The 57,814-nt window shown below is 37.3% G+C and overlaps 5 protein-coding genes and 2 pseudogenes across 10 annotated transcripts; 4 read left to right on the forward strand and 3 right to left on the reverse strand.

Moving 5' to 3' along the window:
- Positions 1 to 10,173: 10,173 nt before the first annotated feature.
- On the forward strand, positions 10,174 to 11,716 carry LOC131797191 (QRFP-like peptide receptor). Its single transcript, XM_059114820.2, has one exon. The coding sequence runs from the start codon at positions 10,218 to 10,220 to the stop codon at positions 11,361 to 11,363; it is 1,146 nt and encodes a 381-aa protein (XP_058970803.2). The 5' UTR covers positions 10,174 to 10,217; the 3' UTR covers positions 11,364 to 11,716.
- A 1,167-nt stretch (positions 11,717 to 12,883) lies between these two features.
- On the forward strand, positions 12,884 to 14,767 carry LOC131797216 (neuropeptide FF receptor 1-like). The gene has a single exon (XM_059114841.2). The coding sequence runs from the start codon at positions 12,962 to 12,964 to the stop codon at positions 14,105 to 14,107; it is 1,146 nt and encodes a 381-aa protein (XP_058970824.1). The 5' UTR covers positions 12,884 to 12,961; the 3' UTR covers positions 14,108 to 14,767.
- A 2,272-nt stretch (positions 14,768 to 17,039) lies between these two features.
- LOC131797215 (uncharacterized) lies at positions 17,040 to 17,659 on the forward strand (annotated as a pseudogene).
- Positions 17,660 to 17,932: 273 nt separating this feature from the next.
- On the reverse strand, positions 17,933 to 20,933 carry LOC131797214 (uncharacterized; annotated as a pseudogene).
- Positions 20,934 to 29,742: 8,809 nt separating this feature from the next.
- Positions 29,743 to 32,168, forward strand: LOC131780748 (substance-P receptor-like). The gene has a single exon (XM_059097350.2). It carries the CDS (start codon positions 29,823 to 29,825, stop codon positions 30,912 to 30,914), a length of 1,092 nt encoding a protein of 363 aa, XP_058953333.2. The 5' UTR covers positions 29,743 to 29,822; the 3' UTR covers positions 30,915 to 32,168.
- A 5,885-nt stretch (positions 32,169 to 38,053) lies between these two features.
- LOC131797213 (QRFP-like peptide receptor) lies at positions 38,054 to 39,357 on the reverse strand. The gene has a single exon (XM_059114840.2). It carries the CDS (start codon positions 39,323 to 39,325, stop codon positions 38,135 to 38,137), a length of 1,191 nt encoding a protein of 396 aa, XP_058970823.2. The 5' UTR covers positions 39,326 to 39,357; the 3' UTR covers positions 38,054 to 38,134.
- A 3,021-nt stretch (positions 39,358 to 42,378) lies between these two features.
- On the reverse strand, positions 42,379 to 55,297 carry LOC131797176 (QRFP-like peptide receptor). Of its 6 annotated transcripts, XM_066161345.1 has the most exons (4): positions 50,776 to 52,076; positions 49,615 to 49,694; positions 46,639 to 46,658; positions 42,379 to 44,633 (listed from the first exon to the last, which is right to left on the reverse strand). In XM_066161345.1, exon 4 carries the CDS (start codon positions 44,292 to 44,294, stop codon positions 43,104 to 43,106), a length of 1,191 nt encoding a protein of 396 aa, XP_066017442.1. In that variant the 5' UTR covers positions 44,295 to 44,633; positions 46,639 to 46,658; positions 49,615 to 49,694; positions 50,776 to 52,076; the 3' UTR covers positions 42,379 to 43,103. The 6 variants fall into 6 exon arrangements, 5 of the variants coding, with proteins under 5 accessions (XP_066017442.1, XP_066017441.1, XP_066017443.1 ...); XM_066161344.1 differs by lacking the exons at positions 49,615 to 49,694; positions 50,776 to 52,076 and adding an exon at positions 54,908 to 55,287; XM_066161346.1 differs by lacking the exon at positions 49,615 to 49,694.
- Positions 55,298 to 57,814: the final 2,517 nt, after the last annotated feature.

Genomic DNA, 57,814 nt, shown 5'->3' on the forward strand with positions numbered 1-57,814 from the left:
TCTTTCATCTGGTTTTAACGCATATAGGTCTGACTCACAAATTTTTCCCAAAATGGAAAAGTTTCATTTCTATACATTTTAAGGTAGGAAGAATATTTTTAACAAAATTATGGCACTTTCCAAGTGAGAGTACATCAATTAAGCTGAGAAACATGAATGAAGCGTACCATTGCAATCACATGACTGTAAGACACGCGTGGGGAACAACTGTAAAATTTCCTTGTTCTCTCGGAAAATGTGCTGGTTTTCAGTTTTAAAGTTGACCGTTGCAGTGGCGGCATGGGTTTACTAAGTTATAATCCTTGATGTGGCAGGGTCCAGTTAGATTTTAGAGTCTATCACCAAGCTCACTGGTATTTAGAAGGTCACAGATGCTTTTAAAAGTCTCTCCTTGATACATAAGTGTGGAAATAGATACAACTTAAAAAAACGACACGGCAGAAACAAAAAACTGCAAAAGGTGATACGAATTTCCACAGAAGGCTTTCTATGAATTAAGGAAAGGACTCATACATAAAGAAAAAACGAGTCTCACGCTTGAAATAAGGCCTATATGCAGATTCATGCCAAGAGACAGAGAGCCTCAAAGGCCTGATTATCTAGAGAAAGTTTAGCTGCTGTTTAAAAAAAGCGCGTCCTAAACAATCCTTACTTTTGCTGAACCTTTTATCTGAACATTTATTTTAGTGAACAGCGCAAAGATGGCTGAAGCTAACAGTGAAAGGATAGTTAATGAACTCAATCAACCCTCTTTTAAGAAAGTCTCAGGCCCAATGATTGGGTAAGACCGTGGTATAGGTTAGATCTCGTATAAATAACCGGCTCAGTGGGTTTCATAATTAAACAAAGTCAATATTTCACAGTTCGTGGAGTTGTTTTAATTCCATGATTTTCAAGTGACCATGTACAAGACTTATTGAAGCAAGAATTTTTTTTTCAAGCCATTGGATATAACGTCAAAAACTGATAAACAATAAAATAAACCAAGGATGTATTTCAATAAAGTTCCAAAGTCCTTGATTGCGATATCTTCCATCGTCGCTATCTCTTCTTGTAAATGTTTGACTCAGGGAACAATCACGAACTCAGACATCAAGCAAAAAGCCCTGTTTAAAAGGATTATAGCAAAGAGGTGCATTAAAATGTTGCACTATTACCCGCGATGAATTTATCAATCTCACCTCTGATAAAAAGGATATCTCACACATATAACCGGATCACCTATAACCGGATATGCATAACAATTAATAATGCAAGTTAGAGACCTCCCTTCTGATTCAAACGAATCCCAAATTACTGCAGTAGTTATTATCTTAGTAATTACTGTTACAAATTTAAGTGTAAGTATTATTCTTAATGCTAAAGTATTATCATTCTTTTCACTAAAACAGCATAGAATTTCAGTTCCTTGCACCTTGATGGAGGTAAGTGTTTACAAGTAGATAAAAATAACCGTTTGAATTTTTTCCAGAACAGTAATTCTAGTGAAAAGACTAAGAAAGACGTTTGAAGCCCACATAAAAATTAATTCCCTTTCCGTGTGCCTTAAGCCGTTTTATTTATAAACATATTTGCAGCTACTATGAACTATAAAGGGCTATTTTCAACAGGCTTTATTCAATTATTATGGTAAAAGTCATAGTTCATATTTCTCGTTTCTTGTTCTAATAAACGCCCTACGTAAACCTACCGACGAGAAAACAAATTCTTTAAACGAATCAATTTCTCTGACCAGGCAATATTCACTTTTTAATAAAGATATCTATTTTTACCTGATTCTTTCTGAATTTTCGCGCTTCTTTCTCGCGCATTTCCTCAAATCTTTTACTCGGTAGCCTTTTCCCTTCTCCTAAGTTTCTCTGTATGAATTTTTCTTCATCCTTATCTGTAACAGAGATGTATGATTCTGCCATGTGTATGCTTGCGAGGAAAATTCCCACAGCAAGCACTAAAATACAGACGATTTTACCATGCATCCCTTTTCCTGTTCTGGACTCTTGCTTATGATTTTCCAAAATGACTGTTCAACGCTTGAAACTTAACTTTATGATACCAAAGCTAAGTACACAGCATTAACAACTTTGAGTAAAGCATAAAATATTTGCAAAGGGAAGTAAACTCTCCAATCAATTATGACAGTGGACAGTGTGAAGAAGCCTGTCTCCATTATGACAAATAAATATCTGTTTTTGTAGAGGCTGGGGCGTAAGAAGGCTCGAAATCTTCGACAGAGCTTTCGAAATGCCAACTCCTTTAAGGAGAGCAAAACCAGTTTCCTCCAACATCAGAAATTGCTGGTTGGCGAGTGTACATGATAAACGAACTTATCCCCCAGTTAATCAGAACATAGATAAACAAAACTGAATGCCTTCATCTCGGTTGTTTCAGTCGGGCGAAGTGTTTAGCTAGCTAATATCCTTTGCCAGCTTTCTATTTTACCTAAGTTCTTTTCCTCTCACTGGTTGCCCGAACACCCCACAAAAAAAATAGAAAGAAAGATCTTCACAGATGTTTCTGTGATTTTTATTTGGCTTCAACTTTTTTTGTCAAAATCCATGATCACGACTAATACATACAAGTAGGGAACATTATAAATATTGTTTTCAGTATTATTTTTAATTATATTCATTGACTCTTTAATGAAGTGGTACAGTTCTCTGTTCATTTCCTTCCTTGGTAAGCTGATCAGTTTCTGAAGGGCAATACTTCTGTTTAATTTGGAAGCAAACTTCATCCTCAAGTCTGAACTGTGATTTCAAAGAAAGAGATATCCAACATTTGAATAAGATCGAAACTATTCCGACTGACTCATAGTCTTTAAAGGATATGCAGATGTTATAGCTTCCTTAACACCTTTTTGAAAACTTTATAGCACAATCGTTTTTGAAACTTGTTTCATTTAATTCATAAAAACAGAATAATTGTCCCATTGGCTCCTATGGAGGCGATTCGGATTTCCATCAGTTCTTCAAGTGATGTAAAACCTCACAAACGGATGGAAGGATCAGAAAAAATTTAACAGTTTTTCGAATTGGACAATCAAAACTGTTGCATTGAACAGAATCACGCCCAAACTACCCTTTTTTTTACGCCTCTGCTCAAGAGAACTTCCGATACTTACCCTTTTAAGTTTTTTCAAGCGCCTCATAGGCATATGTTTGAGGTGCTTCCATTTGACACACTCATCTGCAAAGTTCGTCACAGTCCTGTATGTGCTAAAGTCTACTATGCCGATATAACATTCGTTTTCAATAACGAATGAAAATAAAATGCATAGAGTAAGAAACACTGTGAGTTTATATTGTAGCATCATGATTCGTGGTCAAAGCGGCTGTTGACCTCGCCAATTTTTTTCAATATACTCTGTACTTTCAAAAGTTTGAGCGATTATGAGATTTGCTGCTCTTGTTTAGACTCATGTCACAACAATTTCCGATTTCATAACGGTATCTGAAATACCAAGTGCTCTTTGTTTATTAAAACCGTTTTCGACCAGTTGGGTTTTATGACAAAGTGACAGATAATTTCCGAAAGAAACTACTTCTAGGATGGCTAAGGTAATGAAAAGTCTTATTTATAAGGCAAACTCATGAAAATTCTTGAGATTTAAAATGAAACGATGCGACCAAAGTAAATAGTGAGACACAACAACAGCATAGCACGAAATCAGTAATATTTGTTTTTTAAGAGAGAAATTTATTTTTAGCTTTGCTAAAAAATTGTTACCTTTTGCTCGAACACTGGCAGGTCTGAGAAAAATTACTGACAGCGATGACTTTAATTTTTCCAAACGAAAAGAGTAGAAAAGAAGGAGAGGTATATGGTTAATTGATCCGCTCCTTAATTTTAGTGTGACCCGTGAATTAAGACTAGAGATTATAGTATTTTATTAGTTAAGATTATAACATATTAAGATAAGCGTAGCCATGTGAGACTAGAAATCCTGCTATTGAAGGGCAAATGTGGTGGAGCAAACAACATCTTCTCTTCTCAAATGAATTTCCTATCTCCCGTGGTCTAGAATTCTACAAAAAAAAAAGAAGACGCATGACGATTCACGCATAAAGATTAAAAGCGCCTATAAATTATCTGTGGGCAAAAATGTAAGATTACAGGCAGTGACGTCAGCTAAATGATACGGTTATTGATCTCCAGCGTTCACTGCAACTTGCGACGGTCGACACGGCCGAGAGATACTGAGTTCATCTCGAAATCAAATTGATCATTTAACCGAGCACTGATTTCATTTTCGAACGACAATTTTATCAGTTAACCCTTCCTCTATCCTCCACCTCTTACCCCTGCCAGTGCACAATGAGTCTGAGGTGAAATGGTTGCAACTGTGGTCTTGCTCACGAACTAGTTTAAGAAGTTCTCGGTACTCTCCTTTCCTTTTAAATTTTTTTCTTTTTCAACCGATTTCCGTATCTTAGTCAAATTTAAACTTTGAAGTTTTGAAGCAGGACCCAGTTGTTGTCGTTAATTTTTTTCATGACTATCCTCTATTCCTGACGAATCTTTAGTGCGAAACAGCGACGATTAGTTAAAGGGATTTGTCGCCTATAAGCATACTGGTGTATACTCTTCGTTTGGTCATTGAAGACATTACCGTTTTCTTGGTATAATTCGGTCTAAAATTGAAAGAATAGATCAAAGGATATATAAAAATTTTGTCGATCATCCCTCTCTGGATTCTTTCTGTAAATTTTTTTAAAGTGGATTTGCAAATCATCTATAGTTAGTAATTGATGAAGTCAAAATGGTCTGAAAAGAATGAGGTAGTGAAATTCACTGATATGACCGTGAGTATAAGAAAGGACCTTTCAATTTTTCTTGTTGGTCTAATGCAGAATCTTAGTCCGCAACCAAGAACCAGCTTGTTTATCTTCTTGCATTTCTTCTGTTTATAGCTTCGGCATGAACGGAAAAGGTCTGACTACTTATTCATCATGCATAAGTAGTCCCCCTCGCTAATTCAGCATATAAAGTATTCCACACAGGTTTAATTCGCAAGACCGATAGCCTTGCTAAGGGGAAAAAGGGAAACAGAAGGAAAAGTTTCGTTTGTTGAAATTCCTGCTGCATTGTTTATCCCGAACTTTGACTTCTTTTCAATATATAAAGGTCTTTTACATTATTTTAATTGGCGGAGCCTTGAACTTAGATTTTTAACAAATAGCTTCATAAGATTTTAAACTACTTATAAATTCTCGATTGTAGTCAGAGCCTTTTTATCGACCGTAATAAAAGCAATAAAGACAAACTTCATTATTACTGACTGTTCAATTCCACTAAATCTGAAATTTCCTTTTGAAATCAAACAAGTTTGGCCGATCGTTAATAAAGGTAGACGGATACCTTTAGGCACATAACTTTATTGATGGTGCTTGGATGGGAAACCCGCCAAAAGAGATAATGACAGGGCGTACCCTGGAAAATGAAAAATTGAGCCAGACTGTTAAAAAATTAATCACATGGAAACACTTAACTTTTTGGATGTGTGTAGCGAAAACTGTATCAAAACAAGTTTAAAAAAAGATAAGAACCTGTAGAATCTATTATGATATTTAACATGGAAGAGAGAAAAAAATGTTTCTACTGTCTAAAGAGTCTAGATAAGGCTTAAGTTTTATATCATTGTCAGGAAAATTCGAATCAAAACGGATATGAGTTATATGGTACCTCTCGGTAAATCCAATTTGCTAAGGTTTCGCTCTTCGTTCTTGCTCTGTTTTCGGCAGTCAGGGATAAATGAATGATTTTTCTCCACGTTGCCCATAACATGTTGAAATTGATCAGTAACACGATTTGGCTAATAAGTACCATTTCAGTTTTTGAAAAAGCCTGCATTTGTACCTCATTAGCTTGGTGATAATTTTGAGATCTATTCGGCCTTGGTTTACAAAAGCCCAAAACAGAACCCTGAAATATTCTCTGTAAGTCGGCATGTCGAAGAGAAACTATTTGTTTTTCCTGCCCTAACTATGAAGTTATGGCATTATGTTGCACCATTCTGAACAAAAGCATAAAAATAAACCCTAGAAATCGGGTCAATTTTGGCTCAAAAGTACTAGAAGTTTGCACAAAATCTGATCTTCGATCGGACATAAAGAAAGAAAGAAATTTTACATCTTTCGAGATCTTTGAATCGTCTACATAAACCCTAGTTTCGAAAGATACAGATTTGAAAGATTTGAAAAACCCAATGAAATTTTGATGTTTCACACCACACAAAGCTTTCGGACAATCCTCAAAAAGGTGTACTTATATATAGATAAAAGAAGGTTTTGAATTCGAAGGGGCCTTTTTTCCCATGAAAATTAAGACGCTTCCTCTTGTATTTTTCGAAAAAAAACAACACCGATTTTTTTAAAGAAGACTCAGACAGTTTTGAAGATAAAAAACGCCATCAACCTCCAGGGCCGAGCATATGGAGGCATGCATGTGGCACGAAAAGAGAGTTTTGATGTATTCCTATGAATGAAAATCAACTATTTGTAAAAATGTAACGCTCCAAGATATGATATTTTAATTTCGTCCTCTTTATTTTTTTTAAAGGAGAAGATTTGAAGATATAAGCGTCTATGACCCCCCAGTGAAGGAGATCTTGGACATCCATGACGGAAAAGGGGTATCTGCATGTGCATTCTTCTGACATTAAGATCAAAATTATCTCTTTGCGGATGATACTAATATACTTTATGCTGATAAGAATCTTAAGGCGATCGAGCAAACGGTTAATGTAGAGTTGAATAACGTACATGACTGGTTAACTACAAATAGGTTGACATTGAATACAAAAAAATCAAATTTCTTAATTTTTCGTCCTCGTCAGAAAAAAATGCATTTTTCTCCACAAATAGGTATTTTAGATTGTGAGACAAACCGAAGAGTTAGTTTAGAGCAAAAAAGTTATATCAAATGATCAAAATTTGTCATGGAAAAACCATGTTGACTCTGTTATCGTAAAAATAAGTAAAACAATAGGGATGATTGCAAAGCTGAGGTACTTCGTTCCCTCTACTGTCCTTGTAAATATTTACAATTCATTAATTCTACCTTATATAACTTATGGACTCCTTGCCTGGGGCAATGCGTCAAATGCTTATTTAAACAAGATTTTAGTTCTTCAAAAGCGAGTTTTGCGCTTAATCTATTTCACCGATCGAAGAGAGCATGCCATCCCTTTATTTGCCAAAGCAAAAATTCTGCCTGTTACGTTCCTATATTATGAAGCCGTAAGTAAACTTATGTTTGACGTGCACAACCAGAGGGCTCCCATTAATATTTTGAAACTATTTACTAAAACATCTCATATTCATACCTACAATACTCGATCATCCAAATCGCAGCTCTTTAGTACAAAGTACTCTAGACTTAACCTACAAAAAAAGGCTTTCTCGCGTGTTGGTGTCAAAATTTGGAATAAGATACCGAAAGAATTCAAAACGTTATCAAAACATTCCTTTAATAAACAAATAAAAACGTCTTTATTTCAGATACTAGATAATGAAGATTCTTATCTTGATGTTGAAAAGATCTCCTCTAAACTTAAGGACTGCATAATTAAAACAAATTGATCCGATTGCTTTCAGTACTAATTTATTTGCTTCTATACTTTATTGAACAACTATTGATGTATTTACCAGTTATGCTTCTCTTTATAATTTAACAATATCTAACTATTTAGTTTTTAATTTTCTTTATATATTGTAAATAATGTTTGTTGATGATTGACCCGCCTCGAATAGCAAATTTGCTATCTGCGGGTCAACATAATCTAAATTATTTTGTAAGAAAAAGAAAAAATAAAGTGTGTGTGTAAAAAAAGTGTGTGTGTAACTCTTTAATAAGAATAATGGTAATTGATTTACAACATGTTTTGTCTCCTTATCTGTGGGTGAAGAGATCTCCTGGCGGTATCATACTTTGAGACAAAGAAAATGAGGCGATTGTCTGGAAAGACCAAAACAGAAACATGATGATTTATGAAAATACGTCAGGATTTGCAATGCATTCATTCATTCATTCATTCATGTGGATAATTTTAATGGTGGGTGATGATGAGAAACGGAGACAGTTGTAATCAAAAAATGCCATATTTTAATTAAATTGCATCATGAATCATCTTGTCAGGAGCTTCAAGACAGAAAAGGCCTTTACATGCTGGTGCGCGTGCAACTACAAGTTTATTATTGTCCAATAGTAAAACAGTGGACATCGAGCCTGTAATATTTCAGCGGGACAAACGTTATAGCCCTCAATAAAAAGGACGAGCATTTGCGAAAATTGCATGAGGATAAAAATCATATTTCGACGCGCTAACAGTTTCATACTTTTCAGGTAGTAAAGGCTCTATGTAGAATATATGTATTTTCGTGAAACTCAAATCCATAACTCGTGCTTCTCACATTCAGTTACTTACCAAAGGACATAAGCCAAGTCGGAGCTGACCTTTACAACTAGGGGTGAAAGACAGGAAACCATCGCAAAACCATATCTTTCTTTCGCCGATAAAAAATAGGCTTAGAAAGATAAGGCTACGCATCAAGCTCTGCTTCTGTTCTTTTGGAAATTTTTTTCTTGCAGAGTGCATCTCGCAACCAACTTGCAACGTCAACTCGCTTCGCCTTCAAACTGAAAGACTTTGCCTTTGGTGAAGTCACATCGCCGAACTTATTTGGAGTTAATCAAAACAAAAATATCGCGTCATCCCACACTCCCAAAATCAAACTCGCTCTGTACTAACCTAGTTATAGTTAAGAATTCTTTGATGGTCAGAAAGCAGACACACCTATAACCGATCCAACAAGGACCCAAAAAAATAAACAGTGTCGATACTTAGTTCGACCTTGTGTAAGTATTACATGTTAGTAGCATCTAAGTTGGAAGTCGACATAGGGCGGCATAACGACGCTTTGGTGAGACCGCACTTCACGTTAAGGAGAGGTCACTCAGCAGGGGCGTACCCTTACCCGTAACCTTCATTCATACCCAGCAAGCACTATGCCCTTACTTAACGAATACGTGAACCTTATTCGTCGTTTGGTTTTGTTGCCCTCATGCCGATCTGACGGGAAAAAAAAGGAATATTTTCTTTGAAAGTTTTTATCACTAACCCTTTGATTGTCATAAACACAGATTAACTCACTTGGCTTTCAAGTACTCTTTAATCATTAAAAAAATTGTCAACGATCCTACCAAAAATTTTATTCACTTGATTGTTTCTTTGAGGTTAAAAATGCAATACTTTAAACTAAGAAATATATCAAACTTTTTGACGAAATTTTGCTCATAACCGATGTTGTTTGTTCTATTGACCCAGGAAAGTAAACTGAAGAGGCAATCGGTTCGTTATCTTGATAATTATGATAAAACCTCAAACCGTACATCGGAAAAGTAATTAGGTCAGGAGTACAAAACGCGCTTTTATTTAAGTTAAAAATTTTGAGTAGAACACATCGGCCACTAAACAAATTTCTCAACGTACATTTCAAGTGAAAAACCTAAAAATTTGATTGAGAAAAACAGGATACGGATTTGAAAGAGCTGTTTCCGTTTTTTTTTTTTTTTTTTTTTTCCATTTAGCCGCTATGGAAGTGATCAAATTACCTCGAATTTCAATTTCTCTTTTCAAAAAAATGAATATATGTAAAATAAAATGACAAGACTTGAATAAAATGAGGACTTAGGACTAATTGAAATGATTTTTGACCCTCAACAACGTTTTTAGATTGGTGTTCATCCGCATTCTTATCTACAATTCCAAATTCTATTTTTACAAATTTTGCTCTCAAGTTTATTTTGCGTCTCAAGAGCACGTGCGCAGCAATAATCATTTGTATCAGAGAAGGTTCCAAAATTATGATGAATTAAAACCTGCCCGCGATTTAAAGATCAACCTACAGATTTCTTATCTGTTAAATGGAAACTTACTACCTTAGGCAATATTAAATAGCGGAAATATTGCGACTTGGCTGAGTGATATGACCGGTAGCATCTGTCAAAACTGTATGGAATTTCATTAAGTTTATTTACAAACTAATACAAGCATCTTTGCTATTGGTTTGTACAGTGCGTTAGGTTCTACAGTACTTTATGCAAATTCCTTAGTAGGAAGACTAGACTCTCTTTGCTCTGAATTTTAAGACACCCGTTTCGTAAGATAAATCATAATAACCGTAAACTCATTGTCAAAGTTTTAGGTAGCCCAAGTTATGTCTCACGAAAATATCACAGCATTCAGGGGCAATAATGAATCCGATCTTGATTCTGCTTGTTACGATCTTAACAACACATCCTCGGTAATTTGGCAAGTCGTCGGCTTTGCTTTTATCTTCTTAACATCTCTCATGGGCAACACAATGGTGGCTATTGTGGTGTACAGAGGCCGAAGGATGAAAACAACCGTGAACTTTCTGATTGTGAATATGGCTGTTTCGGATCTCTTAAATACTATCCTCGTTGTTCCGAAAAGTATCACACGCATATTTACCTATTCAGAGGCATGGTTTATTACTGGAGAGATGGGTGACGCCTCATGCAGAATAGTTCACTTTTTACAAGACGTTACAGTTGCCGTGTCTCTACTAAGCCTCCTGATGATTGCAATTGAGCGTTTTTACGCCGTTTCTTGTCCAGTCGTGGCAAACCCCGCTCCAGATAAGCGATGTGCATTTATGATACTTTCTACTTGGTTGGTGGCGTTTCTTATGTACATCACAGATTTGCTCTCGTTTAAGTTGATCGTCGAGGAGGAAGAATCAATTTGCTCCCATAGTTGGGAAGATCTGGTGGCAAATCCAGCCAAAGCCGCCACAATTGAGTTCCTTTTGAATACAAATCTGGCCTTGATAATTCCATTCATCGTTGTAACCACCTTCTATTCATTAATCCTAAGGAAAATTAGACGCATTTCTGTTCCAGATGATGTAAGTTCCTTAGGATTAAAACGTCAACGGAAGCGTAACCGAAGTGTAATTCGTATCTTGCTTGCAGTGGTTATATCGTTAGGTGTTTGTTGGTTTCCCTTCATAATTTACGCATATACATTTATTTTCGGTTATTTCAACAAGGACCAACACAACTTTCCTTGTGGTTTGGAAATCTATGGGAACATAGCATTGATTATGGCGTATCTGCAGTCATCTGTGAACCCCGTCATTTACTTTGTGTTCAGTGAAAATTATAGACAAGGACTTAAAAGGTTCATCCGCCACTGCTTACCTCTCTCCATTAAGAAACCATCAAATTTGAACAAAAAAGCCACAAAGCCGTTTAAAGGGACTAAACGCGGGTTTTGGCCCGGGAACGGAGTGGTTCAATGTTCAGATGTCGAACTACGCAATTTCGACAAGTTGTGATTTATTGTAAGAGTTGTAGAGCAGCATTTTTTTTAACAAATTTTCTTCAGCATAGCCTTGTTTGTTCATCAGCATTCTCCCACAGTTCAAGGGAAATATAAGAGAGAGATAAAATGAGTTTAATTTCATGTGAGAATAAACTCTTGGAAACTGCAATTAAAAAAAAATTAGTCAGAACATAACCTTTCTAAAATTGTACTCGTGAGGACGAGCAAAATTTTCAGAGGTAAATACTGATTCTGAAAAGCAAGAAATATGATATTTAGTCAACAGAATTTAAATATCAAGTTGTTTTGTTCTGCTAAACACCTTTCCACCTCCTTGTTTGCCATTACCTATGACAAACCATCTGTTAGTTCCCATTGGCTAGCCAGAACACTTAACCAAAACAATTCAATGACGTTTGTTTATTAAAAACACTTATTTAATTTTTTCCCTGATCCTTTTTCTAGTTTCAGCTGTGCAACTTGCATTCAATATTTGTACAAATTTCATAAGAAGTTTGGCTCTAAGAGTGAAGGGAACTTTCAAGATGACTCGAGTTTGATAACTTTCAGACAAGTTCAAAGTTGTGTTGGGAATGACAGAACTGCTTTTTCAACAAAAGCAATCAGAAGTTGTTTAGGCAAAAGGTTATATAAATTTGAATCATTTGAAAGCGTCTACGCTTTGTCTTTATTATTCATCTCTCATTGTAAAGTGACTTGCTTCTTGGAAGAAAGCTAGTGAGCTCGTCTCTGCAAAATTTTAAGGAATACCCTTAAGAGTTAATTTGACATTTTGAAAGATGAGAGGTTTAAAATTGGCAGTTTGCATGTAATTCTTGGTGTGTTGCGCGCGGTGAAACGACTGCTCGCGTGCGATTCGAATATCTCCCAAATCATCCTTTGACGACTCCGCCACTTTTTGAAGATGTCTAAGTCTTCTGCACTTCAAACCCAGCAGTATAATAATAGAAAGTTTTAACCATTTGAAATTAATTAGTATAACATACGAGGATATCACGTATAAATTTTCCAGGATTTAGATCAATTTGTAAAAATATTTTTAAACCTTACTCTGATGAGATCCTGTCGATGATTAATTTTCTCTACCCATTAACCCATTTAGATGTAAATTATTCGGAAAGGCTAAACAGTTTTCAAGTTATAGGTAATCATTCACCTCGACTCCGCCAGGATCATCTGGCTACGGAAAAACTAATAACAAAAGGAAGCAGATCCTCCAAATTGCCAGTGTTATATTTTCTCATGGATACCCTGGCAACAGGGGTCTCTGTGTGTTTGCTTCCAGATCATGCTATAATTTACCGATGGAAATTTACCTAGAATTTCGGAAGAGGGATATTTACAATGATTCAAATGAAGCCCTTCCGATAACAGCAGCTGTCTGACAGAACTTAGATTAAAAGTTTGCTTAAGCAGTGTACACTTCTTTTTGATTGGCTAAGTTTAAAATAAATTAGGCCTTCTTTCCCGTATTTTGTCTTACCATGTATGTTAACAGTACAAGTGAATTAACAAAGGTTGGATATTATTTTATTTCATTTAACGCCTGTATTCCCGGTAACAAATTGCTACGTCACGTGCCTTTTTAACATGAATACGGACACACATATCAAGAATGAGAACGGGACCAATACCTCTCTCCCTTGTAACTTCATGGATGAAACAATTGCAGACATTTGTAGGACCATCGTCTGCGCTCTTATCCTGACAACATCGATGATTGGTAACACAATGGTTGCCATTGTCGTTTACCGAGACCGAAAAATGAGAACTACAGTTAATTTTCTGATAGTTAACATGGCTGTTTCTGATTTCCTGTGCTCAGTTGTCGTTATTCCAAGGGTCTTGACTGAGATTCACACCTACCATGGATCTTGGTTGATTGGGGGAACTACAGGTCTAGTGTTATGCAAGGTGGTGTACTTTTTACAAGATGTCACCGTGGCTGTGTCATTGTTGACGCTGCTCGTGATCGCTATTGAACGTTACAACGCCATCTCTCGTCCATTCCTTCTTGATACCATTCCAAAGAAACGGTGTGCGGTGATGATACTGTCTACTTGGGTTTTAGCTTTTTTGATGTATATAACGGATTTTTTCACATTTGAATTTTCCATTGTGGAAGAAGGTCTATCATGTCATCATAGCTGGGACCGGTTGGTATCAGATCCGAAAAAGGCGACAGAAATAGAATCCCTTGTCCACACGATTATGGCTTTGATGATTCCTTCCGTCGTCGTGATCGCCTTTTACACCGTAATTCTTATTAGAATCAAGCGAACGCCGGTTCCTGGTGATCAAACTTCGATTGGACGAAGGCGAAAACGAAGGCGCGACAGAAACATCCTTAACATATTGCTAGCAATCGTCCTTGCATTCGGCTTCTGCTGGTTTCCATTTATAGTTTACACGTATTTGGTAACTTACATTTGGATAAAGAAGGACTTAAACATAGAAATTCCTTGTTACATGGAAACCTTTGGAGAATGGGCGCTCTATTTGACATTTCTAAATTCGTCGGTAAATCCTGTCATTTACTTTACCTTCTGTGAAAACTATCGAAATGGACTCTACAAACTTTTTTGGCCATGTTTGTCACCTTGTAATGTCAAACAGCCTCGTGAAAAAGGTGACAAATATGCTCCATCAAGGGTTCAAGCTGGTAGATACCGGAGCAATAGAAGTGTGCCTCGGGATGAGAAAGAGTACATTCATTTGCAAGTTCAAAATCCTTGATATTTCAAAACATTTATCATCGCTATCGCAAAATCTCGAAGATGAGCGCCATATAACAGAGACATTTCATATTCTCCTGGAAAGAGCTCTTATAGAAGGTTGCGAAAAAAATTCAAGAAACCAGAAAAATGATTAATTTGAATTCATATCTCTTTATGAATTTAAACTTTAGAAAAAATATATCCGTACAAATATTGATTCACAGGTAACATGACACTGCGAAATTATGAAACATATTAAGAAGACAAACGTGTTACTGGGAATCACTATCTATTTCGTTAGCTCCTTTTTTTTCCCTACAAATTTTAGCTATCAAATACAGCTTCTAAAACCCATTGATCTTGGGATGAAATATAATCCTACAGGATAATTAAGGTGAAGTTGACATTTAGTTTCCACAAAAGTTATGAAATGATAAGTGCGGCCAGATGAAGCAAATATCTTGCAGCCTTTAGCCGTTCAGTTGATTTGATGATCTCACTTTTCAGAGTTTCCCGCAAGGTTTTCCTCGATCCTTTTGCTTTTTAAAAAGCGAAAAAGCGTATTTCACATGCGAAGCGAAATAAGAGAAACGAACGGCAAAATGATATTTAGGCGAAAGGAGTAATTGATAGAATGATTTCTAGCAAATTAAATATGACAGGTGTTTATGAATCAAGGTGAGACCGAACCAAGGTGAGACCGAATCCATTAAAACTAAAAATTGACTTAAAGTAAAAGTAAAATCATAAAATTTTCACTTTACAGACTTTGCAATTTTTTTTTAGTATCTCACATGTATACTTTTATGGGGGCTCACGCATAAGCATATTTCAATTGAAACTGTCTGTAGTTTAAAAAGATTAGTCTTCAGAGCTACGATATAGTATTTGACATTTCGTAAGGATTGAACAACGAGGCACTCAAGTTTCATCTCCAGATCACAAGTATAGATCAGGTGGGTTTAACTACGTTGAAAGTGCATTTGGATGTTAACACTCTTTATGATATAATTTTACAGTAATTTTTTTCTGGTGCATTACACTTTGCCTATCAAAGCGCCATTTATCTTTTCCATTTCTTGGCAATCTAGCTATTTTATCATTACGATCCGTGCTTTCGTTGTGCAAATCGATTTTCCTAAAAGTATTATGAGCCACCTTCGATTATGTTTTAAAGAAATGCTTGATTTTACTTGAAAGAAAATCTCAGATGAATTACTGCGGCAAGTCATACAAGACCGCAAGAAAATTTTCCTATATATATTACAATCTACATGTTTTTATTTCACTGGGAAAACAGGACGTTTACCCTTATTTTTGGAACAATTTGGGCTGATGCAAAATTTTAATACTTAATATGGAAAAAAGTGACAAACGATTGCATTATTAAGGTGTAGGAGGCTTTACTGAAAAAAACTTTACGCTCGTTTGAAACGTCGAACTATATTTGTTCCGACCCAAGTAACTAAGTTCGCCGACAGTTGATTCAGACGTCGAACTTAATTGAGTCCAACCTAAATGCTGAGGTGTAAAATAAACCATTACAGTCACGGATTACTGTTGAACTAATTGAGTCGAACCGAAGGATTTAACATGGCGGAGATGCCTCAAGAAAGTACGGGAAACAACTCATCAGAATTTCTTCTCGTCAGTGCCATCCATAAATGAAGATAACGCCTAAACATGCTGACGGTGTGGAATAACTTAGAGCTCGGAGGAGGAAAGTATTGAATCCTTGTTTTCTTCTTCTACTGCTGATTTCATCTCAACGAAACAGCAAGACCACTGCGTCTCGCTCTTGTCGTCGGTTCACTAGAAACATTGAATGGTGGGAGAATGCTTGGAATAACCGGTCGAAGGTTTAGGAAACATTTTTGATTTCTAAGTTAACATTTACGTACACAAAAAAACGCACCAGTCCATCTCTTGCCAGAGAAGCAGTGACAGAGGAACCGATTTCCTAAGAACTCTGGGTAGCCCTTCGCTCAATTCTTTCAGACCGCGGCTATACCATTGCAGAGATTGCAGGTCTCGGAGTATCCACGGTGTGTTTAATCGTTAGTGTGAGTTTACGATGCTGTGATTCTAGAAGACGCCGCGATCTGTCTTGGTGGTCGCGTCGGGCCTGGCAGCTTGCATGTAAAATAGTTTACGATCGATTCCGGTCACGACGACGCGGCGAATCCTATTGGCGGGAAAATTTCACAATGCGCTAGTTTGAGATCAGCTCACCAAACATCGCAGCCACACGAGCATGCACAGTACGTGGAATGTTTCTTAGCCTTTTTTCTTTTGTAATAGGAAATTATGCCAAAGTTAAGGGAGACTCCCTTCCTTATGCGTACGATTCAAGTGTCATAAAATATGAAGAATTTGTTTTGCTGTACGGTATCAACACTGCAAAAAGCCCTGACTTTCCTTACTGAAATTACGAAGCTTTGGAACTCGACATGACGTCTGACGATGAATGCCAAGCTGAATTTCGCTTTTATAAGAATGATTTGTATAACTTAAAGAAAGTCTTAAAACCCATCTCTCTATAAACTTTGGCATAATTTCTTATTACAAAAGAAAAAAGGCTAAGAAACTTTCCACGTAATGTGCTTGCTTGTGTGGCTGCGATGTTTGGTGAGCTGATCTCAAACTGGCGCATTGTGAAATTTTCCCGCCAATAGGATTCGCCGCGTCGTCGTGACCGGAATCGTAAACTATTTTTCATGCGAGCCGCCAGGCCCGACGCGACCACCAAGACAGATCGCGGCGTCTTCTAGAATCACAGCATCGTAAACTCACTGTTATGTGCCTTCGGCCGCGGCGTCGCGAACATTTTCGGATCGTAAATTCACTTATCATGCCGGGCTGGCGCGTGCTGTGAAGCGGAACTTTGCCGCCCGCTGTTGTTTGAAATTGAACAACGGAAATACAAATAAAAGTACAAAACAGTTTTCAAAATGACGGCTGAAAATACTATATTGAACGCCACTGAGGCCCTGCGTCCACTACGTAATGAAGTCGGTAATTTCTTCTTGTTTGAAGGAGAAGTGAAAACAGCTCTCACTTCAATTTTTTGAAAAATACTGTGTGGGTCAAAGCTCTTTGAAACGAGCTAAAATATCACGAATTCCAGTGTCAGCATTCCTCGAAGGAGAAATAAAAGGTGTGGCTAAACATGCTCCATAGAGGCCTAAGCCTAAGAATGAAGGCCCGAAGCGCTTGGGCCTCAGAGTTCAAACGGGCGATATCCTCGTAAATTTTTTCCTTAATTTTATAAAATGTAAAAAAGGCTCGTTCCGCTTATGGTGTTTCGCACAAAAAATAAAAACACGGAGATGTAACCTACTATCACCGAGAGAAAAGACTTATTCGAGATTTTGCCTAGTTATCCGAGCTCTGCAGCGACTCAGTCCGAGAATTCCCGATGAAGAAGAGTAAAGGAACATGTAAAGGAACTTCAAAAGTTTCCATAAGTTCTGAAACGCCTTTCACCATCACATTTATCAAGAGGACACAGCAAGAAGTGGTGAAAGCTCATTACAAATTCACAAATGAATTTGGCTACACCTTCCCGTAAGCATATAAGTAATGAGAACTCGACTGAATGGAGTATATTTCAGGCTGTTTGTAATTATAAGTAGTCGTAACATTATGCACTCGGCCGATTTAAGTTACTTGCCTAGCCTTAATTGTACTCCACTCTGCGTAGTTACCAGTGAATCCTATTAAAATACCATAGACGTGCTACATCGATATTTGAAACAATGTTGGAATGCCGTTTAGTTTGAGTTCCAATCAGTTTGATTCGTTTGGTTGGGGCAAATTTTAAACAAAAACCACACAACAGAAGGGTGATCAGTGTAATTTAATCAACACTATCTTAAAGGTCCTACCTGCTGCTAATACAATATATAATAATATAATCCCAAGTCAACAGTGGTTTTGAAACAGATTGTATACAGATTTAGCTTTAAATTACAAAAGCTGTGGAGCAGTATTTCCATCCTTAACACTATGCTCAACAAATTTTATGATTGGGTCTCCACAGAAACAGCACTTAACTTCCCCAGGACATGCCTTTAACAGACCACAATAGCAATAAGAGGATCACTGAATACCCTTTCTGGGATGTAGGCTACATTTTTGCATGCAGCTTCTGGCTGCTGAAAACCTTGCTGAGGCAGCCAAATCAACATTACATATAAATTTTTTCAAGTGCTACTCTTTTTTTAAATTCTTCAACCTTGTTGATAACATTTACTCTTTACTGGTAAATCAAGGGCTTCCTCTTGTTTGACCTTTCAATTCTAAATGTACCTTTCACATGCCTAAAATCAGCTAATGAAACATTTGCAAAGGGTGAGAAATACTCAGCACTAATAGTCAATTCACCTGCCAACATGGCAATTCATACTCAGCTCTTTCAAACTCTGTAATTTGCAGTAATAATAACCTCACATATTTCTTGGTAACAGGAGAACTTTTATCACAGTTGGCACCAAAAATTAGAAAGTTATCATACCTTGATGCCACCCTTCTTCCAACATTGAGGAAACTGACCAAGAAAGAACATGCACTCTCATTCTTGCCAAATAGGCATCCGTCACCTCCAAGAGCAATTTGAAAAGTGCCTGTTGATTCTGTACAGCCTTTCAAGCTTTCTTTTGTATTCTTAGAGAGATAAAATTTGGCAAGCATTGCAAGGTATTGTCTTAAGTCTCTATATGCACCATTCACTTGGTTTTCATTTTTAAGCCCTCTAGATGGTCTGGGTCAATTTCATGAACAGTTCCAATATCAATCTTTGTTACCTGTTCCACATGGTTACTATAAGTGAGAAGCTTTGGTACCTTACAACCTTTACAAATTGAAATGCTTGTTTTTTGCCCTGGTTTACTTTCATTTGATTTCATTGAAAGCACTAGTCTAACACTTTTGTACTTTCTTTTACCCGTTACACCACTTGCATAATATGTTGCAATACTTTGTACAATGTTGTCATCTGACATTTCAAATTTTAAAACATTTTTCCTATACTCTTTAGAAACTACACTATTAGTCAACTGCTTGTTCCCTGTCACATAATTTGTGAGAGTATCCAATTTGCATCTTTTCTGTAAAGTGTCAAACAATCCCTCAAAAGTGGCTGAAGAATGTTCATTTGTGCTTTCATGCATTCTGGCAGCAGCTTCAATGGTCTCATGCCTCCTTTTCCTTGCAATTCTTGGTCCCAGTGATGATTCTCCATCAACAAGTGCAGTAGGGCTTCTTGTTCGTGCCTGAGATACCTGTCCCTGTGTCTATAAATATCACTAAATTAGACACTAAGTAGTAACACATTTATTAAAATAATAAGTGGTTGGATGAGACCAAAATTGTAAACAAAACAGATCTGAACACAACAATTGTATCTTGCCATATCTTACATTTGATATTTTGATGTTTATAGTTTTGAGACACTGTCATTTATGACTGTCTTCTGACTGACCAAATGAACACAGGCACGCACTCAGGTTTCTTGCCCAGGTACTGGCATAGAAGCCTGGCACTGGCTGTCATTCTGGTACTGGCTCTGTGTTAAGTGGCCAGTCCACCAAAATGTAACTTGTAAAAATATTTTTTCTTCTCAAAAAATTGAATATTTTTCCAGTAATGTTTTTATCAAAAATTGGCATAAAATTTCATCCATCCACTAACTGATGAAAACCTACAGTCAGAATTTGTGCACAGCAGTTTTTTGCTGCACACTTACCAGTACTGGTAAAACAACCACAATGAGGAATCAAGAGTATACTCACAGGAATATTTTCTAATTTATTTGTTATGTCCTTGCATCCTTCCCCTACTGTGGCCAACTGAAAGCATTAATTAAACATGTGTTTTCTTATGCACTGATTGGTTAATTTTTAAAGTTCATTTAAAGTTCAGACAGATAAAAAGCTGGCGGGGGGTATTAACGAATGTTTGTGTAAGGAGGTACAGCAGGGATGCACAAACCATTACCCAGTTTATAATTAAAATTATCATTATCGTTACTATTATTATTACTATTATTATTATTATTATTATTATTATTATTATTATTTTGAATTTCCTACCTTGTCAAATTGAAATACAAGCCTCCCTGTGCTCGCACTTCCACCACTTGCCCAAAATACTTTGATGCAAAAATTCTCTAATATTCGAAATATAAAACATTCTCAAAGCAGCAATACTAATTTAGGTAAAATTTCCGTACAGCCCCAAACTATTGTCAAACAAATCTGTTTTCCCTATGGCAATGTATTGTTTTTTTCATCGTTTTCTCTGTCCAAGAACTGAATGCATAATGTAGTATGGGGCTGTGCAGAAATTTTACCCTAATTTACGTTAAAATGACAATTAAATATGTTATCTCGCCTTTTCCTGGGCTCGTTGGACTTTTTTGTACTATGCCAATAGCTTGCGATTTTCATTAACAGCTTTCTCTCTTGCAACCTTCCAATCTTTCATGTATTGAGCCAAGTTAAAGCGCGTGTTCTTTTTGGGCGGCATCCCAAATATTAACTCATTAAAAACTAAGAAAAGAATGCAAAATTAGTAAAACCAAAAATCATAGAGTTCTATTCAATGCTTTGAAGTTTATCTTCGTAACAAAATTTCTCGGATAAGAAGAAATATTTAAAAGACTATCCGGGTCAAAAATACGATGCGAATGGTAAACAAACCTTACTTTCCCTTTTTACTATTTCCTCTGCTGTCTCTTTTCAAACGAACATCGAAGAAATTATTGTATGTTTTGGCATCAAAACGACGGGAAAAACTGTTTACTTTCAGCAAATTTGAGTTTTGTCGCCTTCGGACTAACCCAAGGACCGCTCGGCGGCATTTTTCGACAGGCATTTAACTCAGTTCCAGTCTTCTCTAATAAGCACACGGTCACAGACGCCATATTTGTGGACAATGTTCCGTGAATATGAGAGGGATCCTCGCAGTAATAAACACTACTTGAGCAGTAGCGAAAATAAGGCCTGGAAAAAATTCAGGCCTGTACTGGATTTGAACCCATGACCTCTGCGATACCGGTGCAGCGCTTTTTTGATTACTGCTTTCTTCGTTTTTAATATAATAAAGAGCCTTTCTTTTTCGCCTTGCCAACTACTTTTAAACAGAATGGTGAGCCACTTGCCAAATCTTTCATCTGCTTGAAATCCCTTGATTTCAGTTGCAGTTTTTTGCGTCGAGGCTGCCTGCCTTATCTTGATTCGCAGATAAATCAAAGTGTAGTCCTTCGCGGGTGCAAAAAAAAATTAACACGCTATTTGAAGCATAACCACCACAAACTAAATATCAATAGAAACGTTATGAAATGCACTATTTTACCGAAGCTATTTCGTTTTAGCTTGATCTCATCGTAAACCGAATAGGGCGCGACAACTCGAAATGGACCATGTTTCTTTGAGCGAATTAATCCCTTATTAGATTTGACCGCACAAATAAACATTCTACTCAAAAGCAGACAGAGAATAAAGATCTCCACGTGCAACAGAAATCAGATGTTTTCGCGATTGAAATCCAAGGACCAGGATGTTTTTCCGCAAGAAAGCGTTGGGGAGTCATTTCTGTTGACATGTTAAAATTGGATATCCACTGTTTGGCGAGCCAAAGAATTCAGTTCGAAAATACGTTTTTGTAAATAAGTCACACGCTTTTCCATATTTTAACAAAAATTTTCTCGGTAACTATAGTAAAAATAATAATGTTTAGTTTGACATGAAATAAAAAATAAAAAAAAAACGTCTATCCTAAGCAGACTCCCACTCCAAACTTATTTAAGAGCGACGGTCAGGAAATATCGACCATTGAGTGGCAAGAGTTAAAAAATGAATTTCGCTTATTTTCCGACTATAAAAAGCTACTAAGAATAGAAGAAATTTAATGTATTTCTTTTTCTTCCGGAGCGCTTTAATTCTGAGAAAACTGAGAAAAACAAATTTGACCCGCGACGATCCCGAAAGGTCCCGCAAGCAAGTGTGAAATTGATATTTTAAACTGACTTTTGGTCTTCAAGGAAAAACGATTCAAAGGATCATGACACCGAATTTTGATAGAGTGAGTGCCGTTCTTTCCCAGAAACTATATGACTTATCTTTATTGTTGTTCATAAATAGCAAACAACGCGCAGGAAAGTGCTGTATTTTCAAACGTGAAAAATCCCGCAAATACCTCCTTAATTCAAATGTTTTTTTCACTATGTGGTATAATTCAGATATTCCTTTTAACTATGTCATTAGAGGGATTTAAGGTTGTCCTTGATAATATGTTAGAATCAGCACGGGTTTTCTTTACAGTGCCTCACGCGAAGGTTTTGAAATGACAGTAATTCATTCAAATTTTTTACAACGGCTGAGTAAACAATTCTTGTTGCGTGACCGTAACGTCAAGCGGAGTTTTTACACAGCAGGCCGGAATATACACGAAAGCGTACTGAAAACGATTCTGGTGTGAGCTTTTCGTCCTTTTTTATTGAAAAAAGGTAATCGGCCAAAGATAGGTTATTTTTTCTCATTGTTAAGGTGGAAGTTTTCCTTTTCAGTGTAAGATGTTTTCCCTGATAAATATCAGGATGTAATTTGATTAGCTCTCGGCTAACCTGTTTAACTTTTATACTTGTTTTTTCCGCTTCCTTTGGTTTCAGAAGAATCGGAACAGAAACACAAAAATCATAGATGCTTTTTTAAATTGATATTTTCTTCAATTGTGAGGATTCATTTCTATTATTTGTTGAAGAAATGACAGAGTTGGCTAAAGTTCGAAGCATTTTATTAGCCGTAGTAAATTGAATTAGTCAATTAAATGCAAAGAGGAAATATTTAATTAGCGAAGTTGGGGTGAATTTGTTTTGCCAGTTTTGAGTCATCAGGGACGTTAAGTGCTCTTTTAGCTCCTTAGTCGGCGGTTCTTGCTCTTATGACCCCAGAGATAGGAGCAGATCAACTGAGGTTATTCCATTTCTGAACTGCAAAAGAGACATCGCGGGTCATAAGTCTTCCTTGTCAATAACTGACGTAGAAACCGAAATCGAACTTATTTTGGGAAGAGTATCTACATCCTTTTCTTCGGAGTTAGACCTTTCGGAATTAACGATTTGTCCCCGACACAGCTCATCCCTTGGTATTAGGTGGCGTCGAGGATCGAATCTGTGCTGAGTTCCTCCGCCAATCTCGAAGCACGGCGGACAAGCCCAAAAAACGCAAAGGCAGAAAGAGGACTTGGCAAAAGTGCTTGTTATTTGATATGGAAGAAACTGGGAATTTTTATTCCAGTTGGTTCAGGTATGTATACATCATTTTTCATCTTTTTCAACCAAACAGACCAGCTCTAAAATGGCGGTCCAATCTGACACTTCAATTAAAGCACTTTGTAAGCACTTTTCTTTTTGTTTTGTTTTGACTTTTTCAATAATTAAGTAGCCGTGACGGTCGCAAATTCAATAGCCTTTGTTTATTTAGTGTTTCTTTTCCTTTCATTATTCTAACATTTTATATTAGTGATTGTAGCAGCAAAAAGGTAAATTTAGAAGCCTTCACCGGACTCCTAAAATTACAGCTTTTTAAAGCAGATTCCCTGATGGCCTATAGATAGTTACAGGGAGACTCAGCCCTTAAAGGGTACCTTTATCAGGCTTCAGGTATATCAAAGGGTAGGGAATTGAAGAGTTGAAGTATAGGAAATGGCAGGAAAATCTATCATTTAAGTTTTTTAAAACAGGTTCCCTTACTTGTGTAAATTAAGACCGTAGTTGTTCAGAATAGTGATTATATCGTATCAGCAAAAACCTGCATTTTCCATCGATTCACTCAACAGGCATTTGTCGCAACTGCCGGGTTAAACTTGACATGCAGAAAATAGGGGAGCTGCCCACAAAGCTTCCGGAGACCAAGAACCTTTCTTACGAGGAAACTGAGACCATTGAGACTTCTGTAAGTTCTGAACTGGCACTCAATGGAAATAGTGTTATTAACAGTGGCACCAAACAAGGCCCGCGGGGCAAAAAAGATTAAAAAAAAAAAAAATGGATAGGGACCTTATCATCACAAAATCTGCATGAGTGGGCCCCGTTTCCTTACTGCCTTTCCTTGAAATGTAACGAATAGGGATAGAAAGCACAAATTAACCGATTTCGTAGACCTCAGACTGTGTGCTGGTATCCAAGAAAACAATGCCATATGCTTATTTTGTGCCTTCTACGTCAGTTTTTCCTGAGTTCCGCAGATAATGAAGAGGTTTAATACCCCGTGCATTTTATGTCGCCCTTGCGTCTGCACACAGTTTAAATTTATTCAGCGGATTTTCTATTTTTATTCTCACCAAAATCTGAGAACTTGAAGCAGTCGCAACAAGTTAAAGACCACGTAGTCCGCGATGGTAAGCTGAGGCCAAATTGTTCTTTTAAGAATTAAGGGTTAATTTAAAAAAAACTGCATTTTTGCTTCCACTTGCCCCCACCTACACACACGCATCCACCTTATACCGCTAGGGATACGAGTTCATGTGATTTTCTCAAGGTTAAGGATACGGTGAATAACGCCCAGAAAAACGTTTCGGGTTTCCAATATACCACTCCGGGTTCCTTTACTACTCGCTTTAAAGTTCGTACTTATTTGTCATAATGAAAGGTATTTTATGTAATAAATTACGCACTTTTTATCATAAACGAAGGCAGCAAAAAAGGTTTTATTTTTAGTCCATAATAAAGGCAACAAAGATCAGGAGGGATTATTGATCTTTGTCTAAGTGTTGGTTAACTTTGATAATTATGTACCCAATTAATTTTTTTTAATACAGTTTACGTTATATTTATTTTGCATCCTTGTCTAGGGTGTGATGTGTAACCTTCCAAATGCTGCAAGTACTCCTTGTTCGGTGGTAGCACATGACTTACTATAGCAAGAAACGTCATTATATTTACCATCAACCCTCCTAGAAGAAACCGAGACAAGCACTACAGGAATGAAGTCGGAAGAACCTAATGACCACCTTAGCGCAAAGCCAAGCAAGCGGTTTCAGCTGTTCTTGGTGAAATAGCGCCTAATGATCTAGATCTTCTCTGGGAATTTATTATGTCCTCAAAACAAAATGAAACTGGAAATCACACTTGTTCTAGTGGTTTGGATAAAGAATTGATGTACACGCTGGCAAACTGCTACAAAAATGCAAACGAAAGGGATTCTCGCAGGCAGATATTGTCCATAATGGCTGATAAGGTTAGCTTGGCAACAATTCAACAGTGAATCCAAGGCCTGACAAGTTATCGGTTTAAGGTCGCCAGGCAGCATGATGCAGTCCATGGCAGTGGAAAACTGGTGCCTACCAATGCACCAACGAAGTTATTCATACCTGAAGCAAAATTAGCGCATTTCCTAGACTTTATCACAAGCTCCCATGTAATTCAAGATCTTTCATTCGGAGCCAAGACAATAACATTGTCAACTAACGAGGTCGTCCAGGTTCCAAATGTGGTACGGAACATGATACCTGAACGAATGGTTTGCCAGTACCAAAAATATTCTGCCGAGCATGATTTCACACCAATGAGTCGCAGTACACTGCTAAGAATTCTGCATGTTTGTTCCGCTTCGACTCGCAAGTCATTGCAAGGGTTAGATTTCGTAAGCTGTTCTGGTGCGCAGGCATTTGAAGATCTTGTGAACGTTGTGTACCAGCTCGGGGAAAACGGAATGGGCCTTACATGGGCAAAAACACAAAAGGAAGCTTTAAAGGAGGCAAAGCGGTACCTCAAGACTGATTTCAAGGTAAAATAAGAAAGTGAAAAAGGAAAATAACTTTGTGATAAGAATACATGAAAGTCATATATTTGTACTGCGGAAAATACATTTTAAGCAAATGAAGATCATCGCAGTATATACTCAACTTAAGCAGTTGAGAAATAAGGCCTGAAAAAAATTCAGGCCTGAACGGGAATCGAACCCATGACCTCTGCGAAATACCGGTGCAGCGCTCTAACCAACTGAGCTATCAAGCCAACTGGGAGCTGGTCAATTGTGAGTTCGTTATATACCCGTAGATGGAGAAGGTGTGATAAGAATACATGAAAGTCATATATTTGTACTGCGGAAAATACATTTTAAGCAAATGAAGATCATCGCAGTATATACTCAACTTAAGCAGTTGGCTTGATAGCTCAGTTGGTTAGAGCGCTGCACCGGTATTTCGCAGAGGTCATGGGTTCGATTCCCGTTCAGGCCTGAATTTTTTTCAGGCCTTATTTCTCAACTGCTTAAGTTGAGTATATACTGCGATGATCTTCATTTGCTTAAAATGTATTTTCCGCAGTACAAATATATGACTTTCATGTATTCTTATCACACCTTCTCCATCTACGGGTATATAACGAACTCACAATTGACCAGCTCCCAGTTGGCTTGATAGCTCAGTTGGTTAGAGCGCTGCACCGGTATTTCGCAGAGGTCATGGGTTCGATTCCCGTTCAGGCCTGAATTTTTTTCAGGCCTTATTTCTCAACTGCTTAAGTTGAGTATATACTGCGATGATCTTCATTTGCTTAAAATGAAAATAACTTTGTTGCGCGCCTGGCGTAGGTGTATTATGAATGTTACTCGACTGCCTACTACATGAGTGCTCTCTAATTGATTACTGTTCGCGTCTAGGTAGGTGAATAAGGGTGGATTCCCACTGTCGCGTAAATTTCACGTGCATACACACGTAGCTTTTAGGCGCGTAATTTAAATAGAGGCAATGTTTGAAAGGTCGCACGTAAACGTAAAAGTTGAGCGAGGTTTAGCTTTTACGTTTACTCGTGGCATTCCACACGTTCTTGTATTTTATTCACACCCTTAACCCTATTTAGACCGGGAAAGGTTTGAAGCCCCCTTTGCTTAAAAGTTGATCAATTTCGAAACCACTCAAGCTTTGAGCACCAAACCCAGCGACTTTTCCTAAAAATCATCTGGGGACATTTTAAAGTCGTCGTGACTTGTACGTCAGCATTGACGTTACCATGGCAAACGAGTTTTGAGAGCCATATTTTCCAAAACTTGCTGTTTTACTCATTCAATTATACCCTTACACTGTTCTCATACGCCGTCAAGAAATGCATTGTTATTATTGTGATTCCGTGAGTGATCGACTCCCCACTATCACGTTTAGTCACGAAACAAAGAGTTTAGCGTTTCAAAATGGCCAAAACTCACCTAGTTTGGCTTTTCTATCTCACTCTTTAAGTAGAAACGCAACTTTGCAACTGTAAAACCTACAAGGATTAAGAAAAATGAGTATTTGGGGATCAAATATCCACTTTCATGGATTTCGAATTTGGAAGTGTTTACACAATTACCGCCGACCCACCATGAAAATTCCTTAACTTCGATACCGCCTTATAGAGATTTCCTTCAATAGCCCAAGGTAATTCCCAGGTATGTTTTAGATGTATGTCTAAATGTGGGATTTAACTAGAATGAAGTCAATTTGGAGTTATACCACATGTGCAATATTGCCGTCGAAAATCAATAACAAAACGGAGTTTTTGTTATCCATAAAACCTATTCCTCATTTTTGAATAATTTCTGCTCGGCGAGTGTCGCTTTTGCTCTAAAAGAATCTTCTAGTAAAAGAAGAACAGTGATTCTGTTGAAATAAAGTGTCCAAATTTCTCCGTGCGACTTTATTTGCGAACGAGAGGCAAGTTGATGTATGCAAATTTCACGTAAATGATTAGCCAATTTTGTGACTCCGACCACAAAAATTGATATTCTAATTTTTCTAAAAAATAAAAAGCTTTTGGCGGGAACAATCCACATCAGGTATCTTATCTACCTAAAAGCTACTTATGGACAAAAAACAAAAGAAAGCGATTTTTCAACTCTTGCCACGAAATTAAGATTTTGGTCGATATTTCCTGACCGTCGCTCTTAAAATTTCTTCATGCAGCTGTTTATTTTTTCTGATGCTTGGTATTTGTGACAATAGGTTTTAATTTTATATATGTGCTGTTACTCACAATGATATAAATAACATCATCAAGTGCTCATGGAGACCATTTGGCTTTCGAAACTGGCTTCCTTTTCCTCTTTGTTTACGTCGTATAAAGTTGGAAAGATGCGTCCAATTCCCCACTCCTATACCCTCTTCATTCGTCTGACTCAGCCATTCATTAACATAAATTATTTTACTGCCATCCACCACAATGTAATCAGCATTTTTTTTTCACAAATTTAGTCTACTGTGCACACAAACCATGTACCTAGAGACAAACGAGATTGTGGGAATTAATTTCAAAACTAATGTATGCATAGTGTGTGCATTTGGTTCGGCATGTGAAAGGTACACGTATGAATCGAAGTTGATCTTTTATCGTTCTAGTCGACAGGGTCAGTTGAAAATTAGGTTCGGTTCATTTAAGGTCGAACATTTGAACTGGGCCTATCTTTCTTATGCTTTGTTTTTATTTTCTTAACGCCAAGGGGGTATTAGTTGTGAATGCCAATCACCAAGTAAGATATGAATAAATTTGAATTGCCAACTTTTCTGGTTATTTGTTGTTGCAGAAATATCATAAACCTTCTAAATCAGCTTTCCACTCGAAAAGCAACTTCTGACAAATTGGACCCTTTTGAAATTATCCAAAGCTAATGCTGTGTTTTATGCAGAAAATTACAGAATTTTAACATCAAAAGCAGTATTTAAACGTTGCCACAATTTGAGCACGTTTAGCTAAGGGATGAAAATTGCGAATGAAAAATACACACCGGCAGAAGCACAAGAAACAAAGTAGCAGTTATTGATTTCTAAATTGTGTTTTTCTTAAGAACCGACTAAAATATGACTACAAAAATGAAGAACAGGTGAAGAAAGAGTACTGCACGTTCGAGGTGTCGCTGACGTATATCCGCCGGTCGATTCCTTTGATAAATAAAGCGCATTTTTATAACTTTTCCTCTCACAGGAAGGATGTGCTTCCAAATTTGAGTTTTCAAAAAGGTGAAATATCTGGATTCTTTTTTAAGTTGATGTAAACGATTCCGCGTGGCAGTAAACATTTTTAAAATATTTACACATTTAACACATATTCACTAGTAATCTCAAAGTATTAGGTGAGAAGTGTCAACAAAATAGGCCTGCCTTTCTTGGATTTACGTAAATTTCCATTGTGTGCCATTGCTTTATTTTTAGTTTAACGCAAGCAATGGCTTATCCATGGTTTTTCTGTAAACTGGAAGAACAAAAAGCCCTATGTCCTTGTCAAACCAATTAAAGAAAAGCGACCTTAGGCAAACATAATTTAAAATGTACCTGTGGTTGGGCGCCCCTCAGCGAGGAAACAAGAGTATGCATATTGTTTAAATGCTTTTTTTTTTAACTTTATAGGAAAAGAGCAATACGTGGGAAAACAGCGGAAGCTAAGGTTTATTTAAACTTTGAAAAGCATTTTTTTTTTTTGCCGCTAATCGTGATTGATCGTTAATTTGTTTCTAGAATGTGATCTCCCATCCCTTACAAGTTTAAACACAATTTTAATTTAATCTGAAATTTTTGGACATGGGCGGATACCAATATTGACTTTGGTTGGTAAACATTCAGAAAACCAAACAGAACGTTTCTTTTATAGTCGCCCGCGTGCTAATGGCCTGCCACACGTCTTTCAATCTTTACGAGCACAGTCGATCGGCGTTCTTGAACCCGAATATAAAATCGTAGCTCAAAGCAATTGGCCAGTCAAGATGAGCAATAACGCCACAGCTAACGGAACTGCGACATCTATTAATTGCTCAGAATATCCCACAGCGGAAAGGGTGGCTAAAACCTTGGCATACTGTGTTATAATCGTTGTATCTCTCACTGGAAATATTCTTATCGGATCAATCGTGTTCAAAGTAAAATCCATGAGAAGAACCATCAACTACCTCATCGTTAACATGGCTATGTCCGACCTTATTCTTCCAATATTTGCTGTCCCGAGGATTCTCACACGATTGTACCTCGGCTACTGGCTCATAGATGGACATTTTGGTTCGGCGCTTTGTAAACTGGTGTACTTCTTACAAGACGTCTCCAACGCTGTATCTATACAGTCATTGGTCTTGATAGCAGTGGATCGATTTGGAGCCGTAGTGTTTCCTCTCCGTCGACCAGTTGTCAGCGCCAAGCTTTGCCCGTATTTTATATTATCGACGTGGATTGTTGCCATGGCTCTTCATTCCCCATACTTCTTTGCCCGCAAACTTGACTACTCGGAAGGACTACTAAGATGTGCTCTGCAGTGGGAGGAAGCCTTCGGAGAATCATCCTCTGAAGCGAGCTACTATGTAGCAATGTTTCTATTATTGGCGGTGATTCCTTTCGCGTTGATGTCAATACTTTATTCCATCATCATCCTGAATCTCAGGGCTCAAAAGATACCAGGAGGGGAATCAGTGAGGGCAGAAGAACTTGAAAAACGAATGAAGAGGGACAGAAGCGTGCTTCAGATGGTCCTAGCCATCGTTATGGGATTTGCATTGTGCTGGGCTCCGTTCAACATTTTTGCGTTTTTGAACTTTTTTGTATGGCACAAACCTCCTAAGCCAAGCTGCAACATACAGCATTTTGCTTTCTTTGCAAGATTCATGGCTTACGCGAATTGTGCCATCAACCCATGTATCTGTTTTATATTCAGCGGTAATTACCGAGAAGGCCTGAAGAGTTTATTTGGTTGTTGCTCTCCCAAGTGCGACATTAATTCATGTTTCTGTCCATTGCGTGGGCAATCGTGGAATGTCCAAAGCATGTCATCAGATGAACTAAGAGAAGTCACGTTGGCTACTCTTGCATAGAACTCAGAAAAGAAAACTGAAAGTTTAAATTTGGTGGCTTCATTGAAAGCTAAAATTGTAATTCTATCTTTGTCTCTTTGGCCTTAATCTTTGTAAATATTTAAAGAGATTCATTTTATGTGACAGCGGCTTTGCCAAACAATTCCGTAATTTTCGCATACTTCCTATCCTAATGACGGTTATTGTTTATATGTTTCCTTGGAATTGGCAGCTGTCATTTGTTATTCAATCTTCGAAAAATAATGTAAATAATTTTAGTCGTCCGCTATTTACATTGCAAACAATTTCTGTTCAAAAACTATATCACTCGATGCGACTCACAGGCTTTTTATAAAATATTCGATAGTCTAAAGCTTTGGTAAATGTATAAAGTTGTATAAAGCTACAAAGCGAAAAGAAAATCGAATAGTACAGGAACAAATAACAGCAGTTCTAGCAGTCTCTGAGATCAAATCACTTCAACCTATATCTGAAAGAGTGACTTTCCTAACAAGGCCCAAGGGACCAATGGTCTGTCAGCAAGACTGTTGTGGGATTTCATAACTTCCTGAACATAAAAGCAGGGCTCACGCGAAGTGTACGCAGCGTAGCCCCATGTTAACAAAAATAGTGGTAACCAATCCAGCCGAAAAATTTGGTAGGGTATGACTGTACGTCCGTACGTACAAGGTGCAACTTTCAGTTTGCGCAACCAACTGAATTGCGGGATTAAATCTTACCATTACGTAAGCACAAGGGAAACAGTGATAGCATGCGCAAAACAGCATGCGCGATTGCGCGCGTGACTTAGAAATACCAGGGCTAATATAGGTTGGGTGATGAAACGAGCGGTCCACTCCTCGTGTAAAGTGACAGAGTAGGACTGGCACGGGAGTCTCTACGCGGTTGCGACGGCAACGAGGACTTGGAAAAACAAAAGACCTACTTGGCAGAACAATAGCTCAGCACGTGCGTTGAAAAACTTTGTATTTCGGTTCCGGTGCGACGGCAACGAGGACATGGAAAAACAAAAGACCTAATCGACAGAACAATAGCTCAGCACGTGCGTTTAAAAACTTTGTACATTTCTTAGCCGTCCTATGCAAAACAACAACGTGAAATAACCACAATTTGCGTCGTCTGCGAACCGAAACCGCGGTGGCAAATTGTTTTTATTTCCATTTGGAACTCAACGTTTCTTTTATACGTTATGCTGAAGTTAAGGCGTGGTGCCGTATGAGACAGTAAACACATGCACCATTTTTGAAATTCTAATTAAAGGCAGAAATTTATTTTTTAATCGAAGTCTTCCTTGGCGCTGCTGTCCTGACTGCTTCAGAATGGTCCCTATTAGGGACCTTTAGCAAACCACGACTGCGACGGCAACGAGGACTTGGCAAAATAGAAGATCTAATGGGCAGAACAATAGCTCAGCATATGCGTTTTAAAACATTTCTTAGTCGTCCTCTGCAAAATAACAACGTGAAATCATCAAAATTCACGTGGTCCGAGAAAGGAAACCCCGACAGTAGATTATTTAAGTTTCCATTTGGAGCTCAACGCCGCTCTCATACGCTAGGCTGAGGTTAACTTGTGGCGCGGTAAGAGATGGTAAACGCATTCAGTCATTTGCGAAATTTTCAACTAAAAATATGTACTCATTTGCTTCCTTGGCGTTGCCGTCCTAACTGCTAAAGGTAACTATTAAGTCGTCAATGTCCAGAATCTCTTTCTCTTTCTTCTAAGACTTTCTAGTAATGTGCCATGGTTAAGCAAGTGTTTGACGGCCTTGTCACGCTGCTCAATGAGCTTATATCTGCATTAATTTTTATTGATATTTCTTGGTGCAAGTGGCTAAAAATTCTACTTCACTTTGAAGTCTTCAAAAGTTTGCTTTGGCTTCGGATCACGACCTTGTTGCCCGCGCATATCGGAAAAGCGACTGTTCCCAATTCCTTCCACCCCCAAATCCTACACATGCTATAAAGCGATAAGTTTTCGTCGATATAGGAAAAATTTGGCTAGAGATAAATGGAGATAACAGAGTTATATATCATCAAAGTTCTTTACTTTTGTTGAAACCAACTCGTGGATTACCACGCCATTACAAATAAACAAACAAGATCTCTAAAGGCGTCAAAAAAAAATTATCTTCAGCTAGTAAAGATGAATTGAAGCTGAAGCAAAAACGTATCTGCATTTGAATGGAGAGTCATGGGAAAGACTGTAGATAGTAAACGTTATTAATTGGATAGATAATGGCAAGGTTAATTCACTTTTTCAGGTTAGCATAATTAAAAAGCAGCACGATCTGAAAATATGGGTTATCATTGAAAGGAGATCGATGTCGTCGTTGTGCCTGCTCGTATCTGCAATTTGAATGGAGAGTCACAGGAAAGACTGTAGATAGTAAATGTTATTAATTAGATAGATAATGGCAAGGTTAATTCACTTTTTCAGGTTAGCAAATTAAAAAGCAGCACGATCTGAAAATATAGGTTATCATTGAAAGGAGATCAATGTCGCCGTTGGGCCTGCTCGATGTTCACGCACTATTTTAGCTGCTCTCTCCAAACATATCAGGGAACTCACAGCGCGCAAAGGGCGCGCAGCATATTTATAAGAAATGGTAGTAACCATCAAGCCGGAAAATTTGGTTTGGTATTCGACCGTACGTCCGTACAAGGCGCTACTATTAACATCCGCGGCCAACTGGAATGCGGCACAAGTATAGCCATTAAGTAACTGGAAAGGGGAGGGATAAGGTAATGTGTCGGCGCGATTGCGAGCGCAACTTGAAAATTCCACTCGTGTGCCTCAGGAAACACTGGTAGAATATGATTAAAAGCGAATGCTAGAGTGCCGAACTTAGGTGCAGCGTGCCGCAGGCACAACGCTAAGCGTTGTACGAGGGCTTCACGTGGAGCCGCTAAGGAAAGAATTTTTAGGTGGAATCAGCTTTGTTGCAAGGTAAACAACCTACGCTGATCGATTAAAAATGGTCGAAACTGTTTTCAATTTCTAACCGTGAATGAAGAAAACGTCTAAGGAGCAATACATGTCCATAGTGATAATATATATGCATATGCATATGCATACTACGCCTTTGAATGATCGGGATTCTGATAAAACTGATAATCGTACCAGTTCGTAGAGATTGCTTTTTATTTTTAGTGAAGATCTTTCAACAAAAAGAAAGTGCATCAATGAAAATCCTGTCTTTCAATCTGATCTAAGCCAGAATAATTCCATAGCTAGTTTTTTGTGGCTTCATAACAGAACTTTGGAGCACGAAATCTGATATTCTGATGTTTGGGTTTGACTTTCCGAGCAGGATTTGGATGTTTTTTTCTGATAAAGTAAAGCTGATAAAGTAAAGCAAATAATACATGTATTCTCGTGTGTTAGAACACAATGCACACCATCATGGTTTTTTTAGTATTACGAAAAGCAAACAGCATATTTTTTTTCTATCTTTTCTTTAGTCCCACTATGTTCAAGTTTCAGTCCAACACCTGTTACAACTTATTGTATTCGAAAAAGGTAAACCCTTGGACCTCAAAATACTGCTAAATCCAAATAACGTATTTTTTTGTGTGTGTTGTAAGAGCACAATGAACGTTTATCTGATCACAGTTTTTTGGTGTTTTTTTTTAAGTTTCCCTCTTTGTTTCCTCTAATAATTCAAGGCGCGTGTCGTGGAAGATCGTTATTAATTTGCCTATCAGGGCTTCTTCTAGTCGGTCGTGACGAGCTGAAAGTGGACGCGGAAAAACGGACAAGCGAGCATGTGTGACTGCTCGCCGTTTTTAGCGCACCCACTTTTTCGCTGTTCTCTAATAATTGGGAGCCTGGCATAGTCTAAAAATTGTATTTGTGTTCCTCCTTGAAGGGATATCAATGCTTTGAATGCTTTCCACGATTAGCAAAGTTCTTGAAAAAAACATTTAATCAATGGCAACTTGCTTTCTCTATGTCAATACGGCTTTCGACCAAAAAATTCAACATGCAACTGTTTACTTGATATTACTGAAGAACTTGATACTTTTCTTCGTCAGGGAAACTATGGTGCCTTTAGTTTCTTAGACTTAAGTAAAGTTTTCGATATTGTTAACACCTCATTTTATTAGACAAGCTTAATTATTATGGATTACAAGAAAGAGAAATAAGCTGGTTTTGGTGCAAGTGCATATCAATATGCAATATGCATGTCATATGCAAGTGCATATCAATAATGTTACCTAAGATTTAACCTTAACTCTTCTGGTGTACCTCAACATTCATTATTAGCACCTCTCTTATTTCTTATTTGTATTAATGACTTCATCAAGTCTACTGCTTACTTTTCAACAAGATTATATTTAGATGACATAATATTAATGGCCTCTGAAAGCAATCTGGATGTTTTATTAACTGATATAAACAACCATCTGTGACAAAATATCGTTAGAAGTATGCAGGCATAAATTACCGAGCTCTATATACAAGCGGCGAAAATAAGCATGTGCGATTGAACTTATCACAATGAGCGCGCGACTAAAGGTTATATAACAATAAGCGGATTCGGGGTATAGTCAGCGATTTCGCGGTCTTTGAACGTTTGACTGCTGGCTTTTTTTAACTTAAACTTATCGTTACACCATCTACCTGCTGTCTACAAATGGTTGAGCAGTAAAAAATTAACCGTAAACCTTACTAAACTCAGTATCTCAATTTTATCCCCAGTCAAATGGAAAATTGTAATTTGTATCCACCGTTAACTGTAGCAAATGTTTGTTTATAGTAGGCTTCAGGCATCAAGTACCTTACTGTTTATATCAACTTCCATCTTACTTGGCATGACCCCATTGATTACACCTGTGGCAAAATTAACAAAGATCTAGACGTTTTGACAAAATTAAAGCATTGCTTATCAACTGCAACAATTATCTAAGTGTTTATTTTCTCTTATTTATCCTTATCTTAAATATGGCTGTACACTGTGGGTTGATAATTATAGTGATCCTCTATCTAAAGTTATCAAGTTAAGGTGCAAAGTTAGTAAAATTATTTATCATGTGCCTTTAATGGCTCAATCAATCCACATTACGTGTCTCTAGGTTTCTTGAAACTTCCCGATTTTGTTAAACTTGCTACATGTTTACTCAGTTTTTTTTATGAATATCTTAATAACGACAATTTTTCAGCCTAAATATTTCACTTATATCTGAGCTAGATGATCATAATAGCACTTGCAGTGTATGCCTAAATCCACAATTAATACCATCATATTGCACAAACATAAGATTTTACCCATCAATTATCGGTACATATTTCTGGAATAGTATTCCTTAAACAATTAGATAAAAACTAACTAAAAAATTGTTAAAAAGACAATTTTAAAATTACCATTTAGTTCAATACTAACATGTTTAATTGCTTAGTTTCCAATTCTGTTGCAAATACTCGTCTTGATGTTGACAAACTATTTTGACCACTCGTACCGAGATAAAAACAGTTCACATCTTTCTCTTAAAAAGTGTTACTCGAAACTCGTGCGAGTTGATTAAAGCGAGATAAAGCACCGGTCAAATGATTTCACACGCGCACTTATATGGATAATTTGCGATTATAAAAATGGAGAATTTAAATGAGACGCAGTTTTTCGCAGTTTGTAAAGGAAATTCGAATTTTCTAAGGCCGAGACTTATATGCACATTGTTCAGTTCTAGACTTAACCCATTTTGTGGTGGTTTAAAATCTCGCACTTTCTTTCACACTTTGTACGACGGCGTGCTGAAGTCATCCGTAAGCTTAGCCGTGCTGGCAGTATTTATTATTTAGTGCGTTTGGATCGTTGGATAATTGACACAAAAACACCAGGAAACCATCAATCGTATAATCAACAAGTTTATTTGAAGGAATTATTCGATCTGAAACATACAATTATGCAATGTAATTATGAAACATTCGAGTATTTACAAGACCGATTATAAAAGTGGATAATAAACCGACAGTACAAGCTAAACTAATTGAAACTTACTTCTGTCGCCGGTTTCCCGTTGAATTGATCATTCGGTGTAACTTCTATAAAACTGGTTAGCAAACGCGTGTAAGAACTGAACTGAACTTAACTGAAACCTAATGAACTTGATATAGAAAACGATTAAAAGTGTCAATTACATTGTTTGTGATCATTGTCAAATGTGTGAAAAATGAAGAACCAGAGCCACACAAGATATCCGTGATGATAAACAGGTCTATGTTAACGGTGGACAGTAGACTGTGCAGTAAGGGTAGAAGTCATTGGTTGTTATCTTTGCCGTTCCGTGGGTTTGTGAGAAAAAGTATCAATTCCCGGATAATAAATAACAACGGCGCACAAAGCACAGTGGTTGAGCTTGGTTACATACAAATTTCTTGCGCAATTCTATCTCTGAGGGTTTTTTTTTCTTTTAAAGACAACATTTTACATTACTTGGAGCAGTAGCCCTAGTCAAAACTTCTATGTTGCTTGGTGTTTCTCGCTTTCCACTACTCTATCTTTGCTTTCACAAACGGTGTGTAATTTCGTAGAGGAGACCACTTGAACTAATCCGGCTTCATTCCTGGGAATAGATGTCAGCTCAAATGCTTCACGACGTTTTGGGATGAATCTAACAATTGCCTTCCGAACTCTGGACTGGATGAATAAACCAGATATGGCATTGCACAGACTACGGCGATAAATTCCCAAGAAGCAAAAATATATAAACGGATTCAAAGCGGTGTTGGCGATCACAAGGAACTCAGCAGTGAATGCAAAAGCAGATGAGGCGCACCACGCATTTTGAGATTCCCCGGAAAATGTCAAAAGAAGCAGATTAATATTGAGTGGAGCCCAACAAACAGCAAATATTACAACAATCGTCACCGCCATTCTCAACACATTTTTGTGCATTTTATCGCGGGAAATTCCTCTGCGAACTTGGCCCCTTATAATATTCTTTTGCCTTAGCAAAACTAACACTGTAACTGTGTATATGCCAGCTAAAAGACTAAACGGAATTAAAATCACCGAAATACAAAGAAAGGTGATATAGAATTTCCCAGTCGAGGGCTCTTCAAAAGCAGGCTCCCAGGATGCAATGCAGTACACTTCAGAGTTACAATCTTTCTAATAACAATAATTCCAGAGCCTATTCCAGATTAGCGATATGCAGACAAACTCTTAATTCAAATATCAAATCACACGGAGTACTGTTGAATCAGTGTTCATTAAGTTACAGGTTCTCCGCCATTGTTACTTCGCTCCTGCGTCTTGTTGAGTCTAGTCTCTTTGACGAGATAATCCGAATTCCTGAGACCACGTTCTCAGAGCTGGGCACTCTATCGCAAGTTATAGATGTCAGTTCAAATGTTTCGCGACGAACACTTAGCCTCTTTCCAGTTTTCCTAACGTTCGTACGTAAGATAGACTTGGTGAGAACTCTCTTAAGATTGCGTCGATAATTTTCCACGAAGCCAAAATATACAAACGGATTGATAGCGGCGTTGGCGATCACAAGGAACTCGGCAGTGAATGCAAAAGCAGGAGGAGTGCACCACGCGTTTTGAGATTTCCTGAAAAATGTTACAAGAAGCAGATTGATATTGAGAGGAGCCCAACAAATGGCAAATATCACAACAATTGTCACAGCCATTTTCAGTACATTTCTGTTCATTTTGTCTCGTATAATTCCTCCACGAACTGCGTCTCGCAAGTGGTTCCTTTGCCTGATCAGAATCGACACTATAACTGTGTATATGCCAGCTAAAAGACTAAACGGAATTAAAATCACCGAAATACAAAGAAAGGTGATGTAGAATTGCCCAGTCGAGGGCTCTTCAAAAGCAGGCTCCCAGGATGCAAGGCAGTACACTTCAGAGTTAAATACAAATAGTTTGAAGATGTAGAAGTATGGAGCATGGATGGCTGCGCTAACCACCCAAGACAAAATTATCATATTCACCCGTAACCTGTATGTGACCATTTTGGCGCGGAGGGGAAATGCGACAGCCACTAGTCTTTCTAGGGATATTAAAACCAGTGTAAGAGTTGAGACCACAACGGAAAAATCCTGCATGAACGTCTGCAGCTTGCAAGTTATTTCTCCTGTTACTCCAGAGAGAATCCATTTGGCTGAGGGTAATTCCAGAGCGATTTGTACAACTCTTCTAGGAATCATAAATACTGACGTGAACAAGTCTGAGATGGCCATATTCAGAACCAAAAGGTTGATGTTTCGTTTCAGATTCTTGCTTTTAAAAAGGATGTAAATGATGAGATTATTTCCCATGAAGGACATCACAAAAACAATGACGTACGCAGTCAGCTTGCCGGCTTTCTCGGCCGTAGTGACTTTGTGTGGTGGGCACTCAAAATTGGTCATCAGACCAACAGTCTGGTTGCTTGCATTATAAATGTCAAACATAGTATAACTCTCTGGAGTTTCCACCAGATAAGAGAAGCTACGGCTCCATGAAACGTTTAAAAAAAGCTAGCAGGTGGAGCTTGTGCCGGGGTATGATGCAAAAAATGCAAATTTGCATCGTTTTAACATTTCCGGACCTTTGTTATGAAAATTTTGACACTATCTAAACGACTGCGGGAAATATATCCCGTTGACGAGGAAAAATTATTAAAGACCATGATCTAGCTTAAGAAAGTGATTATTTGGACTTACATATCTTTCCGTTATTTAAAAGGACAGAGAACCGTTATAATTAGACAAACTACCGCATAGAATGTAGTACCAACAAGTTGTGTTATGCAAGCTGGTTAATGTTACCTCAGAGAATTGTGCCCAGGGGATATGCCTGTCTAAAACGAACGAGGCACCTACTAATTTTTGTAAAAATTTAAGTCTTAAATGGATCTGCGCTCTTAGTTAAGTGCAAAATGAACCTCGCTTTTACAAAACAATTAGTCATTCAGACTGTTAGAATAACGCTGACGGTTATCACTTTGGACCTGAAATGATATCTTACGCTTAATTGAAGCTTTAATTTGAGGTCGTCTTTCAGGTTTGTAGCAAAGTAAACAACCCACACTTTTCGATTAAGAGCCAAAACCATTTTCAATTTTTATCCGTGGAGGAAAAAAATGTATAAAGGAAAATGCAAGTCCACAATGATAACATATGTTTAGTTAACCTTTAAACGAAATAAATGTTCGTGATAACAATTAATCTGATAATTATGCGAGCTAAGAGAGAGTGCTTTTTAATAAGCATCTTTCAACAAAAAAGAAATTTATCAAAAAAAATTATGTCTTTCAGTTTAATCTTAGTCGGAATGATTCAATAACTAATATTTGTAGCTCAATAGTAAGGCGTTGCAGCGCGAAATCCGATGGTCTTATGTTTGATAGTGCATGTTTTCTTGTTAGTTAGAGCACAATGCACGGCATTGTCGGTTTTTTGTTATTATTTATTTAACAAAGAGTACGCGTTTCCTCTCTTTTCTTTTATATCATGGCATTTAGATTTCAGACCTATAACTGCCATAACTTATTTTATTCGAAATTGGTAGACCATAGGACCTCAAACCACTGCTTAGCGGTCGAAATAACATATATTTGTTTGCTTATGTTGTAAGAATGTTAATCATAGTCTTTACATATTGCGGTAAAATGTTTCTCTTTGCTCCTTTTATAGCACAGAGCTCCCCTTTTATAGCACAGAGCTCTCCTTTTATGGTACAGAACGTATGTCAAGCAACGCTAGCAAATATTAGATTGAAATATTCATAGTGGTAAAACCTCTCTTCAGGGAACCGTTATAATGAGACATATTCCTGTATAGAATATGGTACCAACACTGAAGTTCCCTTGAATTGTTGTGTGATGCACATGGCTTGATTAAACTGAATCTTGGCGCTTATTTGTTATGCAAGCTGGTTTATATTACCTCTGAGAATTGCGCTCATGGATATTCCTATCAAACACGAACGAGGCACCCACCAATTTTTGTAAAAATTAAAGACTCAAAGGGGTTTTGCGTTCTTAGTTAAGTGCAAAATGAACCTCGTTGTAAAAAAATACAATTAGCCATTTAGGCTGTTAGAATAGCTCTGATGGTTATTACTTTGGACCTGAAATGATATAGTACTCTTCATTGAAGCTTTAACTATTTTGTGAAGGAAAAAAGTGTATAAAGGAAAATGCAAGTCCACAATAATAACGTATACTAAGTTAACCTTTAAACGAGATGAATATTCGTGACAATAATTAATCTGATAATTATGCGAGCTAAGAGATAAAGCAATTTAACAAGCATCTTTCATTAAAAAAGAATTTATCAAAGAAAATTATGTCTTTCAGTTTAATCTTAGTCGGAATAACTAATATTTGTAGCTCAATGGAAGAGCACTGGAGCGCGAAATCCGATGGTCTTAGATTGATTTTCTGAGCGGGACTTCGAAAAGTTTTTCTTTGCCACACTCTGGTGAGACAGCCGATAAAGCAAACCAGATAGAGTATATTTTCTTGTTAGTTGGAGCACAATGCACGCCATTGTTAGTTCTTTGTTATTATTTATTTAACAAGCAGTACGTGTTTCCTCTATTTCCTTTTATATCATGGCATTTAGATTTCAGACCTATAACTGCCATAACTTATTTTATTCGAAATTGGTAGACCATAGGACCTCAAACCACTGCTTAGCGGTCGAAATAACATATATCTGTTTTCTTGTGTCGTAAGAACGTTTATCATAGTTTTTGAAATATTACGGTAAAATGTTTCTCTTTATCTCCTCTTACAGCATAGAACTCTCCTTTATGTAAGAGAACAAATGTCAAAAAACGCCAGCAAATGTTAGATTGAAAGATTCATTTTGGTAAACCTTTTTCAGTTTCTTGCAATGTTTTGCTACTTTACTTCAAACGGTGATACCAGGTCAGTCAAGTAATATCATGAGATATCAGGAGAGCAGACATTTCTTCTGATCGGTTACTTGCAAATTTGGGTCACCTAGATGGTCACAACACATGAAACACATGATACTTGGAAAAACTAAACAAATCTTATGATCTAAAATCTTTGACTGTGGATGTATAAGATAAATATCCTAAACTTTTACTTTGACAGAGCGCGCTCTTTCAACCAATGACAGCGCGCGTTATATCCGAAATTTATTATCTATAGCTGAGGTTGGGTTCATGTTACATTTGAAAGCGCTCCAACAACCTCTTGAGACTTCACCTGGGAATACTGGGATTCTATACAAAAGCGGGCTATTTTTTGACCACGGTTAAGCGTGTTACCCCACTTACCTGGAGTCCCCCACCTCCATAAAAAGCAGTTTTTAAAAAAGCTAAATGTATTATCGCTATTTTTCATTCCATCTCGTTATCCCACCGAAATGAACATTTTCATCCCGAACCCGCCTGGTTAAACCCAAGTTGGAACCCCCATGGGAAAAGTTGTTGAAAGTGTGAAATGGAAAACAGCCAACTTTTTTTTAGCTATCAACCCATTTTATTTCTATTGTTGTTATTTTACAAGACGGAAAGAAGCTGCTTGTTAGATTTACAGTCCATTGAAATCAATTTCATCCGAGGGCAACAACTAAATTTGTTATTTTCTTATTTACTATCATTATTTTTATCCTTTTTAGCTATTTCTCGTTAGTTCGAGGCATAAAATCAGAAAATTTCGCTTCACTAGAACCTTGGAAATGATATTTCACAATGGTACATGCACGTTGTTAGGTCTTTTTCTATATAAAACACGTATCATATCGATAATGTTAAATAGAAGCATAATATATTTATTTATTTTGGTTTAAGTTCCTAAACCGATGATGGTCGGCGTCAAGGATGCGCTAAACTCAGTTATATCAGCTCGATTTTAGATGCATCTCTTACATAAAAGATATAGAAATGACTGAATGTTGTCAACTGCGAAGGATGCATCAGTAAATGTTGACAGGTCTTTCATAATGCAATAAAATTTATTGACAAGCAACCCATCGACTAAACTCTTTCTAGAGCGATACGAGGTCTCTCTTAGTAAAGTAGTTTTCCTATCACAATTTCTACTTCCCTTTGATTTATCACCTAATTCTTCACGTTCCAGCCATAGGCTAACCTAAACAATCTTTCTAATAACAATAATTCCAGAGCCTATTCCAGATTAGCGATATGCAAACAAACTCTTAATTCAAATATCAAATTACAAGGAGTACTGATGAATCAGTGTTCATTAAGTTACAGGTTCTCCGCCATTGTTACTTCGCTCCTGCGTCTTGTTGAGTCTAGTCTCTTTGACGAGATCATCCGAATTCCTGAGACCACGTTCTCAGAGCTGGGCACTCTATCGCAAGTTATAGATGTCAGTTCAAATGTTTCGCGACGAACACTTAGCCTCTTTCCAGTTTTCCTAACGTTCGTACGTAAGATAGACTTGGTGAGAACTCTTTTAAGATTGCGTCGATAATTTTCCACGAAGCCAAAATATACAAACGGATTGATAGCGGCGTTGGCGATCACAAGGAACTCGGCAGTGAATGCAAAAGCAGGAGGAGTGCACCACGCATTTTGAGATTTCCTGAAAAATGTTACAAGAAGCAGATTGATATTGAGAGGAGCCCAACAAATGGCAAATATCACAACAATTGTCACAGCCATTTTCAGTACATTTCTGTTCATTTTGTCGCGTATAATTCCTCCACGAACTGCGTCTCGCAAGTGGTTCCTTTGCCTGATCAGAATCGACACTATAACTGTGTATATGCCAGCTAAAAGACTAAACGGAATTAAAATCACCGAAATACAAAGAAAGGTGATGTAGAATTGCCCAGTCGAGGGCTCTTCAAAAGCAGGCTCCCAGGTTGCAATGCAGTACACTTCAGAGTTAAATTCAAATAGTTTGAAGATGTAGAAGTATGGAGCATGGATGGCTGCGCTAACCACCCAAGACAAAATTATCATATTCACCCGTAACCTGTATGTGACCATTTTGGCGCGGAGTGGAAATGCGACGGCCACTAGTCTTTCTAGGGATATTAGAACCAGTGTAAGGGTTGAGACCAGACCGGAAAAATCCTGCATGAACGTCTGCAGCTTGCAAGTTATTTCTCCAGTTACTCCAGAGAGGATCCATTTGGCTGAGGGTAATTCCAGAGCGATTTGTATAACTCTTCTAGGGATCACAAAAACTGGTATGACTAGATCCGAGATGGCCATATTCAGAATCAAAAGGTTGGTGTTTCTGTGCATATTCTTGCTTTTGCAGATTACATTCAAAATGAGAATATTCCCAAAGAGTGAAATTGCAAATACGATGACGTAGGCTGATAGCTTCCCAACGTTCTCGGCCTTTGTAGTTACGTGTTGCGTGCATCCATCATTGCCCATATCATCACCAGTCTGGTTACTCGTACTATAATTGTCAAACATGCTGAATCCGAAGAGTTTTCTACAGCATTAAAACTTCAAAGTAGTTGAAAACTCAAACGATCATGTCCGAGAAAGATTTAATTGATTTTCAAATTTCATCGCTTGTAACAAGTAATCTGATGCTTAGGATCAAATCTCCTCTCGAATTTGCATCCTCCACTTCCTTCCAGGTAAAAGCTATGTTGACCATGTCGCACATCTATCGCCTAAACTATGTAAATGTTTCCCTCGCAGATTTCCTCTCTTTCCTCTGAAACAGTAAAACGTCTGATTGTGGAATTAAAATGATTGAAGGCAGTGGCTCAAAGTTGACATCTTGTATAGGACTCTCTTGACTACCTGTATAAACGGAACCATGGTCGTAAGTAATAATACTTTGGATGTGATATTACTTTTGTCAAACAGTCAAATGTCAAATAGGCTCAATATCTAAAGACAGCCAGTATGGGCCATATGTGATCTTGCATGTGAGACGGTCATATCCCAAATGAAAAAAAATACAAACGCTAATTCATTTATTCGGGCCAAAACAACTTTTTAAGAAATATCGAACAATAAAAAATCGAAATTGCTGTGTGATTGTAAAGAACATTGTTTACAATTATTGCAAATAGAAATTCGCAAGTTCGTTTTGGTAATTGAATACATTTGGAAGATAACCAAAAGTTTTAATTTCAAAGCACATTGTGGATTTAAAATTTAATTAATTTTTGGCAGTACTTAAAGTGTCTTTTCCTTTTTAATAATTCATGCAAAATCTTCGGGCCAATTGACAAGAAGATGAATGTTCTCAAAGAGAGTCTTCTCATTAAAACCATCAACAGTAACAGCTTCTCCTCCGCATCTCACCGCACGAAAGGGAGAGACGTCTGTTAAATTTCTCACGTATCTATTATCGAACTCCTCTCACAGGCTCAATATATTGGAAAGGAGAACACGCAAACTTCTGTCCTAGTTCCCATAAAACAGGTTGACACGAAGCTTGGGTACACCAAGTCAGCAACACGAAAAGGAAAATTAATTCATTTTCAACTTTGACGAGGCAAAAATACAAATAAACAGATAAGAGATTTAAGATTATGTACAAAGAGTTACAGAACCAATGATCACTCCAGTTTTTCAAATCGATTTACTAGTATCTTAAGTGTGTTAGAACACAAAGCCTTGCCTATGATCTTTTATCGCCTAGAAGGCACTTTATACGCAAGGAGTGTCATTGTGAACTTCAAAAACAAATCAATGAAGATACTTTCTTTCTTGCACGCCCAGGTTTCTTCCGTCTTTCTCGACCCTCGTAATTTCTTCTCTTCACTTCGTATTCATATAAAACGATCACTAAGAACCCAAGTGGACTAATTTTAGCCATAAATACACGAGTGCGTACGGTGTCTTTAAAGCAACATTTTCTGATTTGGGTCTTTTGTTTCTTGTTATTATTATATGATAATCTCCTCTTTACCTTTCTCCAATTATATCTATTCGGACAAGTAATCATTACTGATTCTAACGTTCTTCTCCTCCATAGATTTCCTTAGCTCATGCAGAACTTTTTTGGGTCACAAGCATCTGCCTTACATGACGAGTACTCTCCTATTTCACAGCTAAACAATTGGGAAAGACCTCGACGCCACATAAGGACTTCATATGATCAAGCATCAGCTCACGGTAGTTGATATCGATCAGTTTCTCTTGGCATCAAGAACATGCTAAACTTCATTAAAAAATATTCTATCAGATTTCCTTAAACTCCTTCTCATAAAATATTGAGGCTTTTGAACCTCTATTTGACATACAGTCAAGTTTAAAAAGCTTTCACCCACTTCCACTTAATCTTATCATTTGGCCCGATTTTGCATTTTTCAGACCTTCGGGTTTAAAATCTTTGATTCTTCTAAAGTGATTTCCGAGCTCGCTCTCGATTTAATGCGCATCATTCCCTAAGGTGAAATGTTCTAAAAAACCACTCAAGAACAATTTTATGAGGCGTGGCCAAATTTTCTCTTTAAATTCACCTTCGTCCAAAATCGTATAAATGTTTACTTACAAGAATACTAAGCGCATCAGTGAACGTATTTCAATTCACTTTTAAGCGGTTGGCAATTCTGACAACAAAAATTGCTACGGCCTAAAGAAATTATCGTTATATGGGTAATGTAATTTAGGGTATCAATTGTTCTCAATCCACCTGATCTTCCTCTGCTTATGTCACCAATCATTGCTGAGATATTTTTGTGGAAGAATCGGACAAGATTTGCCGGGTTATCCACGCGTTGAGTGGCTCACAAGTAGATATGCAATGAGGCCTATTTTTCTTGAGATTAAAATCCTTCTTGAAAATTCTTACCTTTGCAAAATTATTTCTTCCTGTGAGACTGCAAACCAGTCACTTATGTTATCCAATCTCTTACAATCCTGTAGGAGACACGCTCAAAATACATAACGACGACATCAATTTAAATGACATAAAATTTTAATCAAAACTGGAAGTAGAGTTCTCGATGGTTTTTTTTCCACTCACGTCCTGTCCGTGGCATGAAGGCCTCTTGGACAGGGCACGTACTTTGATAAGTGACTTGAAAAACTCTCGGTGTTACGATTTTCTCTCGTTTCTCAAATGTATGTATTCAAATTTTACTTTCCATAACCTTAAGGATTTATCAGTAGTAATGAATTTTATTAGATAAGCTGTAGTCTTCTATACGTTTACAAAGCTCCCTTGCAATTCTCTCTAGTAAAGGATTAAAATGATCAAAAAAAAGTCTAAAAGGATTGAATTAACGACTTAACGTGACTTAGCGGCTTTGAATTATGCAGTAACTCTTTTATCGTTCGCTTCTCTTGAAATCCTTTGCGGCACAGTCTAAAATAGTCTCTTTTTATTTCATGAAGAAGAAGAAAAAGTCGATGATATAAAGACTCATGTCTATCTTAGTGAAGATTTTTTTTTAGGGGAAATTTAAAGCACATAGCTTCGAAACAGATCTTAACGAAAAATTGGTGTGTCTTTCTTGTGGTGAGGCATCCGAGGGTACTTTGTTGGAAGTAATTTGGTTTCATCAACTAGGTTTGTGATATAAATTGGCCACCGTGGGGAGTTTTCAAAGCTGACGTTTCGAGCGTTGGTCCGTCGTCAAAGCAAAAGAGGTAAGCAACTAGTTTTCAGAACTTATAGCCAGAATCTCACTTTTTTCACTTGCACAATAATTTAAGCTGTCAATAATTGATTGTTCAACTTCAAATTTTATTCAATAAAAGAGCTCTTGCCCGGGATTCACTGTGAAATCGGAGATGTTACGCGAGTCGATGTTAAATATCTCAAATTCATTCACTTGTTGGTTAAAGATGTCTGAAACTCAAAAACAGCATCCGCTGGATGAATTGTACATGTAAAATTATTCAGATCAAACTTCCTTGCATGCAAACAAATTAATGTTTTTAACTCGAATCTCGTTTCAGTTTCCAATTAATTTCTTTGACAGGTTTCAGGCGTAAATAAATTTCTTTTGATATTATAGAGTTATTTGAATTTACGTAATTACCGATAACATGTACTGAAATAAAACACAACTTTTAAAACCAGTTTGAGAAAAAAATATTTAACCAGGTCAGCCAAATAAAAAAAGTCTGAATAAGACTTCTTGATAGCAATCTTGAGTCGCTTGGAAAGACAACATCACCTTGTTTAAGCCATAAAGCCATTTCGCTTTAAATTTAAAGAATTCTGCAAATTAATTCAAACATAGTCTTTTAAAACAATACTTATGAACAGTTACTGGTCGTGGTAACCTACAAATTGCTTTCATTAGGCGTTTTCCAGGAGAAATTCACTTTGTGAAGTCGACTTTTTGTCGGTTTTTAGACATCAATGATTGATGAGTTAACAGATGTCTTTGATAGATGTATACCAAATTCAAATTTTTTCTCTCTCCTATTGTGAATTTTTGAGACCTTGTCTGAGGCTCTGAACTCAATTGTGTACCTAGCCCAATTAAAATCAAATTTGCCTTGTTAGAACAGAAATTGTAAATTATTTAGCAGGGAGGTTCTTATCTAGGGTGAATGTATCTTCAAAGGAAATTATTCGGCAAAGACGGATCTTAACGAACAATTTGGTTATCTTTCTTATGATAGGCCGTTTCGCATCTTACTGAATGTTCACAACTAATTTCATGAACAAAAATCTCAAACTAAGTTCTTTGACTAACACTTGAATCTTTTTCGAAGAAACCTTTAAGGCAAAACATACGTCGTCGCGACACATCATAGATTACCATTTGCTTACCATATTTTTAACTGCTCTGCCGCATACTTAGTTAATGTTATTTTTAAAAAAATCTCACAGAGCTCTTTTACTCACACAATAAACCGCTGAGGCCTATCTTGAATTAGTTTGATCGAGCAAAGTATGGCAGAGTAATCGAATATGAAATTTGACCTTTTAATAATCAAATGTTTAGAGGACCATTGAGTTTTGAGTTCCATTCCATGGCAGAACGCTTCACTGCAGAATTACGAAAGCTTTAGTACTTAGCGATTAAACCTTCACTGAAACCGCAGCCTAAACACAGCAAAATTTAAAATCAATATTCACCGTATTGTGACACAATAAAAAAATTTACATAACCCGGTGGGTTGTGATTTTTCTTCAAGGTATTTCAAGCCTTTGGAGGATGCGCGCCTTGTGAGCTCTGACACTATCGTTGTGAGGTATTTATCATCCAATAACTAGCAGTTGCTATGAAGAAACTAAAACCAAATATATTTGTATCGCCACCTTTTACTCTAGAAAAGCTTTGCTAAATACTGTGTTTTTAGGTTGTTTTAGTTTTTGTTTTTGCTTTCTTATTTTATGTTGTAGTTTAAAAAAACCGCACCAAAAATCCGACTACGGACGCAGCGATTTTGAATATTGCTGGGCAACCTGGCTGCACATGCATGACATGACGTCCAAAAATTCCACTAAAATAGCGGGGAAGTAGACATGCAGCTAATGATCTAGTTATTGGCTTTCACGTTTTTATTTAGTTCGTGTCTCCATTCGAATTGATTCGGTTCGAGTTTAACCATGAAATGGGCGGTATAGTCTGTGAGGCCAACCTGCTTAGAAAAATTCAAAATAGTGGCATTTGTAGTCAAATGTTTACAACAACTGAATAGAATTTGGATTCACGCTGCATAATCAATTGGTTTTGTTGTTGTACGATTGAAGAAAAAGTTCATCACAGTAAAATATTTTCTCCCGCTGAATGAGTTTCTATCTATAGTCATATTCGGTAGAATACTATTGTTTAAAAGTAACAATTTACTTTTGGTAACTTACCCAAGAAGCAAACGGATGGCATCGACAAACATCAATAAGCAGTAATTTTTGGATTGAGGATTCGTTATTTGGGATGCATTCTAGCAAATGAATCACACAAAGGAAACTGAGCGTGAGAAAAAATTTAAATGAAAGTCAACAGGTAAAAAAATTGAAATTGCACCAGTTTGTTTACCTATAGGTCCTACCATAATGACATTTTAACAATGTCTGAAGCACTCTTACAGAAATCAAGTTAGCGTGGGAGGAGAATTTTATTGAACTCGCTTTTGATGTATGTTGTAGCTGAAAACCTTTTTCTCTTCCACTTTTCTCCCAATCAGTCTTCACCCTAATTGATTTCATTCGTATCTTTGCTTTTTTCATCAAATGCAAGTAAAGAGTGTAAGTGTTTTCATCTCAGCGCTTTTGTTGAGTCTCTTCTTGACCCTATTTCAAAAACGATCAATGCTGGTCCAATTTCCACTCATTTGCATGAAATGTCAGCTTTATTTATTTTCAGTGTACAGTGTGGACATTTAATGACATACAGAGACGTAATTGAATTGACTATGTGTCAGCTACGCCTAACATCATCTTGCAATAATGAATTTATCATAGAGTTATCGATTAAAGCCGATTTCCTTTCAGTGCGTAGTATTTTAGGGTTCTATTTGAACAATTCAACTTGCTTGCTAAAAGTTTAAAATGGGACCCTGCTAGTTTTCGTTTCCCAACCACCGTGGGCGTTCTTAAAAGCATACAAAGGTTAATTTCCAAGGCTTCCTGAACTGTTCAATCTTCTCTAGAGTAAATGTTCCTGCATAATTACTTTTTTCTATTTATATTTCTATAACCGATGGTTTCACTGAAAACGCCCGCCTTGCATCACGTACACTAGTACTATACCCTTTATAATAATTGAGAAAGAAAACAAAATTCAAATTATCTCAGTAAGACACTCATAATTTCATTTGAGTGTCCTTAAAAAGGACATGAAGTTATTTTTCCTAAGAGTAATATTATTTATAGCTTGCTTGTCGAGCCATCTCCGTCCTATTTGAACCCTTTGCGAACGCTCGAAAATTTCAACCAATTTTGTGTTGATTCAAAATCCAGCGGAAAAGCGTAGGTTTATAAATTGAAGAAAGCACGAAAAGTCAATTGATTATGCAAACTTACTTGATTTGTGCTTCCTTGCCAGATTTCCAACTTCCTGAAAAAACAGCCACTCTGCAGAATAAGGGCAACGATGATCCTCACCGCCATCTCGTCACCTAAGTACGAACACCGACGCATGGAACACGCTCAAGGTCAAAAGCGAAGCACCCGCACCGAAAACGAATTGCTAGAAGTTAAGCTTTATGTATCAGAAATCCGATTTAGTAGCTTCATTCTGATGTACTCGTTGAGTGAGATTCAAAGTAAAGAGTCCCACTCATTTCTTTTCCTACTGATCAAATTTCGGGAGCATTTGTGGCCCACAGTACGTTGAAATCATTTTTAATTCGGTCTGGATAATTTCTGGTCACATTGTGGGATCATAGCTGTTCCACTACCAGTTGGGATCATTTGTGGTCCATTCACAGGGAACATTATTGGTCTAGGATCATTGCACTCTAATCTTCTGAGAATTTATGGGCCATGCACTACGCGTAAGGATCATTTTTGATCGGGTATCATTTCTAGTCTATTTTCTTAAGTATTTATTGTTCCCTCACAATTTGGAATCAATCTTTTTCCTTAATCGGGTATCAACTCTGGTCGAATTTGCCAAGAATTTATGGTTCATAACACGTTGGGATAATTTTTCGATTGTGTATCATTTCTGGTCTATATTCTTAGGCAGTTATGTTCAATCACACGTAGGGATCAACTTGATCGAGTATCTTGTCCGTTCCAACTCATTGAATGTTTGTTTTGTAGCCCATCACACAATGATATCATTTTTTAATCTGGGATCATTTCTGATTCAATATGGGGGTTTCTTTTTGTCCACCAATGGGATCATTTGTGGTTGGGTTTTTGATAGTCTCATTAATTATCACCTTATTGTGACAAGAGCGGGAAAAAATCGTTATTCAACACTGTCGCAATAGATCAATCAAAAGTGACTCACTAAAGAATTTTTAACCAAAGTGGTTTATTACAACTTTATCAACATTGTTGTCTCGAGCTCTTGCTCCCACGACTACTAAACAGGTGTAAGACAATAAAATTACACTGATCAGGCTGCAGACGTTTTCTAGCTAATTCTATTCCCCAAGGTTCTTTCGCTTGCAACACACTAAACGTCTACTCCAGCGGTGGCTAATGGAGTTCCGCCTTAAACTTTGCGTCTTTATGAGCCATGAAACGTTTAAATGCCCTCTTACGTTGAGACAGCTCTCGTTCACTAAGCTTGTTCCTCGATGGAGAAATTTTCTTGAAGTTGAAAAAGTGGTAGCCAGGCTAAATTATTTCTTCTGAAAAGAGGATCTTGCTCAAACTCTCTTAAAGGAAAGATGAGACTATACAAGTTGGAAAATTGATTATAAACCAATGACACAAAAAGCTGGTTCACCTTCAAGTTCAAAAGCTAAGCACCCGCACCGAAAACGAATTGCCAGAAGTTTTATGAATTAGAAATTCAATTTAGTAGCTTTATTCTGATGTACTTATTGATTGAGATTTTAAAGGAAAGAGCCCCGCTCATTTCATTTCCTACTGATCAAATTTCGGGAGCATTTGTGGCCCACAACACGTTGAAATCATTTTTAATTCGGTTTGGATAATTTCTGGTCACATTGTGGGATCATAGCTGTTCCACTACCAGTTGGGATCATTTGAGGTCCATTCACAGGGATTCATTGGTCTAGGATCATTGCACTCTAATCTTTTGAGAATTTATGGGCCATGCATTACGCGTAAGGATCATTTTTGATCGGGTATCATTTCTGGTCTATTTTCTTAAGTATCTATGGTCCATAACACGTTGGGATAATTTTCGATTGTGTATCATTTCTGGTCTATATTCTAAGGTAGTAATGTTCAATCACACTTTGGGAGCAATTTTAATCGAGTATCATGTCCGTTCCAACTTATTGAAGGTTTGTTTTGTGGCCTCATACCATTTTTTTAATCTGGGATCTTCTGTGGTCCAATATGAGGGTTACGAATGGTATCATTTTTGGTTGGGTTTTTGTTAGTCGCATTAATTTTTCCCTTATGATAACGAAAGCGGAAAAAATCGTTATTCAAAACTGTCATAAGATCAATCAAAAGTGGCTCACTGAAGAATTGTCAGACAAAGTAGTTTATTATCACTTTATTTACGTTGTTGTCTCAAGCTCTTGCTTCTACAACCACATTTGAAAAGAAACTCTAAACAGTTGTAAGACAATAAAATTACACGGATCATGCTACAGACGTTTTTTAGCTAATTCTATTCCTAAAGATTCTTTCACAAGCAATGCAGTCAACGTCTACTCCAGCGGTGGTTAATGGAGTTCTGCGTTAACCTTGGCGTCTTTATGAGCCATGAAACGTTTAAATGCTCTCTCACGTTGGGGTGCCTGTGGTCCGGGACGAAGTCGAGACAGTTCTCGTTCACTAAGCTTGTTCCTCATTGGAAACTGCAAGGTAACAATAGACATGATAGAGAAATTTTCTTAAGTTGAAAGGCGTTACCCAGGTTTGATTATATTTTCTGAAAAGAGAATCTTGTCCAAACTATTTTAAATGGGAAGATTAGACAAAGCAAGTTGGAAAATAGAATATAAAAAAGTGACACAACATGCTCCGCTGAGAATTGCTTTACTCACGAGCTTTTCTATTCCAATCCAATTATGATATCTTTAAATTCGCATTCGGAGCCCAGGCCACGCGCTACTGATCCTCCTTTCCCTTCACGCATGACCCTGGTGACAAAATTTTCAAAACTATTCGCCTGCCTCCTCATCAGGATTCCATTGAGCAACTAGGGATGGGTGGGGAGAGTATGAATACAAGCACACCAGGCGTTTATGCGGAAAAATTAAATCTGGCGTTAATTCTGATGGCTCTTAATGAACAGAGCCGCAAGGGTCAGTCTTCTGTTGCATGTAATTAGGCGCACGTAGGTATAAGAGGCTTTAAATAGACACCCGGTTGAAAAAGATAATTTAGTGTTAACAACTGAGTTGTAAACGTAAATTGGCCACCGTAAAGAGTTTAAAGGCTGACGTTCCGAGCTTTAGCCCTTCGTCAGAGCGATTGGTGTAAAAAAGAGCCTGGAAATCGATTTGTGTCATCTTAACGGGGTCATTATAAAAACGTTGGTTCAGGCTTAGCTATGAGTGTCACGCTAAAACTTGGTTCCCTGATAGTTTACGTTTATCAGATTTTGACAGCTTTTCAGTCCTGAGGACGCTGTCTCGTACAAAACTAATACCGGTATTTGCTTTACACAGCAGGAAGATGATAATTGGAGGAGTGCGTAACCTCACGAAGCCAATCTTATCCTGAATAGACTGACGCAAAAATAACGCACATTGAAATCTAAATAAAGAAATCCGAGAGAATACACTTCAGAGGGATTGCAGTTCATACCCTTCCGATGATTTAAATATTGCAAATAAATAAAGAACCTAGTCATCTATTATGAAATTCTGCTGCACTGGAATGCAAACTATTAGTTGTTTACTCAGAAGAAAATTAATGGCATGTTGTCATAAAAGTTCTTTAAATCGCGGTTATTTTCATCGCCGTTAAAATTATCTTCGTTGCAGCAAGTATGGGAATTCGAATGAAAAGCGCAAACTCCATGCAGAGTGAAATAGCTAATAAAACTTTTAAAATCCTCTTAATTATACCACTGAGAATTATCTAAACAATGGTTAGTAGCCTGGTGCGAAGACCTAAACATTGACATTTTCTTTGGTTGTCATACTTAGCATGCATTTATCAGGGACGTGTTAACGACAGCCTCTAAAGACTTATCAGACGATAGGCGGAGGTACAAACTAGAAAGTTAGGACCGTCAACAGCTTCAAAGCGGAAGTTTAAGGAAAGAAAAGTTATTAACATCAAAAATGTCAATAGATAAACTTTTTTTAGCATATTCATTTTAATAGACAAACCGGATATTTGCATATCGCAGACTGAGAGAGATGCAATCTTTACCAGGTTTTAAAATTAAGAAATTGTTTGAACTTGCTTAGGGTTAGAAAAAATTTGCAAAATCCTTAGACATTCGACCTTCGGGTGAATTCAATTTCTACCAAGGTTAAAAAACTACTTAAATGGTCTCCATTTCAATTATATCTCATCAATTCACTCAATATAAACACCTCACCTCTTTTTCTCGACGATTCTGTAATCGGTCTTTTAACATCATACGCTTGCCGTTGTACTTCCAATTTTGCATATTCGCCGCGGCCATGGAATCTGAGACGAAACTGACTGTGATGCACAGGACCATAAGAAAACCAACCCAAGACATCTTAGTCAGTGCAGTCGGAGACGAGGTAATCGAGTAATGCCTACAATGAATCACCCAGCTGCTAATGTCCTGAATTGATTTGTGGACACCTCTTCAAGTTTTCATTCCTTACTAATTATTCTGTCGCAATACCCATACAAATGGTAAAGAAATAAATCTCCTAACTTCTTATTCAATACTTCATTTATGTCGTGTTCTGAGAGTTCCTCTTTTGGTCAGAATATTGTCTCTTAGCTTATTGCAAGTTTCATTTCCTTCTCATTAACCGTTTCTCATTAAATGTAGTGAGATTATAGGAGAAATTATCTTTTGAGCACTTTGTTGATACTATGGGCGTAAGCGGATTGATATACAATCAACAATTAACGACAAAGAGCCTAACACACAGTTTGAGTCGTTTTTCGTCACAGAAATGTCTGACAAAATTCGTCAATGAAGTCATCAAGTATAGCTTTTGATAGTTTCGTGCAAAATATTATCTCTCCAAAGCATATTTTCTTATGCCACTAACATAGTAAATGCGATTTATTACGAAAATTCATTAAGACAAGACAAACAATTGCAGGGCTTTAAACAAAACTTAGAGATTTATTCAAATTCCTAACTTGTCAACCGTAGAAGGAATTCTAAAGAGTGTTTATTTGGCTTTATTAAAATTCCACTTTTACGGATGAAAAACCATGCTTTTTTGCATAAAAGTTCCATTCATTTGTCTGGATGGTGTGGTGACTCGAAAGTTCACTCGGTATACATGGGTGGACTTCGCTTTGAAAGAATCGAATTTTAAGAAGGCAAACAGCCGGAGAAAACAGTTTGCCCGGAAAATTAAGTTGTGCAATCAGTTATTAGTTTAGCACTGATTTGAAATACTGCCTTCATAATTGCTGTAAATAAAGAGGTGCTGCTAAATAATTCATAACAACGCCTGAGGGACTTTAGCAGCAGGCATATATATTGCTTAAGTTAAAACGTAGGTCCATAAAAAGACTCTGGCAAATGTAATTTAATCTCTATCGGTAATATTGATTAATTAGTAATTCGCTAGGCTCTGAAACCATTTTCATCAATTAATATTGTCTTGTTGAGTAATCCTTACAAACCCACTTTTCTGGCAGTAATTTGCAATTGAAAGGGATTCGCCATCTTTGAATTCTTTTTATCAAAAGAAATTTTATTGAAGCGTAACGTATTAAACATAAAACTTGTTGTTATGGAAATGTAAGTTCGATAGGCAAAAAGACTGAAAGGAACTTTACCTGACGCATCATGTGTTAGTCTCAGTGCTGGTCTTATACTGGCCCTATGCTGGCCCTATGCTGGCTCTATGCTGACCCTATGCTGGCCAGAAAGAAGTATTCCGTACACCATCAAGTCAGGACAATGAATTACCAAGCACAAAAAGAGGACAAGAGTCTTCATTTTGTTTCGGGTCTACATATGTTTAGTTTAGTTTACTGTTAGGTTTTATTTCATTTGTCCCGTACAATGAATAAAATTATTATTCTACCGCTTTGTCATTCATGAAAAAGTGCAAAACATGCCACGTTATTACACCACAGAACAAGGCAAAAATACCGAGGAAAAAAATGAACGAACTGAACGATCCGATACAAACTTCTTTTTTTTCGTTTTTGAGGGCCTTCCGGCCTCTGAAAAATGCCACGTAACTCCCAAAATATCTGCTCGTATTACATGTTAAACCATTGAGTAAAGCACATCTTAACTGATTTAACCAAGCACCGCCGCCGATCCGGCACATTTGTACTTTTGTAACACGTAACTTTCCCGATCGTGGGCTGTAGAACTGAATAGGGGGTGCAATGCAATGAAGGCTTGTGCTAGTTACAGGCAGTCCCTTACAGATTGTGCTAGTAAAAGTAGTATATTAAACTACAAGTATTGCTCGATTTTTTGCCAAATTATGCTGGAAATTATCCTAGTTTAAGATTGTGCTGCATGATTATTTTTAATAAAGGAACACAAAACAAGTTCAAATTCATTTCTATATAAAGCATGATATCTAAAAACCGGAGACTTAAAGTGTCAAAAGGTATGATGTTAGCATCATGAGTAATATGTCCTGATAACTCAGATCATGTCGAACGTGATGAAACCTTCTGGCCAGACGGGTGGCTGCTTAGGCTCGATTTCCGTTGCTCTTTCGTGTCCGGTCTTCGCAAGGAACGCGGCCTCATAGCGGCTGGTTATCGTCTTTATCTGTGAGTTGCTCGATGTCTCTTTTTTTGCCTGTAGAGGTGGAACTAGTACTATGCAATCTTTACTCCCGGTGTTCCATCCCCTTAGAGGACAAATGACGCAGAATAGCCTCAATATCACGAATATATATAAATAATCAATCCAAAAGACCAAACAACTCATGACTCTCGTAATGTTCCCTTCAAAAACACTTAACCGATGATGTTCTAATTATTCCAGTGGTGCTACATTTATAAGAAGCAAAAATTATGCTCGTTTTTCCAAATTATGTAAAAAATTATGCAAGCACAATCTCTAAGGGTCTGTAGTTACAGGTCGGTTACTGTGTAAGCGACATATTAGTGTTTGTTACCGATGTGCAGGTGGTTTTTTCAGGACGATGGATTCAGGGTGATGAATTTGCTCACACCGTTTGTTAAAAATAAACCACAAAACAGCCACAGAAAAAAAAGAGAAAATTACCCTTAGTTACCGCACTTAAGATCAGCTTAGTTCCCCTCAACTTGTTCTGGCTCAGCCCAAACTTCAACCGGAAATACGTAC

The sequence above is a fragment of the Pocillopora verrucosa genome, chromosome 14, assembly GCF_036669915.1.
Source record: "Pocillopora verrucosa isolate sample1 chromosome 14, ASM3666991v2, whole genome shotgun sequence".
NCBI classification, from domain to species: Eukaryota; Metazoa; Cnidaria; class Anthozoa; order Scleractinia; family Pocilloporidae; genus Pocillopora; species Pocillopora verrucosa.

Excerpts from the sequence above, each read along its gene's own strand:
- LOC131797191 (XM_059114820.2), top strand. The coding sequence starts at position 10,218 with ATGTCTCACGAAAATATCACAGCATTCAGGGGCAATAATGAATCCGAT.
- LOC131797216 (XM_059114841.2), top strand. The coding sequence starts at position 12,962 with ATGAATACGGACACACATATCAAGAATGAGAACGGGACCAATACCTCT.
- LOC131780748 (XM_059097350.2), top strand. The coding sequence starts at position 29,823 with ATGAGCAATAACGCCACAGCTAACGGAACTGCGACATCTATTAATTGC.
- LOC131797213 (XM_059114840.2), bottom strand. The coding sequence starts at position 39,325 with ATGTTTGACATTTATAATGCAAGCAACCAGACTGTTGGTCTGATGACC.
- LOC131797176 (XM_066161344.1), bottom strand. The coding sequence starts at position 44,294 with ATGTTTGACAATTATAGTACGAGTAACCAGACTGGTGATGATATGGGC.